The 64201-nt window shown below is 44.0% G+C and overlaps 1 protein-coding gene across 2 annotated transcripts; it reads left to right on the top strand.

Moving 5' to 3' along the window:
* Positions 1-16309: 16309 nt before the first annotated feature.
* Positions 16310-42573, top strand: LOC135545432 (uncharacterized). Of its 2 annotated transcripts, XM_064973040.1 has the most exons (3): positions 16311-16688; positions 28911-32433; positions 42349-42573. In XM_064973040.1, the coding sequence occupies exons 2-3, from the start codon at positions 30130-30132 to the stop codon at positions 42352-42354; spliced, it is 2310 nt and encodes a 769-aa protein (XP_064829112.1). In that variant the 5' UTR covers positions 16311-16688; positions 28911-30129; the 3' UTR covers positions 42355-42573. The 2 variants fall into 2 exon arrangements, with proteins under 2 accessions (XP_064829111.1, XP_064829112.1); XM_064973039.1 differs by lacking the exon at positions 42349-42573 and having other exon boundaries at positions 16310-16688; positions 28911-34124.
* The last annotated feature ends 21628 nt before the right edge of the window (positions 42574-64201 follow it).

Below are 64201 nucleotides of genomic sequence, written 5' to 3'. Positions count from 1 at the left end.
GTCTATCTATCTATCTATCTATCTATCTATCTATCTATCTATCTATCTATCTATCTATCTATCTATCTATCTATCTATCTATCTATCTATCTATCTATCTATCTATCTATCTATCTATCTATCTATCTGTCTGTCTGTCTGTCTATCTATCTATCTATCTATCTATCTATCTGTCTGTCTGTCTGTCTGTCTGTCTGCGTATAAATCTGTCTGTCGTATCAGTGAGTCTCTGTCATACACAATCTCTCTCTCTCTTTGTCTCTACATCCCTTTCTCCCATTCTGTATGGTGTGACTCTGGGTGTCTGTGCCTCTAGCAGACAGACCAACAGAGTGTTTAGAATCTGCTGAGGTGGGGCCCTGTCATAGCTGGGATGCCTGTGTAATCTAGGCTGTGTAGTGAGGTTTAGTCTGGTTAATCCATCCGGAACATCCAGTAGCCCCGGGCCACGAACAGAGGGTATTAAACCTCCCCCTCTCTGCACTCTCTGTACTGCCCCTCTCTAACCCGCACCACTGTACCACTGTTGCTGTCCGGACCAGAACCAGAGGACCAGCGCCTCCAAGGAGACAGAGGACCAGAGCCTCCAAGGAGACAGAGGACCAGGGAGAGACAGAGAGATTGAAAAACATCATGGCCTCTTTTAAGAAATCTTTTGAAGGGCTGAAGGGCTCCAGTCAATCAGCAGCCAAGGGCGTCACAGAGCATGCAGGTAATGGTACGACACTAGAGCTGTTATCTTCGTTAGACGGTGTCGGAGAACTTAACTTTAGTAACTTTAGTAGTATCCGTGTAGAAAGGATGACAACTATCTCCTTCTGCTGTGCAGGCAATTAGATAAATACAATTGAACAGCTACCTCGTTAACTTGATGGGATTTGCTTGATGTTTCGAACTGGGTGAACCAGGAAATAGATCTCACATCATAACCTCTTAAAGTTCAACAGGTCGTCTGGATAATATTCATTATCTCTGTCTCAAGTCAGTGAAAACCATTACGTTATATTTGCTTGTAAAGCCTTGAAATCATCGATCTTTTAATCTGTGAAGTTTGAGGATTTATTTTGTATATCATTTCTCCTGAGACAGAAAATCCACCTTGATACAGCAGTCTGTGAAATTCTACTTGATACAGCAGTCTGTGAAAATTCTACTTGATAAGGCAGTCTGTGACTATCCTACTTGATAAGGCGGTCTGTGAAAATCCTACTTGATAAGGCGGTCTGTGAAAATCCTACTTGATAAGGCGGTCTGTGAAAATCCTACTTGATAAGGCGGTCTGTGACTATCCTACTTGATAAGGCGGTCTGTGACTATCCTACTTGATAAGGCGTTCTGTGAAAATCCTACTTGATAAGGCGGTCTGTGAATATCCTACTTGATAAGGCGGTCTGTGAAAATCCTACTTGATAAGGCAGTCTGTGAATATCCTGTTGTGAGTGGAAAGAACAATACAAAATTCACTATAAGCCCTAGCTAATGTTCAGTCTTGTTGAAGGAGAATGTTGAGTAACACTGTTTGAAACATACCGAAGATAGTGCTGATAGTCATGATAGTGAAGATAGTGCTGATAGTTATGACTCTCAGCACTATCATCACTACCGGCATGTGATGACAGCTGACAGAACCTGTCATAACATGTCATGTGATGACAGCTGACAGAACCTGTCATAACCTGTCATGTGATGACAGCTGACAGAACCTGTCATAACATGTCATGTGATGACAGCTGACAGAACCTGTCATAACATGTCATGTGATGACAGCTGACAGAACCTGTCATAACCTGTCATGTGATGACAGCTGACAGAACCTGTCATAACCTGTCATGTGATGACAGCTGACAGAACCTGTCATAACCTGTCATGTGATGACAGCTGACAGAACCTGTCATAACATGTCATGTGATGACAGCTGACAGAACCTGTCATAACATGTCATGTGATGACAGCTGACAGAACCTGTCATAACCTGTCATGTGATGACAGCTGACAGAACCTGTCATAACCTGTCATGTGATGACAGCTGACAGAACCTGTCATAACCTGTCATGTGATGACAGCTGACAGAACCTGTCATAACCTGTCATGTGATGACAGCTGACAGAACCTGTCATAACCTGTCATGTGATGACAGCTGACAGAACCTGTCATAACCTGTTATAATATAGTTACTGTGTTGTGTTCAGTCCTGGCAGCTCAGGAAACAGTACAGCAGGTGGCGGAGTCCTCCAAGGAAACAACCAACATAGGTACAGTACACACAAACACAAAGGACACAATATCACAACATTTTAACATTTTCAGAGTTTTTAAAAACCCTGTTGACGCATTGATGAGACATCTGTTTACCTCTAACAACAGGACCATGTAATACACTAAGGTGTTTTCATCTCTCTCTCTCTCTCTCTCTCTCTCTCTCTCTCTCTCTCTCTCTGTCTCTGTCTCTGTCTCTGTCTCTGTCTCTCTCTCTCTGTCTCTCTCTCTGTCTCTCTCTCTCTCTCTCTCTCTGTCTCTCTCTCTCTCTCTCTCTCTCTCTCTCTCTCTCTCTCTCTCTCTCTCCGTCTGTCTCTCTCTCTGTCTCTCTCTCTCTCTCTCTCTCTCTCTCTCTCTCTCTCTCTCTCTCTCTCTATCTAGCGGCCACAGAGGCCAGCAGACAGACACATGCGGTCATCGGAACGGCAGCAGACAAGGCAACCGACACCATCAAGGAGTTTGGACAGAAGCTGGGGACTAAATGATCCCTCCAGCGTTTCCTTTACAGAGGGAAATCTTCATAAGTAGCACCCTATCCTGGCACCCTATCCTGCACTACCTGTTAAAAGTAGTGCAGTACTAAGGGAATAGGGTGCTATTTAATACAAATCCTTACGCCAGAAGAAAATAAAAATTGAAAAATGGTACACAAGGCAAAATAAACATTCCACACTGAAAGATGGTCTTGAAATCGTTGAAATCGTTTCCCAACGGCTTCTTTTACACAACGTGACGCTTTCTTTTTGTTTTCCTAGTGTTTCAATTATATCTGATTATTTTTTTACCAAAGATAATAAAGACTCTTGAATCAGAGATATTTACCTTTCACTGGAACCTCACACAAAGACTAGCTACTGTACCTGTATGAACAGAGCGACCATAGCAAGGGTATCTACGGCAACACATACTGTACGCTACCATAGCAACACTCAGGGGACAGAGCCGACAGAGAGAGTACTCACAACCTTTGACTTATTCCACATTTTGTTGTGTTACAGCATTCATTTTTTTAATTGGATTACATTTAGATTTTGTGTCACAATAAAAACACAACACCCCATAATGTCAACATGGAATTATGTTGTTTTTTTAAAACAATTTTTACAAATTAATTAAAAATGAAAAGCTGAAATGTCTTGAGTCAATAAGTATTCAACCCCTTTGTTATGACAAAATAAAATAAATAAGTTCAGGAGTAAAAATGTACTTAAGTCACATAATGAGGTACATGGACTCACTCTGTGTGCTATAATAGTGTTTAACATGATTTTTGAATGACTACCTCATCTCTGTACCCCCACACATGATCTGTAAGGTCCCTCAGTCGAGCAGTGAATTTCAAACACAGATTCAACCACAAAGACCAGGGAGGTTTTCCACTGCCTCTCAGAGAAGGGCACCTATTGGTAGATGGGTAAAACATAAAACAAGCAGACATTGAATATCCCTTTGAGCAGGGTGAAGTTATAAATTACACTGTGGGTGCTGCATCAATACACCCAGATACAGGCATCCTCCCTAACTCAGTTACCAGAGAGGAAGGAAACCACTCAGGGAAGGGTGACCTTTAAAACAGTTAGGGTTTAATGGCTGTGATAGGAGAAAACAATATGGTAGTTAATTCCACAATATTAACCTAAATGAGAGAGTGAAATGAAGGAAGCCTGTACAGAATATAAAATATTCCAAAACATGAATCCTGCTTGTAAGAAGACACTAAAGTAAAACTGCAAAACATTTTACAAAGAAAGTAACTTCATGTCCGGAATACAAAGCATTATGTTTGGGTCAAACTCAACACAACACATCACTGAGTACCCAAAAATGTATGGAATAGAGCTAAGCACAGGCATGTAATTTTCAATACATTTTCAAAAATGTCTAAAAACATTTTTTCACTTTTTCATTATGGGATATCGTGTGTAAATAGGTGAGAAAAAATAAATAAAATAAATTTAATCGATTTTGAATTCCGTCTGTAACACAGAAAATGTAGAATAAGTCAAGGGGTATGAATACTTTCTTCAGGCACTGTATCTCACTACATTAAACACTTCACTTAATGCATTTATCATGCAAATAAACTGTTGACATTATCAACAATTCAGAAAGGGACATACAGTAATATTAATATAAAAAAATATGTGTATGCTAAGTGTGTTTAATAGATGCACACTCATCACTATCTTCACTAGCATAACTATCAGCACATCATCACTATCATTACTATCATTACTATCAGAACTATCATCACTATCAGCACAATCTTCACTATCATCACTATCAGCACTATCTTCACTATCATCACTATCAGCACATTCATCACTATCAGCACTATCATAACTATCATCACCATCAGCAATGTCTTCACTATCATAACTATCAGCACTATCATTACAATCATTACTATCAGCACTATCATCACTATCAGCACTATCATCACTATCAGCACCTTCATCACTATCATAACTATCAGCACTATCAGCACTATCAGCACCTTCATCACTATCATAACTATCAGTACTATCAGCACTATCATCACTATCATAACTATCATCACAATCATTACTATCAGCACTATCATCACTATCAGCACTATCATCACTATTATAACTATCAGCACTATCATCACTATCATAACTATCATCACTATCATAACTATCATAACTATCATCACTACCAGCACTATCAAGAAATATCAGTACTATCAGTACTATCAGCACTATCATCACTATTATAACTATCAGCACTATCATAACTATCATCACTATCATAACTATCATAACTATCATAACCCACAGCACTATCATAACTATCAGCACTATCATAACTATCAGCACTATCATCACTATCATCACTATCATAACTAACAGTACTATCAGCACTATCATCACTATCATCACTATCATAACTATCAGCACTATCATAACTATCAGCACTATCATCACTATCATCACTATCATAGCTATCATCACTATCAGCACTATCATAACTATCAGCACTATCATCACTATCATCACTATCATAACTAACAGTACTATCAGCACTATCATCACTATCATCACTATCATCACTATCATAACTATCAGCACTATCATAACTATCAGTACTATCAGCACTATAATCACTATCATCACTGCCAGCACTATCATAACTATCAGCACTATCATAACTATCAGCACTATCTGCACTATCAGCACTATCAGCACTATCATAACTATCAGCACTATCAGCACTATCAGCACCTTCATCACTATCATCACTATCATCACTATCAGCACTATCAGCACCTTCATCACTATCAACACTATCAGCACTATCATAACTATCATCACTATCTTCACTATTATAAATATCATCACTATCAGCACTATCATAACTATCATCCCTATCAGCACTATCATAACTATCAGCACTATCATCACTATCAGCACCGTATCACTATCATCACTATCAGCACTAACATAACTATCATCACTATCATCACTATCATAACTATCATCACTATCATAAATATCATAACTATCATCACTATCTTCACTATCTTCACTATCAGCACCTTCATCACTATCAGCACTATCAGCACTATCATAACTATCTTCAATATTATTACTATCATCACTATCAGCACTATCATAACTATCATAACTGTCATCACTATCATAACTATCATAACTATCATCACTATCTTCACTATTATAACTATCATCAATATCTTCACTATTATAACTATCATCACTATCAGCACTAACATAACTATCATCACTATCATCACTATCATAACTATAATCACTATCATAAAAATCATCACTCTCATCACTATTATAACTATCATCACTATCATCACTATCATAACTATCATCACTATCATAAATATCATCACTATCATCACTATCATAATTATCAGCACTATCATCACTATCATCACTATCAAAACTATCAGCACTATCATAACTATCAGTACTATCAGCACTATCATCACTATCATCACTGCCAGCACTATCATAACTATCAGCACTATCAGCACTATCAGCACTATCATAACTATCAGCACTATCAGCACTATCAGCACCTTCATCACTATCATCACTATCATCACTATCAGCACCTTCATCACTATCATCACTATCAGCACTATCATAACTATCATCACTATCTTCACTATTATAAATATCATCACTATCAGCACTATCATAACTATCATCCCTATCAGCACTATCATAACTATCAGCACTATCATCACTATCAGCACCGTATCACTATCATCACTATCAGCACTAACATAACTATCATCACTATCATCACTATCATAACTATCATCACTATCATAAATATCATAACTATCATCACTATCTTCACTATCTTCACTATCAGCACCTTCATCACTATCAGCACTATCAGCACTATCATAACTCTCTTCAATATTATTACTATCATCACTATCAGCACTATCATAACTATCATAACTGTCATCACTATCATAACTATCATAACTATCATCACTATCTTCACTATTATAACTATCATCAATATCTTCACTATTATAACTATCATCACTATCAGCACTAACATAACTATCATCACTATCATCACTATCATAACTATCATCACTATCATAAAAATCATCACTCTCATCACTATTATAACTATCATCACTATCATCACTATCATAACTATCATCACTATCATAAATATCATCACTATCATCACTATCATAATTATCAGCACTATCAGCACTATCATAACTATCATCACTATCATAAATATCATTACTATCATCACTATCATAATTATCAGCACTATCATAACTATCATCACTATCATAAATATCATCACTATCATTACTATCATAACTATCATCACTATCATTACTATCATAACTATAATCACTATCATCACTATCATTACTATCATAACTATCATCACTATCATTACTATCATAACTATCATCACTATCATCACTATCATAACTATCATCACTATCATTACTATCATAACTATAATCACTATCATAACTATCATCACTATCATAACTATCATCACTATCATTACTATCATAACTATAATCACTATCATAACTATCATCACTATCATAACTATCATCACTATCATCACTATCATTACTATCATAACTATAATCACTATCATCACTATCATTACTATCATAACTATAATCACTATCATAACTATCATCACTATCATAACTATCATCACTATCATAACTATCATTACTATCATAACTATAATCACTATCATAACTATCATCACTATCATAACTATCATCACTATCATTACTATCATAACTATCATCACTATCAGCACTATCATAATTATCAGCACTATCAGCACTATCATAAATATCATCACTATCATAATTATCAGCACTATCATAACTATCATCACTATCATAAATATCATCACTATCATTACTATCATAACTATCATCACTATCATTACTATCATAACTATAATCACTATCATCACTATCATCACATTCATAACTATCATCACTATCATTACTATCATAACTATCATCACTATCATAACTATCATAACTATCATCACTATCATCACTATCATTACTATCATCACTATCATTACTATCATAACTATCATCACTATCATCACTATCATAACTATCATCACTATCATTACTATCATAACTATAATCACTATCATCACTATCATTACTATCATAACTATAATCACTATCATAACTATCATCACTATCATAACTATCATCACTATCATAACTATCATCACTATCATTACTATCATAACTATAATCACTATCATAACTATCATCACTATCATAACTATCATCACTATCATCACTATCATTACTATCATAACTATAATCACTATCATCACTATAATCACTATCATAACTATCATCACTATCATAACTATCATCACTATCATAACTATCATCACTATCATTACTATCATAACTATAATCACTATCATAACTATCATCACTATCATAACTATCATCACTATCATTACTATCATAACTATCATCACTATCATAACTATCATCACTATCATCGCTATCATTACTATCATAACTATAATCACTATCATCACTATCATTACTATCATAACTATAATCACTATCATAACTATCATCACTATCATAACTATCATCACTATCATAACTATCATAACTATCATTACTATCATAACTATAATCACTATCATAACTATCATAACTATAATCACTATCATAACTATCATCACTATCATAACTATCATCACTATCATCACTATCATTACTATCATAACTATAATCACTATCATCACTACCATAACTATAATCACTATCATAACTATCATCACTATCATAACTATCATCACTATCATTACTATCATAACTATATTCACTATCATAACTATCATCACTATCATAACTATCATCACTATCATTACTATCATAACTATCATCACTATCATCACTATCATAACTATCATCACTATCATCACTATCATCACTATCATAACTATCATCACTATCATCACTATCATTACTATCAGCACTATCATAACTATCATAACTATCATCACTATCATAAATATCATAACTATCATCACTATCTTCACTATCTTCACTATCATAACTATCATCACTATCAGCACTATCATAACTATCATAACTGTCATCACTATCATAACTATCATAACTATCATAACTATCATCACTATCTTCACTATTATAACTATCATCACTATCAGCACTAACATAACTATCATCACTATCAGCACTAACATAACTATCATCACTATCATAAATATCATCACTCTCATCACTATCATAATTATCATCACTATCAGCACTATCATAACTATCATCACTATCATAACTATCATCACTATCATAAATATCATCACTATCATCACTATCATAATTATCAGCACTATCAGCACTATCATAACTATCATCACTATCATAAATATCATCACTATCATTACTATCATAACTATCATCACTATCATTACTATCATAACTATAATCACTATCATTACTATCATAACTATCATCACTATCATTACTATCATAACTATCATCACTATCATCACTATCATAACTATCATCACTATCATAACTATCATCACTATAATTACTATCATAACTATGATCACTATCATAACTATCATCACTATCATAACTATCATCACTATCATTACTATCATAACTATCATCACTATCATAACTATCATCACTATCATCACTATCATTACTATCATTACTATCATCACTATCATTACTATCATAACTATCATCACTATCATCACTATCATAACTATCATCACTATCATTACTATCATAACTATAATCACTATCATCACTATCATTACTATCATAACTATAATCACTATCATAACTATCATCACTATCATAACTATCATCACTATCATAACTATCATCACTATCATTACTATCATAACTATAATCAATATCATAACTATCATCACTATCATAACTATCATCACTATCATTACTATCATAACTATCATCACTATCATCACTATCATAACTATCATCACTATCATTACTATCATCACTATCATTACTATCATAACTATCATCACTATCATCACTATCATAACTATCATCACTATCATCACTATCATCACTATCATCACTATCATCACTATCATCACTATCATCACTATCATTACTATCATTACTATCATCACTATCATTACTATCATAACTATCATCACTATCATCACTATCATAACTATCATCACTATCATCACTATCATAACTATCATCACTATCATCACTATCATTACTATCATAACTATAATCACTATCATCACTATGTTGACAGTCTTTAGGGCATCAGACTCCTGATGAGCATTTTATCTGAGTTGTTTACTTCAGCGCTCCTCACACACACACACACACACATACACACCTCCCTCCTATCACAGCGCTGGTTGCTAAGCAACAGAATTCGGAGAGCTGTGAGGCGGCCAGGGATTGGCTGAGGCCTTGGAAAGTGATACAGTGAGGATTTTGACTGTGCCAACATTGGAACACGGTGTTCCGGCCAAGCTTGTGCCTCCAAAGAAACGCTGCTGCTGCCTACACGATGTATTGATGCCTGTAACAATGAAAAAGCTTGGCTTAGTTCTTATTGGTAAACCTTAGCTTGTTTAAAATGTGCACACTTCCAGAAAGAAAATACTAGAGGATGCAGGCTGGAACAATAAAAATAAATCAAAATGCTGCCTTTGCAATTTATTGATACCTGTAACAATATGAAAGCTTGGCTTAGTTCTTATCGGTAAAGCTTAGACTAATTTATCAAGGTGATCTTGGCTCCTGGACTCCTAGTCCGCACATTTCAAGGCTGCATTGAGACAATGACTTATCAGTGACCCAAGCCCTGCCATTGTGTCACTGAGTTGTCGTAGTGCTGCGGCATATGTACATTGTCCCAGGGTTGTTGGCAGTCATAACGTAAGTAACCTAATGTATGTCCCTCTAACCCCCCCCCCCTTCCCGAATGCCTCTGTTAATCCTACAACTATTGTTTGCTGTAATCATGAGCCTATGAACCAGAGGTTTACTGTTAGCACTGAGGTGATGTGCCCTGGTAGGAAGTCTGTCCACTGTGTGATGCTCACCCTGCACTATCGGCTCAAATATAAATAAATATCCCGTCATGTCTACTGCTGATAAACCGCTCAGTGAAACAATCACAACAATCAAGCATCCAAGAAAAGTGCTCAAAATAGCCCCACGTTAACATATGTAGCCTAGGAAACAAGGTTCATGAAGCTGATAAGTTGCTCGTAACAGATGACATTCATATACTGACTATTTCTGAAACTCACTTAGACCTTTGATGATACAGTGGTAGCAAGACATGGTTTCAACATCTACAGGAGAGACAGGATTGTGTGGGTGTTGCTGTGTATATTCCTGTAAGCTTAGAGAGGATCTCATGTTAAATACTGTTGAAGTAATATGGCTACAGGTTCATCTGCCTCACCTAAAGCCCATTCTGGTGGGAAGCTGCTATAGACCACCAAGTGCTAACAGTCAGTATCTGGATAACATGTGTAAAATGCTTGATAGTGTATGTGATATCAACAGAGAGGTATATTTTCTGGGTGACCTAAATATTGACTGGCTTTTATCAAGCTGTCCACTAAAGAAAAAACTTCAAACTGTAACTAGTGCCTGCAACCTGGTTCAGGCTATCAGTCAACCTACCAGGGTATTTACAAACAGCACAGAAATTAAATCCTTCACATACTGTATATTGATCACATCTCTACTAATGCTGCAGAAATCTGCTCTAAAGCAGTATCCAAATCCATTGGATGTTTGTATGCATCTCCACACACGGAGACGCTTATAAAACTCTCCCTCACCCTCCATTTGGCAAATCTGACCATAATTCTATCCTACTGATTCCGGCTTACACGCAAAAACTAAAGCAGGAAGTACCAGTGACTCGCTCAATACGGAAGTGGCCAGATGATGCGGATGCTACGCTACAGGACTGTTTTGCTAGCACAGACTGGAATATGTTCTGGGATTCATCAAATGGCATTGAGGAGTATACCACCTCAGTCATCAGTTCCATCAATAAGTGCATCGATGATGTCATCCCCACAGTGAACGTACGTACAAATCCCAACCAGAAACCATGGAGTGCAGGAAACATCCGCATCGAGCTAAAGGTTAGAGCTGCCGCTTTCAAGGAGCGGGACTCTAACCCGGACGCTTAGAAGAAATCCCGCTATGCCCACAGACGAGCCCTCAGACGAACCTGTGCCCAAGGAAGCGAAGGTAACCTGCCCAAATGATTACCGCCCCGTAGCACTCACGTCTGTAGCCATGAAGTGCTTTGAAAGGCTGGTCATGGCTCACATCAACAGCATCCTCCCGGATACCCTAGACCCACTCCAATTCTCATACCGCCAAAACAGATCCACAGATGACACAATCTCAATCGTACCCCACAATGCCCTTTCCCACCTGGGCAAAAGAACACTTATGTGAGAATGCTGTTCATGGACTACAGCTCAGCGTTCAACACCATAGTGCCTACGAAGCTCGTCACTAAGCTAAGGACCCTGGGACTAAACACCTCCCTCTGCAACTGGATCCTGGACTTCTTGACGGGCCGCCCCCAGGTGGTGAGAGTAGATAGCAACACATCTGCCACGCTGATCCTCAACACTGGGGTCCATCAGGGGTGTGTGCTAAGTCCCCTCCTGTACTCCCTGTTCACCCCTGACTGCGTGGCCAGGCACGACTCCAACAACATCATTAAGTTTGCTGACGACACAACAGTGGTAGGCTTGATCATCGACAATGATGAGACAACTTATAGGGAGGAGGTCAGAGATAGGGAGGAGGTCAGAGAGACAACAACCTCTCCCTCAACGTGATCAAGACAAAGAAACTGATCGTGGACTACAGGAAAAGGAGGGCTGAACAGGCCCCCATTAACATCGACGGGGCTGTAGTGGAGTGGGTCGTTGGTGGTGTCCACATCACCAACAAACTATCATGGTCCAAACACACCAAGACAGTTGTAAAGAGGGCACAACAACACCTTTTCCCCTCAGGAGACTGGAAAGATTTGGCATGGGTCCATAGATCCTCAAAAAGTTCTACAGCTGCACCATCGAGAGCATCCTGACCGGTTGCATCACCGCATGGTATGGTAACTGTTCGGCATCTGACCATAAGGCGCCACAGAGGGTAGCGCGTACGGCCCAGTACATCACTGGAGCTAAGCTTCCTGCCATCCAGGACCTACAGTTGAAGTCGGAAGTTTACATACAACCACTCCACAAATTTATTGTTAACAAACGACAGCTTGGCAAGTCGGTTAGAACAGCTACTTTGTGCATGACACAAGTAATCTTTCCAACAATTGTTTACAGGCAGATTATTTGACTTATAATTCACTGTATCATAATTTCAGTGGGTCAGAAGTTTACATACACTAAGTTGAATGTGCCTTTAAAGAGCTTGGAAAATTCCAGAAAATGATGTCATGGCTTTAGAAGCTTCTGATTGGCTAATTGACATCATTTGAGTCAATTGGAGGTGTACCTGTGGATGTATTTCAATGCCTACCGTCAAACTCAGTACCTCTTTGCTTGACATCATGGGAAAATCTAAATAAATCAGCCTGGTTCATCCTTTGGAGCAATTTCCAAACACCTGAAGGTTCCACATTCATCTGTACAAACAATAGTACGCAAGTATAAACACCATGCAACCACGCAGCCGTCATACCGCTCAGGAAGGAGACGCGTTCTGTCTCCTAGAGATGAACGTACTTTGGTGCGAAAAGTGCAATTCAATCCCAGAACAACAGCAAAGGACCTTGTGAAGACATTGGAGGAAACAGGTACAAAAGTATCTATATCCACAGTAAAACAAGTCCATATCGACATAAACTGAAAGGCCACTCACCAAGGAAGAAGCCACTGCTCCAAAACCACCATAAAAAGACAGACTAGTTTGCAACTGCACATGGGGACAAAGATTGTACATTTTGGAGAAATGTCCTCTGGTCTGATGAAACAAAAATAGAACTGTTTGGCCATAATGACCATGTTTGGAGGAGAAAGGGGGAGGCTTGCAAGCTGAAAAACACCATCCCAACCGTGAAGCATGGGGGTGGCAGCATCATGTTGTGGCGGTGCTTTGCTGGTCTATTTCACAAAAAAGATGGCATCATGAGGTGGGAAATTATGTGGATATATTGAAACAACGTCTCAAGACATCAGTCAGGACGTTAAATCATACATACATACATACATACATACATACATACATACATACATACATACATACATACATACATACATACATACATACATACATACATACATTACATACATACATACATACATACATACATACATACATACATACATACATACATACATACATACATACATACATACATACATACATACATACATACATACCACACATGCATGCATACATACGTACATACATACATACATACATACATACATACATACGCACGCACGCACGCACGCACGCACGCACGCACACACACACACACACACACACACACACACACACACACACATGCATACATACATACATACATACATACATACACACACACACACACACACACACACACACACACACACACACACACACACACACACACACACACACATACATACATACATACATACATACATACATACATACATACATACATACAAAAGCCCTAATGCCAGCACGCCCAATTTTTCAGTTTTTGATTTGTTAAAAAAGTTTGAAATATCCAATAAATGTCGTTCCTCTTCATGATTGTGTCCCACTTGTTGTTGATTCTTCACAAAAAAATACAGTTTTATATCTTTATGTTTGAAGCCTGAAATGTGGCAAAAGTTCGCAAAGTTCAAGGGGGCCGAATACTTTCGCAAGGCACTGTACATATACCCACACACACACATACAGTACAGTACAGGAAATACACTCTGACCTGGACTGGTGGTTTAGATTGGTCTTAATAACCCACTGTTACAAGAGATACATACATACTGTACATACAGTACATACTTACATACTTACACACATACATACATATACATACATATATACAGTACATACTTACATACTTACACACATACATACATACATATACATACATACATACTGTACATACTGTACATACAGTACATACTTACATACTTACACACATACATACATATACATACATATATACATACATACATACATACTGTACATACAGTACATACTTACATACTTACACACATACATACATACATACATATACATACATATATACATACATACTGTACATACTGTACATACATACATACTTACATACTTACACACATACATACATACATACATACATATACATACATACATACATACATACATACATACATACATACATACATACATACATACATACATACATACTGTACATACAGGACATACTTACATACTTACAGACATACATACATACATATACATACATATATACATACATACTGTACATACTGTACATACTTACATACTTACACACATACATACATACATACATACATATACATACATACTGTACATACATACTGTACATACATACATACATACATACATACATACATACATACATACATACATACTGTACATACATACATACATACATACATACTGTACATACTGTACATACTGTACATACATACATACATACATACATACTGTACATACATACATACATACATACATACATACATACATACATACATACATACATACATACATACATACATACTGTACATACAGTACATACTTACACACATACATACATACATACATATACATACATATATACATACATACTGTACATACACACTGTACATACATACATACATGCATACATACATGCATACATACTGTACATACATACTGTACATACATACTGTACATACATACTGTACATACATACATACATACATACATACATACATGCAGACATACATGCATACATACATGCATACATACTGTACATACATACATACATACATACATACATACATACATACATACATACATACATACATACATACATACATACTGTACATACACACATACTGTACATACAGTACATACTTACATACATACATACATACATACATACATACATACATACATACATACATACATACATACATACATACATACATACATACGTACACACATACGTACATACATACATACATACATACATACATACATACATACATACATACATACATACATACATACATACATACATACATACATACATACATACATACATACATATATACATAGATAGATGATGAAACTTTTTAATTATTGTATTTCTTTGTAATATAGCCCAGTCACGATGAAAGCCTTGGCGTTGCTATGAGAACAGACGTTTAATGACTATCATTTGCTGTTGATGAGGAAGAGAACTGCTCTCTCGTCGTTACCTTTAAACTCACTTCACACCCGAACGTAGAACACCGGTTTCCAGGGAAACTGGCTATCAGAACCTTTTCAATACAACACACTATCACACACACAGCAGATAACAAGGAGAGCTGCCTCCTGCCTCCTACCTCCTGCCTGCCTCTTTCTTGCCTGCTTCTTGCCTGCCTGCCTCTTGCCTGCCTGCCTCCTGCCTCTTGCATGGCTGCCTGCCTGTCTGCCTGCCAAACAAACGCAGAAAGAGATCCTTCTGGAACCACAAACTCTAGCTCACTGCAATCATAGACTGTGAACAACACGCGGGAGGGGAGAAGGAAGAGCTGCGTAGTTTGATTCACAGAGACGAGATGTGGCTGTTATAGGAGACCTGCACTGTGGACCCTGGGAAGAGTCCTCTCTCTGTTGGACTGCTGAGGTATGTATCGTTAGCTGTACACCGTGTTGTGATTCCAGCGTCATATTCCCGAGGATAAATGTTCATGTTTTCCTCTCGGTGTTTTCTCTCGTGTGCATGTTTGAGCGGTTTTCTTTTCTGTACTGACTCTAAGGTCTGGGTTTTATATCTGAGTACGTTTCTTCGCATGTCTCAAAGAATGATGCGTTATGTCGGAGGTTTAAGAAATGTAGACGTCAACTAAGCTTGGAATCATAAAGACGTATAGGTTGTTTTTTGAAGATACAATAAAGATTTGAAAGACATCATTCCTACCAAAAAAATGCATGTATATTCTCATCGGCAGGGTAGCCTAGAGGTTTAGAGCGTTAGACTGGTAACCGAAAGGTTGTAAGTTCAAATCCCCGAGCTGACAAGGTACAACTCTATCGTTCTGCCCCTGAAAAGGCAGTTAACCCACTGTTCCAAGGCCGTCATTGAAAATAAGAATTTGTTCTTAACTGACTTGCCTCGTAAAATTTTTTAATTCTAGCATATTGTGAAGAGCTGACGATAATAAGTACATGTGTTTTAATGCTTGTCATTTAGTACAAAAAAACAAACACTACAGAGATCTTCAGTCTCTGTATCTTCCATACAGCTTGTTTGGCAAGAAATATTCCCACGTGTAAATAACAATGTAATCATATTGCAGATTACATATTAAAAGGAATATCAGAATCACTGTTACAGGGAACGTAACGTTACGACTATAACTACTGTTCCCTGCAGGAGGGTTACGAGGTAAAACGACTATAACATTATGTCACGTCCTGACGTTAGTTCCTTTTTTTATGTCTCTATTTTAGTTTGGTCAGGGCGTGAGTTGGGGGTGGGCATTCTATGTTTTGGTTCTGTGTGTTATATTTCTAGGTGTTTGGCCTGGTATGGTTCCCAATCAGAGGCAGATGTCTATCGTTGTCTCTGATTGAGAACCATACAACCTGTGGGTTGTGGGTAGTTGTTTTCCGTTTCAGCGTTTGCACCATACGGGACTGTTTCGGTTTTCATTTATTCTCTTGGGTTTAGTGTTCAGTTAATTAAAGGAAATATGAACACGTATCACGCTACGCTTTGGTCTTTCTTCAACCCACGACAGCCGTGACACAGTAGGCGATTTTACGTCATAGCCCTCCTGCAGGTAACAGTAGTTACAGTCATTTTACCTCAGGCCCTCCTGCAGGTAACGGTAGTTACATTCATTTTACCTCGTAACCCTCCTGCAGGTAACAGTAGTTACAGTCATTTTACCTCGTAACCCTCCTGCAGGTAACGGTAGTTACATTCATTTTACCTCGTAACCCTCCTGCAGGTAACAGTAGTTACATTCATTTTACCTCGTAACCCTCCTGCAGGTAACAGTAGTTACAGTCATTTTACCTCGTAACCCTCCTGCAGGTAACAGTGGTTATAGTCATTTTACCTCGTAACCCTCCTGCAGGTAACAGTAGTTACAGTCATTTTACCTCAGGCCCTCCTGCAGGTAACGGTAGTTACATTCATTTTACCTCAGGCCCTCCTGCAGGTAACGGTAGTTACATTCATTTTACCTCGTAACCCGCCTGCAGGTAACAGTAGTTACAGTCATTTTTCAAATTTATTTCACCTTTATTTAACCAGGTAGGCAAGTTGTAAACCATATGCCATGGCCGTCTCGGTCACCAAACCTCAACCCAATTAAACCCTTATGGGAGATTCTGATTTCAACTCAATTGAACCCTTATTTATTTTTTAAAATTTTATTTCACCTTTATTTAACCAGGTAGGCAAGTTGAGAACAAGTTCTCATTTACAATTGCGACCTGGCCAAGATAAAGCAAAGCAGTTCGACACATACAACGACACAGAGTTACACATGGAGTAAAACAAACATACAGTCAATAATACAGTATAAACAAGTCTATATACGATGTGAGCAAATGAGGTGAGATAAGGGAGGTAAAGGCAAAAAAAGGCCATGGTAGCAAAGTAAATACAATATAGCAAGTAAAACACTGGAATGGTAGATTTGCAGTGGATGAATGTGCAAAGTAGAAATAAAAATAATGGGGTGCAAAGGAGCAAAATAAATAAATAAATGAAATAAATACAGTAGGGAAAGAGGTAGTTGTTTGGGCTAAATTATAGGTGGGCTATGTACAGGTGCAGTAATCTGTGAGCTGCTCTGACAGCTGGTGCTTAAAGCTAGTGAGGGAGATAAGTGTTTCCAGTTTCAGAGATTTTTGTAGTTCGTTCCAGTCATTGGCAGCAGAGAACTGGAAGGAGAGGCGGCCAAAGAAAGAATTGGTTTTGGGGGTGACCAGAGAGATATACCTGCTGGAGCGCGTGCTACAGGTGGGTGATGCTGTGGTGACCAGCGATCTGAGATAAGTTGGGACTTTACCTAGCAGGGTCTTGTAGATGACATGGAGCCAGTGGGTTTGGCGACGAGTATGAAGCGAGGGCCAGCCAACGAGAGCGTACAGGTCGCAATGGTGGGTAGTATATGGGGCTTTGGTGAGAAAACGGATTGCACTGTGATAGACAGCATCCAATTTGTTGAGTAGGGTATTGGAGGCTATTTTGTAAATGACATCGCCAAGGTCGAGTATTGGTAGGATGGTCAGTTTTAGAAGAGTATGTTTGGCAGCATGAGTGAAGGATGCTTTGTTGCAAAATAGGAAGCCAATTCTAGATTCTAGATATTTACCTCATAGCCCTCCTGCAGGTAACAGTGGTTATAGTCATTTTACCTCATAGTCCTCCTGCAGGGAACAGTGGTTATACTCATTTTACCTCATAGCCCTCCTGCAGGTAACAGTGGTTATAGTCATTTTACCTCATAGCCCTCCTGCAGGTAACAGTGGTTATAGTCATTTTACCTCATAACCCTCCTGCAGGGAACAGTAGTTAAAGTCGTTTTAAATCATAACCCTTCTGCAGTTAACAGTGGTTATAGTTGTTTTACCTCATAGCCCTCATGCAGGGAACAGTAGTTACAGTTGTTTTAAATCATAACCCTTCTACAGTTAACAGTCGTTATAGTTGTTTTACCTCAATACCCTCCTGAAGGGAACAGTAGGTATAGTCATAATGTTACGTTCCATTTTAGTCAGTTAACTTCAACCCAATATTCTATGGGAAAATATAATCATGCCCCAAGCCGACCCCAATGCATACTAAATGGAATGGCAGACCACCCAGACCCCTCCAGGTACAGCAGACCACCCAGATCCCTCCAGGTACAGCAGACCACCCAGATCCCTCCAGGTACAGCAGACCACCCAGATCCCTCCAGGTACAGCAGGCCACCCAGACCCCTCCAGGTACAGCAGGCCACCCAGACCCCTCCAGGTACAGCAGACCACCCAGACCCCTCCAGGTACAGCAGGCCACCCAGACCCCTCCAGGTACAGCAGGCCACCCAGACCCCTCCAAGTAAAACAGGCCACACAGACCCCTCCAGGTACAGCAGGCCACACAGACCCCTCCAGGTAAAACAGGCCACACAGACCCCTCCAGGTACAGCAGACCACCCAGACCCCTCCAGGTACAGCAGGCCACACAGACCCCTCCAGGTACAGCAGGCCACACAGACCCCTCCAGGTTCAGCAGGCCACACAGACCCCTCCAGGTACAGCAGACCACCCAGACCCCTCCAGGTGCAGCAGACCACCCGGAACCCTCCAGGTACAGCAGACCACCCAGAAACCTCCAGGTACAGCAGGCCACCCAGACCCCTCCAGATACAGCAGACCAAACAGACCCCTCCAGGTACAGCAGGCCACACAGACCCCTCCAGGTTCAGCAGGCCACCCAGACCCCTCCAGGTACAGCAGACCACCCAGACCCCTCCAGGTGCAGCAGACCACCCGGAACCCTCCAGGTACAGCAGACCACCCAGAAACCTCCAGGTACAGCAGGCCACCCAGACCCCTCCAGATACAGCAGACCACCCAGACCCCTCCAGGTACAGCAGACCACCCAGACCCCTCCAGGTACAGCAGGCCACCCAGACCCCTCCAGGTACAGCAGGCCACCCAGACCCCTCCAGGTACAGCAGACCACCCAGACCCCTCCAGGTACAGCAGGCCACCCAGACCCCTCCAGGTACAGCAGGCCACCCAGACCCCTCCAAGTAAAACAGGCCACACAGACCCCTCCAGGTACAGCAGGCCACACAGACCCCTCCAGGTAAAACAGGCCACACAGACCCCTCCAGGTACAGCAGACCACCCAGACCCCTCCAGGTACAGCAGGCCACACAGACCCCTCCAGGTACAGCAGGCCACACAGACCCCTCCAGGTTCAGCAGGCCACCCAGACCCCTCCAGGTACAGCAGACCACCCAGACCCCTCCAGGTGCAGCAGACCACCCGGAACCCTCCAGGTACAGCAGACCACCCAGAAACCTCCAGGTACAGCAGGCCACCCAGACCCCTCCAGATACAGCAGACCAAACAGACCCCTCCAGGTACAGCAGGCCACACAGACCCCTCCAGGTTCAGCAGGCCACCCAGACCCCTCCAGGTACAGCAGACCACCCAGACCCCTCCAGGTGCAGCAGACCACCCGGAACCCTCCAGGTACAGCAGACCACCCAGAAACCTCCAGGTACAGCAGGCCACCCAGACCCCTCCAGATACAGCAGACCACCCAGACCCCTCTAGGTACAGCAGACCACCCGGACCCCTCCAGGTACAGCAGGCCACCCAGACCCCTCCAGGTACAGCAGACCACCCAGACCCCTCTAGGTACAGCAGACCACCCAGAACCCTCCAGGTACAGCAGGCCACCCAGACCCCTCCAGGTACAGCAGATCACCCAGACCCCTCCAGGTACAGCAGGCCACCCAGACCCCTCCAGGTACAGCAGGCCACCCAGACCCCTCCAGGTACAGCAGGCCACCCAGACCCCTCCAGGTACAGCAGGCCACCCAGACCCCTCCAGGTACAGCAGGCCACCCAGACCCCTCCAGGTACAGCAGGCCACCCAGACCCCTCCAGGTACAGCAGGCCACCCAGACCCCTCCAGGTACAGCAGGCCACCCAGACCCCTCCAGGTACAGCAGGCCACCCAGACCCCTCCAGGTACAGCAGGCCACCCAGACCCCTCCAGGTACAGCAGCCCACCCAGACCCCTCCAGGTACAGCAGGCCACCCAGACCCCTCCAGGTACAGCAGATCACCCAGACCCCTCCAGGTACAGCAGGCCACCCAGACCCCTTCAGGTTCAGCAGGCCACACAGACCCCTCCAGGTACAGCAGCCCACCCAGACCCCTCCAGGTACAGCAGACCACCCAGACCCCTCCAGGTACAGCAGGCCACCCAGACCCCTCCAGGTACAGCAGGCCACCCAGACCCCTCCAGGTACAGCAGATCACCCAGACCCCTCCAGGTACAGCAGATCACCCAGACCCCTTCAGGTTCAGCAGGCCACACAGACCCCTCCAGGTACAGCAGCCCACCCAGACCCCTCCAGGTACAGCAGACCACCCAGACCCCTCCAGGTACAGCAGGCCACCCAGACCCCTCCAGGTACAGCAGGCCAACCAGACCCCTCCAGGTACAGCAGCCCACCCAGACCCCTCCAGGTACAGCTGGCCACACAGACCCCTCCAGGTACAGCAGGCCAACCAGACCCCTCCAGGTACAGCTGGCCACACAGACCCCTCCAGGTACAGCAGATCACCCAGACCCCTCCAGGTACAGCAGGCCACACAGACCCCTTCAGGTACAGCAGGCCACACAGACCCCTCCAGGTACAGCAGGCCACCCAGACCCCTCCAGGTACAGCAGATCACCCAGACCTGACTTGGCCAGATGCAGCAGTTCCCCTGTCCCATCAGTAAGCACCCTGTGGGCCCTCTTAGGGGCCAGGCCCAAAGGAACCAAATCTCTGACCTTTTGCCAAACCTGCCCGTGTGCCTGGGACGATAGGTTGCTGCGCAATGAGATTTTCCAATGGTCCCCACCAACGGTCCGCTAACCAAGGCTGCCTGGACCAACAGTGAGCCACAAGAATCAATGCTAAACTGCCCGTGCGCCTGGGACAACAAGCCCTCCTGGTGTACCCTCTCTAATGGGGGGCTAAATCAGTACTGCTGGTTGGAAACACGTAAACGAGGTTCTGAGGCCACTGGTGCGCGAGAGCTTCCGTTCCCAACGGGTCACTCGGGACCCTCATCGAGAAAAGAAATGTCAACACTGCACTTCTCGCGATGGGTAAAGATTTACTTTGGCACGGCCAAAAGTGTCCCATACCTAAAAGATCAGCCTTCACTCCAGAGAGTGTGAGTCCCACCTGGTTATAAGATCAACCTTCACTCCAGAGAGACAGAGTCCCACCTGGTTATAAGATCAACCTTCACTCCAGAGAGAGAGAGAGTCCCACCTGGTTAAAAGATCAACCTTCACTCCAGAGAGAGAGAGTCCCACCTGGTTATAAGATCAACCTTCACTCCAGAGAGAGAGAGAGTCCCACCTGGTTAAAAGATCAACCTTCACTCCAGAGAGACAGAGTCCCACCTGGTTATAAGATCAACCTTCACTCCAGAGAGAGAGAGTCCCACCTGGTTAAAAGATCAACCTTCACTCCAGAGAGAGAGAGTCCCACCTGGTTATAAGATCAACCTTCACTCCAGAGAGAGAGAGAGAGTCCCACCTGGTTATAAGATCAACCTTCACTCCAGAGAGACAGAGTCCCACCTGGTTATAAGATCAACCTTCACTCCAGAGAGAGAGAGTCCCACCTGGTTATAAGATCAACCTTCACTCCAGAGAGAGAGAGTCCCACCTGGTTAAAAGATCAACCTTCACTCCAGAGAGAGAGTCCCACCTGGTTATAAGATCAACCTTCACTCCAGAGAGAGAGAGTCCCACCTGGTTAAAAGATCAACCTTCACTCCAGAGAGACAGAGTCCCACCTGGTTATAAGATCAACCTTCACTCCAGAGAGAGAGAGAGTCCCACCTGGTTAAAAGATCAACCTTCACTCCAGAGAGAGAGAGTCCCACCTGGTTATAAGATCAACCTTCACTCCAGAGAGAGAGAGTCCCACCTGGTTATAAGATCAACCTTCACTCCAGAGAGACAGAGTCCCACCTGGTTATAAGATCAACCTTCACTCCAGAGAGAGAGAGTCCCACCTGGTTATAAGATCAACCTTCACTCCAGAGAGAGAGAGTCCCACCTGGTTAAAAGATCAACCTTCACTCCAGAGAGAGAGAGTCCCACCTGGTTATAAGATCAACCTTCACTCTAGAGAGAGAGAGTCCCACCTGGTTAAAAGATCAACCTTCACTCCAGAGAGACAGAGTCCCACCTGGTTAAAAGATCAACCTTCACTCCAGAGAGAGAGAGTCCCACCTGGTTATAAGATCAACCTTCACTCCAGAGAGAGAGAGAGTCCCACCTGGTTAAAAGATCAACCTTCACTCCAGAGAGAGAGTCCCACCTGGTTATAAGATCAACCTTCACTCTAGAGAGAGAGAGTCCCACCTGGTTAAAAGATCAACCTTCACTCCAGAGAGACAGAGTCCCACCTGGTTATAAGATCAACCTTCACTCCAGAGAGAGAGAGAGTCCCACCTGGTTATAAGATCAACCTTCACTCCAGAGAGAGAGAGAGTCCCACCTGGTTAAAAGATCAACCTTCACACCAGAGAGAGAGACAGAGTCCCACCTGGTTAAAAGATCAGCCTTCACTCCAGAGAGAGAGAGTCCCACCTGGTTATAAGATCAGCCTTCACTCCAGAGAGAGAGAGTCCCACCTGGTTAACCTGTTGATCCGGGATCGTGACTAAAGCCTCAGGCTCATTAGCATAACCTAACGTTAACGATTTCTGAAAATCGCAAATAAAATGAAAATAATGCGCCTGCTCTCAAGCTTAGCCTTTTCTTAACAACACTGTCATCTCAGATTTTCAAAATATGGTTTTGAACCATAGCAATTGACTAATTTGTGTAAGAGTATGCTAAGCTAGCTTAGCATTTTGAGTAGCATTTAGCACGCAACATTTTCACAAAAACCAGATAACCAAATAAATAAAATCATTTACCTTTGAAGAGCTTCGGATGTTTTCAATGAGGAGACTCTCAGTTACATACATAATGCGCAGTTTTTCCTGAAAGCGTCTGTGTGTAGGAGAAATCGTTCCGTTTTGTACATCACATTTGGCTACCGAAACGAACCGAAAATTCAGTCACCTACAACGTCAAACTTTTTCCGAATTAACTCCATAATATCGACCGAAACATGGCAAACGTTGTTTGGAATCAATCCTCAAGGTGTTTTTTCACATATCTCTTCATTGATATATCGTTCGTGGAAGCCTGCATGCTCCTCTGAATTCTGTGGAAAAATACTTACAGCTGACTTTTGCGCACCAATTTTGGCGCAGGACACCGGGCGGACACCTGGTAAATGTGGTCTCTTATGGTCAATCTTCCAATGATATGCCTACAAATACGTCACAATGCTGCAGACACCTTGGGGAAACGACAGAAAGGGCAGACTTACTCCTCTCGCATTCACAGCCATATAAGGAGACAATGGAAAACAGAGCCTCAAAAATCCTGCTCATTTCCTGGATGCCGTCTCATCTTGGTTTTGCCTGAAGCTCACGTTCTAGGGCACGCACAGAAAATATCTTTGCAGTTCTGGACACGTCAGAGTGTTTTCTTTCGAAAGCTATCAATTATATGCATAGTCGAGCATCTTTTTGTGACAAAATATCTTGTTTAAAACGGGAACGTTTTTCATCCAAAAATGAAATTGCGCCCCTAGAGTTTCAACAGGTTAAAAGATCAACCTTCACTCCAGAGAGAGAGAGAGAGAGTCCCACCTGGTTAAAAGATCAACCTTCTCTCCAGAGAGAGAGAGAGAGTCCCACCTGGTTATAAGATCAACCTTCTCTCCAGAGAGAGAGAGAGAGTCCCACCTGGTTAAAAAAAACACCACCTGAGTTGAGGCATTCATGAGTTGCCCAAAGTGAGAGCATGTGCTAACTCCTCCCCAGCAATAGGGGGCGAGCCAAGGTCAGGAGAGAAAGAAACAGTCTCTGTTGACGCATGCCACCTCTGACACATTGTTGATTCTAACCTGCACTATCCGGTCCAACAAAAACAGGGGGTAGCGCCTGAGCGCCAGATACTCTGGGTAATTGATATATAGTGCAATCCACACCAGTGTCCGTACCCCTCCCCCCCACCCCACACCCCATCCCCTTCATACAGTGCACGACACCTTCAGGGGGATACGCCTGTCGGGATCACCTTGCAGGATACAACTCGGCCCATACGGAAGCCCCCTGACAATAGCAGAGTGTCCCACCACCCGAAGCATGGCCCGTAGGCCTCACAGAGCCGCCCGAACATTGGCCCGTAGGCCTGACAGAGCCACCCGATGCATGGCCCGTAGGCCTGACAGAGCCACCCGAAGCATGGCCCGTAGGCCTGACAGAGCCACCCGAAGCATGGCCCGTAGGCCTGACAGAGCCACCCGAAGCATGGCCCGTAGGCCTCACAGAGCCACCCGATGCATGACCCGTAGGCCTCACAGAGCCACCCGATGCATGGCCCATAGGCCTCACAGAGCCACCCGAAGCATGGCCCGTAGGCCTGACAGAGCCACCCGATGCATGGCCCGTAGGCCTGACAGAGCCACCCGATGCATGGCCCGTAGACCTCACAGAGCCACCCGATGCATGGCCCATAGACCTCACAGAGCCACCCAATGCATGGCCCGTAGGCCTCACAGAGCCACCCGAAGCATGGCCCATAGACCTCACAGAGCCACCCGAAGCATGGCCCATAGACCTCACAGAGACACCCGATGCATGGCCCATAGACCTCACAGAGCCACCCGAAGCATGGCCCATGGACCTCACAGAGCCACCCGATGCATGGCCCATAGACCTCACAGAGCCACCCGATGCATGGCCCGTAGACCTCACAGAGCCACCCGATGCATGGCCCGTAGGCCTGACAGAGACACCCGATGCATGGCCCGTAGACCTCACAGAGCCACCCGATGCATAGCCCATAGACCTCACAGAGCCACCCGATGCATGGCCCATAGGCCTCACAGAGCCACCCGATGCATGGCCCATATGCCTCACAGAGCCATCCGTTGCATGGCCCGTAGACCTCACAGAGCCACCCGATGCATGGCCCATAGACCTCACAGAGCCACCCGATGCATGGCCCGTAGACCTCACAGAGCCACCCGAAGCAAACGGCTTATCTGAGAGATCTGTCCAGACCCTTGCAACGCTTAAAGGACCGTATCAACAGTAGCCCCTAGGGGAACACCTTCCTCCCAGAGGCCATCATCCCCAGTAGGCGTAGGCACTGGTGAAAATACACTGTAAAATGTGGCTAAGCGGAGCCAAGAAACCCGGACACGCTCCGTGGTGAAAGAAAAGCATGATATGCAGTGAGTCTAGCTTGAGCATCCCGAAATGTAATGCGTTGAGATGGAGTCTGACAGTTATTGTTCTGGTTTCCTAGAGACCAGGTTTCCTAGAGACCAGGTTTCCTAGAGACCAGGTTTCCTAGAGAATACAGGACGGTAGCATATGGATGGATGTAACTCTGGGTCACTGTGGGTCACTATGGGTCACTGTGGGTCACTATGGGTCACTATGGGTCACTATGGGTCACTCTGGGTCACTCTCAGTCACTATGGGTCACTATGGGTCATTATGGGTCACTATGGGTCACTACGGGTCACTATGGGTCATTATGGGTCACTGTGCGTCACTATGGGTCACTCTGGGTCACTCTGGGTCACTATGGGTCACTATGGGTCATTATGGGTCACTGTGGGTCACTATGGGTCACTATGGGTCACTATGGGTCACTCTGGGTCACTCTGGGTCACTGTGCGTCACTATGGGTCACTATGGGTCACTGTGGGTCACTATGGGTCATTATGGGTCACTATGGGTCACTCTGGGTCACTCTCAGTCACTATGGGTCACTATGGGTCATTATGGGTCACTATGGGTCACTACGGGTCACTATGGGTCATTATGGGTCACTGTGCGTCACTATGGGTCACTATGGGTCACTGTGGGTCACTGTGGGTCACTATGGGTCATTATGGGTCACTGTGGGTCACTATGGGTCACTCTGGGTCACTATGGGTCACTATGGGTCACTGTGGGTCACTGTGGGTCACTATGGGTCACTATGGGTCATTATGGGTCACTCTGGGTCACTATGGGTCACTATGGGTCATTATGGGTCACTATGGGTCACTCTGGGTCACTATGGGTCACTATGGGTCACTGTGGGTCACTCTGGGTCACTATGGGTCACAAGGAGCCTCACTCGGTTTAGGCGGTAAGATGAGGTCCGGCAGCCAGTGCTGGACCGCGCACGCATCAAAGGTAGACGTTACCCTACCGACCAGTCATAGGTACTGGAGACAATGCGCCTGGTAACCAAGCTGGGAAAGGGACAGACACCATCTGTTGCAACGTTCGTACTTTAATTTAATTCCCAGGAATGAAAAGCTTTGAACTTGGAGACACAGCTCATTTGGGGGCTCATATAAACCACAGAGACTGCGTGTTGGATAATAGCGTGGCCAACCCTGCTAGTTCACTCGACTCCGCTACCAAAAACAAATCACTGATGGAGGCCAGAACCTGTATCACTAGACGCCTCATAGGGACCAGTGAGCTACAGGCAGGAATCAGCAACGAATCACAGTAATGAGACACCTATGGGTGAGGGGCTCCCCCTTGTGGACAGTGAACCAACATGTCACTCTCACCCTGGGGAGATTGATATATATATAGGGAACTTATTTCACATGCCTTAAAGCTGAAATGGCATCTTGTTTCACATGCCTTAAAGCTGAAATGGACCCTTGATTAAATGCTTAGAGCTAAAAGGGTACTTGTTTCACATGCCTTAAAGCTGAAATGGCATCTTGTTTCACATGCCTTAAAGCTGAAATGGACCCTTGATTAAATGCTTAGAGCTAAAAGGGTACTTGTTTCACATGCCTTAAAGCTGAAATGGCATCTTTAATCACATGCCTAAAAGCTGAAATGGCATCTTTAATCACATGCCTTAAAGCTGAGATCGTATCTGGATTCACATGCATCAAAGCTGAAATGGTATCCGTAGAGCATCACTGTACTGCTGTAAATATTTCCTATATCACCTCTGTGTGCACATAATCCTCTGATATCACCTCTGTGTACACAGGAACCTCTGACATCACAGCTGTTTGCACCGGAACCTCTGACATCACCACTGCCCCTGAGGAGCCTCGTATGGATACCAGTCACCAGTCTGTCAATCAAGACTGTCAGCCAAAACGTCACATGCACACCATGATCGGTGTGGGGTTGGATGGGGAGTCGCTGGAGCACGGAGACACAACTATCATACCTATCACAGCTATTAGAGCAGTGGACTCAAGTGATGTTGCTGTTCAGCTGGACTCACACCCTGTGGTGGAAAGCACTCAGATTACAGGGTGTGCTGAGTTTGAAACGCCCACTGTTCAAATACTCCCCTCAGTACAGGGCCATGCAACAGAGGAGGACTTCTACTTACCCCAAAAATATCTGAATAACCACCACCCACAGTGTGAGGCTTCACACAGAGAATTCTTCCTGGAGGAGGAGGAGGAGGAGGAGGAGGAGGAGGAGGAGAGAGAGAAAGTGGAGAAGATAGGGAAAGAGGATGTCATAAAGAAAGATGGAGAGAGCGAGAAAGAGAAGGAGTTAGGTAAAGAGAAAGGGATAGATGAAGAGATAAAAAAAGACAAAGAGAAAGAGACTGAGAAGGAGAGAGAGACAGAGACAGAGACAGAGGAGAGAGAGACCGAGAAGGATAGAGAGACAGAGACAGAGACAGAGAAGGAGAGAGAGACCGAGAAGGAGAGAGAGACCGAGAAGGAGAGAGAGACAGAGAAGGAGAGAGAGACCGAGAAGGAGAGAGAGACAGAGAAGGAGAGAGAGACCGAGAAGGAGAGAGAGACAGAGAAGGAGAGAGAGACAGAAAAGGAGAGAGAGACAGAGAAGGAGAGAGAGACAGAGAAGGAGAGAGATACAGAGAGACAGCACATGCAGACCCAGGTTAGTCTGGAGGTGGTTCAGTACCAGTCTGTAGCCACCAGTCCCATGACCTCACCTCAGGGGGCTGGCGCCGACGCCTTCCCCTTCCCAGCATCTTCTAGCAGTCTAACGGTGGTTCAGTGCCAGTCTGTAGCCACCAGTCCCATGACCCCACCCCAGGGGGCTGGCGCCGACGCCTTCCCCTTCCCAGCAGCCTCTAGGAGTCTAAAGGTGGTACAACACCACTCTGTAGCCACCAGTCCCATGACCCCACCCCAGGGGCTGGCGCCGACGCCTTCCCCTTCCCAGCATCCTCCAGGAGTCTAAAGGTGGTTCAGTGCCAGTCTGTAGCCACCAGTCCCATGACCCCACCCCAGGGGGCTGGCGCCGACGCCTTCCCCTTCCCAGCAGCCTCTAGGAGTCTAAAGGTGGTACAACACCACTCTGTAGCCACCAGTCCCATGACCCCACCCCAGGGGGCTGGCGCCGACGCCTTCCCCTTCCCAGCATCCTCCAGGAGTCTAAAGGTGGTTCCGTGCCAGTCTGTAGCCACCAGTCCCATGACCCCACCCCAGGGGGCTGGCGCCGACGCCTTCCCCTTCCCAGCATCCTCTAGGAGTCTAAAGGTGGTTCAGTGCCAGTCTGTAGCCACCAGTCCCATGACCCCACCCCAGGGGGCTGGCGCCGACGCCTTCCCCTTCCCAGCATCCTCTAGGAGTCTAAAGGTGGTTCAGTGCCAGTCTGTAGCCACCAGTCCCATGACCCCACCCCAGGGAGCTGGCGCCGACGCTTTCCCCTTCCCAGCAGCCTCTAGGCTGGGTGCGGAGACTAAGGTGGCAGAGCTGCAGGTGTTGCACCAGGTAGAGTTCCGTTCTGTCGCCACTGCACCCATGACTCCAAAAAACAACAACAGCCCCACCCTCCCCTCTGCATTCCCAGAGCTCAGCAGGAGAGAAGGGGAAAAGGGGACGGAGGAGAGGAGAGAGAAACAGGGGAGGGACGAGAGGGAAACTACATCGGACCCTGTTGTAGTTACTCCTTGTCTGATGTTAGCTCCGGTACTGAAATGTGGTGCTCCGAAAGAGGAGGTGGCTGAAGAGACAAAGTCTCAGTCCAACATCCATCCAGATAGCTCTGTTTACTCAGATCCTCAGACTGATGGACTCTGTCACAACTACGCTGGTGAACCAGAACCAGTGGAGGTTAAAAGGAGAGGGCGACATGGGGCGACTGGGGACACTGTCGATCAAGAGATCACCATTCTGGTCACCCAGCATGACAGCATCGGAGTTGTGGAACAAGAGAAGGAGGAAGAAGAGGAGGAGGAGAGAAGGGAGGAGATGATGTCATTTATTCACTCCACTGAGCCCGAGGCGTCTGTGGAGGTAGACAACATTGAAGGGGTGAAGGTCGTTCCTCCGGTGCCCCAAAACAGCCTGCACGATGGGAGAAGTGACGACGTAGCTCAACCAGAAAGCGCAGAGACGGTCATGAACCCCGACTCACACGGAAACAGAGAGGAAGATTCTCTCCCTCCTTCCGGTGAAGACATCCAAACAAAGACGAAGCAGATGACATCACCACAATCTCTGACTAAAAACAAGCACCCTGAACAAATAGGAGAGGAATCGAAGCTCCGCTTTAGTGAGGAGCAACCCAACCAGACAGAACAGCACAGCCTAGTGGACAGGAGTGGAACTGCCCAACCCATCCAGACAGAACAACACAGCCTAGTGGACAGGAGTGGAACTGCCCAACCCATCCAGACAGAACAACACAGCCTAGTGGACAGGAGTGGAACTGCCCAACCCATCCAGACAGAACAACACAGCCTAGTGGACATGAGTGGAACTGCCCAACCCATCCAGACAGAACAGCACAGCCTAGTGGACAGGAGTGGAACTGCCCAACCCATCCAGACAGAACTGCACAGCCTAGTGGACAGGAGTGGAACTGCCCAACCCATCCAGAAAGAACAGCACAGCCTAGTGGACAGGAGTGGAACTGCCCAGACAGAACTGCACAGCCTAGTGGACAGGAGTGGAACTGCCCAACCCAACCAGACAAAACAGCACAGCCTAGTGGACAGGAGTGGACCTGCCCAACCCAACCAGACAGAACAGCACAGCCTAGTGGACAGGAGTGGACCTGCCCAACCCAACCAGACAGAACAGCACCACTCTGTAGCCTCCCGCCCCATCACCCCAACCCAGGGGGTCGGCACCAACGCCTTCCCCTTCCCAGCATCCTCTAGGTGTCTGGAGGTGGTACAGTACCAGTCTGTAGCCACCAGTCCCATGACCCCACCCCAGGGGGCTGGCGCCGACGCCTTCCCCTTCCCAGCAGCCTCTAGGGGGACGGGTGCGGAGACTAAGGATGCTGAGCTGCAGGTGGGCCAGCAGGTGGAGTTCCGTTCTGTCTCCACGGCACCCATGACACCAAAAACGGCCCCCGCCATCCCCACAGCCTTCGCAGAGCTCAGCGAGAGAGAGGGGGAGGAGAAGAAAGAGGAGAGCGAGGCGGAGGAGAAGAAAGAGAAACAAGAGAGGGAGGAGAGTACAAAAGAGACGAAGGAGGACAGAAGGGAAGAGAAATCAGAAGTGAAAGTAAAAGAGGGTGAGGAGCAGACAAAGCAGGAGGAGAGGTCAGACGAGCCAGTGCAGGAGGTGAGGTGGGACGAGAGGGGGATGACGTGGGAGGTGTATGGGGCGGTGGTAGAGGTAGCCGTCCTAGGCTCAGCCATACAGAAACACCTGGAGAAACAGGTTGAGAAGCTCAGAAAGCATCCCTCCCCTGCCCTGCCTCCTCCCCTCAACCCAGCCGCATTGCCCCTGCCCAGTACCCCTCCTCCCCTCAACCCAGCCGCCATGCCCCTGCCCTCCATCCCTCCTCCCCTCAACCCAGCCGCCTTGCCCCTGCCCTCCACCCCTCCTCCCCTAAACCCAGCCGCCATGACCCTGCCCTGTGCCCCTCCTCCCCTCAACCCAGCCACCATGCCCCTGGCCACCACCCCTCCTCCCCTAAACCCAGCCGCCATGCCCCTGCCTTCCAACCCTCCACCAGCCTCTGGGACCACCCAGGGGTTGTTGGGTAAGGGCTTGGCCTGGAAGAGAGGGGAGCGGGAGGGGAAGAGAGGCAGGCGCCGGAGGAACCCTTTCCGTTTGCTGTTGAAGAACATGCAGCAGCCCAACTGTTGCTCCCGAGCTCATTCTACTGAGTGACACTGCAGGAGCATCATCCATACCCTCCTTCCTCTGCCACTGAACTGAAGGCTAACTACATTACCATCCATACCCTCCTTCCTCTGCCACTGGACTGAAGGCTAACTACATTACCATCCATCCCCTCCTTCCTCTGCCACTGGACTGAAGGCTAACTACATTACCATCCATTCCCTCCTTCCTCTGCCACCGGACTGAAGGCTAACTACATTACCATCCATACCCTCCTTCCTCTGCCACTGGACTGAAGGCTAACTACATTACCATCCATTCCCTCCTTCCTTTGCCACTGGACTGAAGGCTAACTACATTACCATCCATACCCTCCTTCCTCTGCCACTGGACTAAAGGCTAACTACATTACCATCCATTCCCTCCTTCCTCTGCCACTAGACTGAAGGCTAACTACATTACCATCCATTCCCTCCTTCCTCTGCCACTAGACTGAAGGCTAACTACATTACCATCCATTCCCTCCTTCCTCTGCCACTGGACTGAATGCTAACTACATTACCATCCATTCCCTCCTTCCTCTGCCACTGGACTGAAGGCTAACTACATCACCATCCATAGAAACATTTCCTCTGCCATTGGACTAAAGGCTAACTACATTACCATCCATTCCCTCCTTCCTCTGCCACTGGACTGAAGGCTAACTACATTACCATCCATTCCCTCCTTCCTCTGCCACTGGACTGAAGGCTAACTACATTACCATCCATCCCCTCCTTCCTCTGCCACTGGACTGAAGGCTAACTACATTACCATCCATTCCCTCCTTCCTCTGCCACCGGACTAAAGGCTAACTACATTACCATCCATCCCCTCCTTCCTCTGCCACTGGACTGAAGGCTAACTACATTACCATCCATTCCCTCCTTCCTCTGCCACCGGACTAAAGGCTAACTACATTACCATCCATACCCTCCTTCCTCTGCCACTGGACTGAAGGCTAACTACATTACCATCCATTCCCTCCTTCCTCTGCCACTGGACTGAAGGCTAACTACATTTACATTTTACATTTAAGTCATTTAGCAGACGCTCTTATCCAGAGCGACTTACAAATTGGTGAATTCACCTTCTGACATCCAGTGGAACAGCCACTTTACAATAGTGCATCTAAGTCATTAAGGGGGGGGGTGAGAAGGATTACTTATCCTATCCTAGGTATTCCTTGAAGAGGTGGGGTTTCAGGTGTCTCCGGAAGGTGGTGATTGACTCCGCTGTCCTGGCGTCGTGAGGGAGTTTGTTCCACCATTGGGGGGCCAGAGCAGCGAACAGTTTTGACTGGGCTGAGCGGGAACTGTACTTCCTCAATGGTAGGGAGGCGAGCAGGCCAGAGGAGGATGAACGCAGTGCCCTTGCTTGGGTGTAGGGCCTGATCAGAGCCTGGAGGTACTGCGGTGCCGTCCCCTCACAGCTCCGTAGGCAAGCACCATGGTCTTGTAGCGGATGCGAGCTTCAACTGGAAGCCAGTGGAGAGAGCGGAGGAGCGGGGTGACGTGAGAGAACTTGGGAAGGTTGAACACCAGACGGGCTGCGGCGTTCTGGATGAGTTGTAGGGGTTTAATGGCACAGGCAGGGAGCCCAGCCAACAGCGAGTTGCAGTAATCCAGACGGGAGATGACAAGTGCCTGGATTAGGACCTGCGCCGCTTCCTGGGTGAGGCAGGGTCGTACTCTGCGGATGTTGTAGAGCATGAACCTACAGGAACGGGCCACCGCCATGATGTTGGCTGAGAACGACAGGGTGTTGTCCAGGATCACGCCAAGGTTCTTAGCGCTCTGGGAGGAGGACACAATGGAGTTGTCAACCGTGATGGCGAGATCATGGAACGGGCAGTCCTTCCCCGGGAGGAAGAGCAGCTCCGTCTTGCCGAGGTTCAGCTTGAGGTGGTGATCCGTCATCCACACTGATATGTCTGCCAGACATGCAGAGATGCGATTCGCCACCTGGTCATCAGAAGGGGAAAGGAGAAGATTAATTGTGTGTCGTCTGCATAGCAATGATAGGAGAGACCATGTGAGGTTATGACAGAGCCAAGTGACTTGGTGTATAGCGAGAATAGGAGAGGGCCTAGAACAGAGCCCTGGGGGACACCAGTGGTGAGAGGGCGTGGCGAGGAGACAGATTCTCGCCACGCCACCTGGTAGGAGCGACCTGTCAGGTAGGACGCAATCCAAGCGTGGGCCGCGCCGGAGATGCCCAACTCGGAGAGGGTGGAGAGGAGGATCTGATGGTTCACAGTATCGAAGGCAGCCGATAGGTCTAGAAGGATGAGAGCAGAGGAGAGAGAGTTAGCTTTAGCAGTGCGGAGCGCCTCCGTGATGCAGAGAAGAGCAGTCTCAGTTGAATGACTAGTCTTGAAACCTGACTGATTTGGATCAAGAAGGTCATTCTGAGAGAGATAGAGGGAGAGCTGGCCAAGGACGGCACGTTCAAGAGTTTTGGAGAGAAAAGAAAGAAGGGATACTGGTCTGTAGTTGTTGACATCGGAGGGATCGAGTGTAGGTTTCTTCAGAAGGGGTGCAACTCTCGCTCTCTTGAAGACGGAAGGGACGTAGCCAGCGGTCAGGGATGAGTTGATGAGCGAGGTGAGGTAAGGGAGAAGGTCCCCGGAAATGGTCTGGAGGAGAGAGGAGGGGATAGGGTCGAGCGGGCAGGTTGTTGGGTAACTACATTACCATCCATACCCTCCTTCCTCTGCCACTGGACTAAAGGCTAACTACATTACCATCCATTCCCTCCTTCCTCTGCCACTAGACTGAAGGCTAACTACATTACCATCCATTCCCTCCTTCCTCTGCCACTGGACTGAATGCTAACTACATTACCATCCATTCCCTCCTTCCTCTGCCACTGGACTGAAGGCTAACTACATCACCATCCATAGAAACATTTCCTCTGCCATTGGACTAAAGGCTAACTACATTACCATCCATTCCCTCCTTCCTCTGCCACTGGACTGAAGGCTAACTACATTACCAACCATTCCCTCCTTCCTCTGCCACTGGACTGAAGGCTAACTACATTACCATCCATTCCCTCCTTCCTCTGCCACTGGACTGAAGGCTAACTACATTACCATCCATTCCCTCCTTCCTCTGCCACTGGACTGAATGCTAACTACATTACCATCCATTCCCTCCTTCCTCTGCCACTGGACTGAAGGCTAACTACATCACCATCCATAGAAACATTTCCTCTGCCATTGGACTAAAGGCTAACTACATTACCATCCATTCCCTCCTTCCTCTGCCACTGGACTGAAGGCTAACTACATTACCAACCATTCCCTCCTTCCTCTGCCACTGGACTGAAGGTTAACTACATTACCATCCATTCCCTCCTTCCTCTGCCACTGGACTGAAGGATAACTACATTACCATCCATTCCCTCCTTCCTCTGCCACTGGACTAAAGGCTAACTACATTACCATCCATTCCCTCCTTCCTTGCCCATTGGACTAAAGGATAACCACATTACCACCTATTCCCTCCTTCCTCTGCCACTGGACTGAAGGCTAACTACATTACCATCCATAGAAACCTTTCCTCTGCCATTGGACTAAAGGCTAACTACATTACCATCCATTCCCTCCTTCCTCTGCCACTGGACTAAAGGATAACTACATTACCATCCATAGAAACCTTTCCTCTGCCATTGGACTAAAGGCTAACTACATTACCATCCATTCCCTCCTTCCTCTGCCACTGGACTAAAGGATAACTACATTACCATCCATAGCCACCTTTCCTCTGCCATTGGACTAAAGGCTAACTACATTACCATCCATTCCCTCCTTCCTCTGCCACTGGACTAAAGGATAACTACATTACCATCCATAGCCACCTTTCCTCTGCCATTGGACTAAAGGCTAACTACATTACCATCCATTCCCTCCTTCCTCTGCCACTGGACTAAAGGCTAACTACATTACCATCCATAGCCACCTTTCCTCTGCCACTGGACTGAAGGCTAACTACATTACCATCCATAGCCACCTTTCCTCTGCCATTGGACTAAAGGATAACTACATTGCCACCTATTTCCTCCTTCCTTTGCCACTGGACTAAAGCCTAACTACATTACCACCCATACCTTCCTTCCTCTGCCACTGGACTAAAGGATAACCACATTACCACCTATTCCCTCCTTCCTCTGCCACTGGACTAAAGCCTAACTACATTACCACCCATATCTTTCTTCCTCTGCCACTGGACTAAAGGATAACCACATTACCACCTATTCCCCACTTCCTCTGCCACTGGACTAAAGGCTAACTACATTACCATCCATTCCCTCCTTCCTCTGCCACTGGACTGAAGGCTAACTACATTACCATCCATAGCCACCTTTCCTCTGCCACTGGACTAAAGGATAACTACATTACCACCCATACCCTCCTTCCTCGCCCATTGGACTGAAGGCTAACTACATCACCATCCATTCCCTCCTTCCTCGCCCATTGGACTGAAGGCTAACTACATTACCATCCATAGCCACCTTTCCTCTGCCACTGGACTAAAGGATAACTACATTACCACCCATACCCTCCTTCCTCGCCCATTGGACTGAAGGCTAACTACATCACCATCCATTCCCTCCTTCCTCGCCCATTGGACTGAAGGCTAACTACATTACCATCCCTTCCCTCCTTCCTCGCCCATTGGACTGAAGGCTAAATACATTACCATCCCTTCCCTCCTTCCTCGCCCATTGGACTGAAGGCTAACTACATTACCATCCCTTCCCTCCTTCCTCGCCCATTGGACTGAAGGCTAAATACATTACCATCCCTTCCCTCCTTCCTCACCCATTGGACTAAAGGCTAACTACATTACCATCCCTTCCCTTCTCCCTCTGCCATTGGACTAAAGGCTAACTACATTACAACCCATTCCTTCCTTGCTAGTTCGTATCCCCTAGCTGACAAGGTGAAAAGATCTGTAATTTATTCCTTTCGCAAGGCAGTTAACCCCCACAAGGCAGTAATCCTCCACAAGACAGTTACACACTCACAAGAAAGTTACCCCTCCCACAAGGCAGTTAAACCCCCACAAGGCAGTTAAACCCCCACAAGGCAGTTAAACCACCACAAGGCAGTTAAACCCCCACAAGGCAGTTAAACCCCCACAAGGCAGTTAACCCCCCACAAGGCAGTAAACCTCCTACAAGGCACTTAAACCCCCACAAGGCAGTTAAACCCCCACAAGGCTGTTAACCTCCCACAGGACAGTTACCCCCCCTCCACAAGACAGTTAACCCCCCACAAGGCAGTTAAACCCCCACAAGGCAGTTAAACCCCAACAAGGCAGTTAAACCCCCACAAGGCAGTTAAACCCCCACAAGACAGTAATCCCCCACAAAACAGTTACCCCCCACAAGGCAGTTAATCACCCAAAAGGCAGTTAAACCCCCACAAGGCAGTTAAACCCCCACAAGACAGCTAACCCCCACAAGACAGTAATCCCCACAAGACTTTTTACCCCCCCACAAGGCAGATAATCACCCAAAAGGCAGTTAAACCCCCACAAGGCAGTTAAACCTCAACAAGGCAGTTAATCCCCCACAAGGTAGTTAACTCCCCACTAGACCATTAACACCTATAAGACAGTTAACCCCCCTCCACTAGACAGTTTACCCCCCCTCTAGACAGTTAAACCCCCCCTCCACTAGACAGTTAACCCCCCCACTAGACAGTTAAACCCCCCCTCCACTAGACAGTTAACCTCCCCCCACTAGACAGTTAACCTCCCTCCACTAGACAGTTAACCCCCCTCCACTAGACAGTTAACCTCCCTCCACTAGACAGTTAACCTCCCTCCACTAGACAGTTAACCCCCCTCCACTAGACAGTTAACCCCCCTCCACTAGACAGTTAACCCCCTCCACTAGACAGTTAACCTCCCTCCACTAGACAGTTAACCTCCCTCCACTAGACAGTTAACCCCCCTCCACTAGACAGTTAACCTCCCTCCACTAGACAGTTAACCCCCCTCCACTAGACAGTTAACCTCCCTCCACTAGACAGTTAACCCCCTCCACTAGACAGTTAACCCCCTCCACTAGACAGTTAACCTCCCTCCACTAGACAGTTAACCCCCTCCACTAGACAGTTAACCCCCTCCACTAGACAGTTAACCCCCTCCACTAGACAGTTAACCCCACTCCACTAGACAGTTAACCTCCCTCCACTAGACAGTTAACCCCCCCACTAGACAGTTAACCTCCCTCCACTAGACAGTTAACCCCCTCCACTAGACAGTTAACCCCCTCCACTAGACAGTTAACCCCCTCCACTAGACAGTTAACCTCCCTCCACTAGACAGTTAACCCCCTCCACTAGACAGTTAACCCCCTCCACTAGACAGTTAACCTCCCTCCACTAGACAGTTAACCCTCCTCCACTAGACAGTTAACCCCCTCCACTAGACAGTTAACCTCCCTCCACTAGACAGTTAACCTCCCTCCACTAGACAGTTAACCTCCCTCCACTAGACAGTTAACCCCCCTCCACTAGACAGTTAACCTCCCTCCACTAGACAGTTAACCCCCTCCACTAGACAGTTAACCTCCCTCCACTAGACAGTTAACCTCCCTCCACTAGACAGTTAACCCTCCTCCACTAGACAGTTAACCTCCCTCCACTAGACAGTTAACCTCCCTCCACTAGACAGTTAACCTCCCTCCACTAGACAGTTAACCCCCCTCCACTAGACAGTTAACCTCCCTCCACTAGACAGTTAACCCTCCTCCACTAGACAGTTAACCCCCTCCACTAGACAGTTAACCCTCCTCCACTAGACAGTTAACCTCCCTCCACTAGACAGTTAACCAGTTCCCTCCACTAGACAGTTAACCTCCCTCCACTAGACAGTTAACCTCCCTCCACCCCTCCACTAGACAGTTAACCCCCTCCACTAGACAGTTAACCCTCCTCCACTAGACAGTTAACCTCCCTCCACTAGACAGTTAACCTCCCTCCACTAGACAGTTAACCTCCCTCCACTAGACAGTTAACCTCCCTCCACTAGACAGTTAACCTCCCTCCACTAGACAGTTTACCCCCCCTCTAGACAGTTAACCCCACTCCACTAGACAGTTAACCCTCCTCCACTAGACAGTTAACCCTCCTCCACTAGACAGTTAACCCCTCCACTAGACAGTTAACCTCCCTCCACTAGACAGTTAACCTCCCTCCACTAGACAGTTAACCCTCCTCCACTAGACAGTTAACCCCCTCCACTAGACAGTTAACCTCCCTCCACTAGACAGTTAACCCCCTCCACTAGACAGTTAACCCCCTCCACTAGACAGTTAACCCCCTCCACTAGACAGTTAACCCCCTCCACTAGACAGTTAACCTCCCTCCACTAGACAGTTAACCCCCTCCACTAGACAGTTAACCCCCTCCACTAGACAGTTAACCTCCCTCCACTAGACAGTTAACCCCCACTAGACAGTTAAACCCCCACAATGCAGTTAACCCCCACTAGACAGTTAACCCCCACTAGACAGTTAACCCCCCCACAAGGCAGTTAACCCACCACAAGACAGTTAAACCCCCCAACGCAGTCAGTTAACCCCCCCACAAGGCAGTTAAACCCCCACAAGGCAGTTAACCCCCCAAAAAGGCAGTTATCCCCTCCCCCCACAAGGCAGTTAATCTTCTAACTACATCCCAGCTAACACATAACGTTCTGAGAACCATATGTTTCTTAGAGTTTGGTGAGAACGTGGTTGTCCTATGGTTATTTTGCATACAACATTCTCACAACTTTCTTGGAATGTTGCAGGATAGTTGGTTGGTTTTGGAACATTCTCAGCACATTTAAAGAACTGACCAGAAAAACTTTATATTCTTGGTATTTCATTAGTTTAACAGAACGTTTCCTAAAAGTTCAAACATGGTTACATTTCATTTCAATTTTGGTAATGTTCTAGGAACGTCCTCAAACTGGTTTGACATTGGCAATAGTTCAGAGAACGTTAAGGAACAACGTTCTTCAGTGGGAATATCAGTACTTCAGCATTATGTTTCCTACAGGTTTTCCCTCATGGTTTTATTGAAAATCATGTTCTCAAATTGTTCAGAGAACATTAAGAAAACGTTCCATAAAAAAAACCCACAAGAAAATATTAGTAACATTCAGAGAACATTCTAAGAATGTTATTTAGAAACATACCTTCCAAACTCAGGACGTTAAAGGGAAACTTCGAAATTGTTCAAATTCATATATTCCTCATATCCAGCACCACCCCAACATCAACATACAGTATGTGAAAATGGTGGGTTTCTATGTTTTGTAGTAAAACAGATAAGACAATACGTGTTTCCAGTGACGTCTAACTACCTTATCTTGTCTACCACACGACTACTGCATGGCTAATTCTCTCAGTCAATGGACACCGGGATACCTACATTACCACCTACATTACCACAGTGACATAGGTTAACTAAAGTATCTCTAATCCTATGATTGATTGACTACATTACTTTGGTCATCTCTTAGTTCAACCCTCCATATAACAGTTACTATAAGCCAAATAACATCTTTGTAACGCGTTGTGTTTTTGCTATCCAATACATCGCTCACCCTTTTTTTTTCACTGTTTGTGAGATCCTGCAAGAGGAACTAAGTCATGAATGCCAGGGAGGCTTGTGTCAACAGATTATAATCTGCATTCTAGAAAGAAACATTACAACATGTCACTAACTTTTCAAGACTTTAAAAACTTTCTTCTTCGTTTTTTTTTTTGTAAAATAAATAAATGTGGGCAGCCTTTTTTCTTTTTTAAGTGTGGTCTTTAATTTGTTTTCTTTATTTTTCCTAAATGATGGTTGTCATGTTGTGATTGTATCTTTGGTACAAAGTGCTAATTTAAAGATATTGTGTTAATTGCATTATCTCTTTGTGTTATCTTGAAAATGTTACTTTAATTTTTTTTTTAAATTAAAGTTCAATCAGAGTAATTTTTAAAAGTAATAATTCCTACGGCTAAATGTATGCATTGTCAGCTTCAGTGATAATCACATTTTGTGATAGTTATCTTGTTGATTGTGATGTGATACTATGTACATTTCCATGTGTTTAAGTTAACCCTCTAGATTGTTTTGTTATGTTCTTTAGATTAGATAACAAACACAGGATTTTAAATACTTAGTGCTTAGTTTCATAATAACGGAAAAACACGGAATGAAATGAATATATAAACATACCATCACAAAGCAAAATGTTTTAAATATCAAATCTTTACATATTTAGAAAAATAATAAAGTGATTCACAATGAAAATGGTTTATTTTTTTTGCTTTTCATCCAAAAGGTTAATGATTTCGATTTCCTTTTTTTAGGTGTGATGTTGTTCAACTAATAACAAAAGAATGGATAAATGAAGACATTTGGGAATCTTGTCAAAAGAAAACTTCTGGCTAATGGACTGATCTAAGAAAACCGTATTATTGGTTGTTGTGATAAATGGTTACATGGAAATATTCCCTCGATTAAACAAAAAAAGCATGCAAATGAGTGAATCAACACAACAACAACAACAACAATAAATATTTGATTGAGCTTGATTTCATCTCAAAAGACAGATTGTCTTTCTGTCACAGAGTTTGACCAATCCTTTTCCAAGAGCGGAGGGAAGTTCATTTTATGATCCCACAGTCGGTCTGAGATCCCAAGATGGCCGTCACAGCTTAGTGGTACTGCCCCCAAAAAGGTCAGTAACACTGCCCCAAAATGCCTGTCACGGGTCAGTGATACTGACCCCCCCCCCCCAAAAAAAATGACAGTTACATACTGACTCCAGATGACGGCCACTCACAGGCCTGTGGTGCTAACTGATGGGTTAGCGAAGGTTAAACGAGGGCTGTTGTTGTCTCTCTTCCTGCCACCTTGCTAATATTGAGTTGTACCCCTTTTGCCCTCAAAACAGCTTAAATTCTTCGGGGCATCGACTCTACAATGTGTCAAAAGTGTTCCACAGGGATGCTGGCCCATGTTGACTCCAATGTTGTGTGAAGTTTGCAGGTCGTGCAGGTCTTGGACCATTCTTGATACACACAGGAAACTGTTGAGCATGAAAAACCCAGCAGTGTTGCAGTTCTTGACACAAACCAGTGTTTGGCACTTTTTTTATTTTATTTATTTCACCTTTATTTAACCAGGTAGGCTAGTTGAGAACAAGTTCTCATTTGCAACTGCGACCTGGCCAAGATAAAGCATAGCAGTGTGAACAGACAACACAGAGTTACACATGGAGTAAACAATTAACAAGTCAATAACACAGTAGAAAAAAAGGAGGAGTCTATATACAATGTGTGCAAAAGGCATGAGGAGGTAGGTGAATAATTACAATTTAGCAGATTAACACTGGAATGATAAATGATCAGATGATCATGTACAGGTAGAGATATTGGTGTGCAAAAGAGCAGAAAAGTAAATAAATAAAAACTGTGGGGATGAGGTAGGTGAAAATGGGTGGGCTATTTACCAATAGATTATGTACAGCTGCAGCGATCGGTTAGCTGCTCAGATAGCACATGTTTGAAGTTGGTGAGGGAGATAAAAGTCTCCAACTTCAGCGATTTTTGCAATTCGTTCCAGTCACAGGCAGCAGGGTACTGGAACGAAAGGCGGCCGAATGAGGTGTTGGCTTTAGGGATGATCAGTGAGATACACCTGCTGGAGCGCGTGCTACGGATGGGTGTTGCCATCGTGACCAGTGAACTTCAATATTTTGTTTTGCCCATTCGCCCTCTGAATGACATACATACACAATCCATGTCTCAATTCTCTCAAGGAATAATAACCCTTATTTAACCTTATTTAACCTTATTTAACCCTTATGTAACCCTTATTTAACCCTTATTTAACCTTATTTAACCATTATTGAACCCTTATTTAACCTTATTTAACCCTTATTTAACCTTATTTAACCCTTATTTAACCCTTATTTAACCTGTATTTAACCCTTATTTAACCTTATTTAACCTGTATTTAACCCTTATTTAACCTTATTTAACCTGTATTTAACCCTTATTTAACCTTATTTAACCTGTATTTAACCCTTATTTAACCTTATGTAAACCTTATTTAACCCTTATTTGACCCTTATTTAACCTTATTTAACCCTTATTTAACCCTTATTTAACCTGTATTTAACCCTTATTTAACCTTATTTAACCTGTATTTAACCCTTATTTAACCTTATTTAACCTGTAGTTAACCCTTATTTAACCCTTATTTAACCTTATTTAACCATTATTTAACCCTTATTTAACCTTATTTAACCCTTATTTAACCTGTATTTAACCCTTATTTAACCTTATTTAACCTGTATTTAACCCTTATTTAACCTTATGTAACCCTTATTTAACCCTTATTTAACCTTATGTAACCCTTATTTAACCCTTATTTGACCCTTATTTAACCCTTATTTGACCCTTATTTAACCTTATTTATCATCTACACAGAGTGAAGTGGACATCAATAAGGAATCATAGCATTGCTCTGGATTCACCTGGTCAGTCTATCATGGAAAGAGAATATTTTATTCAAGTTTTTTACACTCAGTGTACAATGATATTATGCTGGACAAAAATATAAACGCAACATGTAAAGTGTTGGTCCCATGTTTCATGAGCTGAAATAAACAATCCCAGAAATGTTCCATATGCACAAAAATATTATTTCTCTAAATGTTGTTTACATTTGTTTACATCCCTGTTCGTGAGCCTTTCTCCTTTGCCAAGATAATCCATCCACTTGACAGGTGTGGCGTATCAAGAAGGTGATTAAACAGAATGATAATTCTAAAATGTGCAGTTTTGTCATACAACACAACCTCCCTGGTTTCCAGACTGCCTGGATCAGCCCTAATCTCCCTGGTTTCCAGACTGCCTGGATCAGCCCTAACCTACCTGGTTTCTAGACTGCCTGGATCAGCCAAAATCTACCTGGTTTCCAGACTGCCTGGATCAACCCTAATCTACCTGGTTTCCAGACTGCCTGGATCAGCCCTAACCTACCTGGTTTCCAGACTGCCTGGATCAACCCTAATCTACCTGGTTTCCAGACTGCCTGGATCAACCCTAATCTACCTGGTTTCCAGACTGCCTGGATCAACCCTAACCTCTCTGGTTTCCAGACTGCCTTGATCAACCCTAACCTCCCTGGTTTCCAGACTGCCTTGATCAGCCCTAATCTACCTGGTTTCCAGACTGCCTTGATCAACCCTACCCCACCTGGTTTCCAGACTGCCTTGATCAACCCTACCCCACCTGGTTTCCAGACTGCCTTGATCAACCCTACCCCACCTGGTTTCCAGACTGCCTTGATCAGCCCTAATCTACCTGGTTTCCAGACTGCCTTGATCAACCCTACCCCACCTGGTTTCCAGACTGCCTTGATCAGCCCTAATCTACCTGGTTTCCAGACTGCCTTGATCAACCCTACCCCACCTGGTTTCCAGACTGCCTTGATCAACCCTACCCCACCTGGTTTCCAGACTGCCTTGATCAGCCCTACCCTTTCTATAGGGAATTCCACGTGAATGGAAAAACGTATAAATGAATAAACAAATAAATGTCTGTAGTTTATTATGCTACTACATTTTTATGCTACATTTGTAATATAGTGAAAATACAGTACCAGTCAAAAGTTTGGACACACCTACTCATTCAAGGGTTATTCTTTATTTTTACTATTTTCTACATTGTAGAATAGTGAAAACATCAAAACTATGATCAGTACACTGTGTTAGTATTTACCTAAAGACCATATACATCTAAAAATGTAACCACTCATTTGGGGTTGTAAAAAACGCCTACCTATTCATTATATTCTACCTATTCATGTGACCTATAGCCTACAGTTATAACTATGGAATATAAGGTTTTATAAAGGCTTACCTATTCATGATCATGGGCTCTCGAGTCTTGACCAAATCCTATTGTAAAACATGTATTGTGACCACATTGAGATGAGCGGATGAAAGACAAAGTTATTACCTACTTGTCCACTAGAGGGAGGTAGAGGTAAAAAGCACACATTGTGTTAAAAACCAGGGATGAACCATGAATTTCCTGTGTGCCCCACCCCTCCTTCTGTGTATGCCCAATGAGCCATAGCATTATGGGAAGTCAAAGATAAATCTCAAACAAGACAGATCCTAATCACAACTCAGTTGTGTGTAGTGTAGTACTATAGGGATGTGTGTAGTGTAGTGTAGTACTATAGGGATGTGTGTAGTGAAGTGTAGTACTATAGAGATGTGTGTAGTATAGTAGTATAGGGATGTGTGTGGTGTAGTACTATATGGATGTGTGTAGTGTAGTGTAGTACTATAGGGATGTGTGTAGTGTAGTACTATAGGGGTGTGTGTAGTGTAGTGTAGTGTAGTACTGTCACGTAGAGTAGGCCAGAAGGCTAAACTGGATAACCTAACCTCTATCAAAATAAAAAGATGGCGGAACCGCAAAAGTTCTTCTGTGCAAAGGTGTTTATTTACAAGTGAATTCCGGAACAAAAAAACAACAGTACTGCCATCAACGTCTACCTTATGGGACAGCTTAAAAACAATGCTGCCCCATCCACAGCTCAATCCAAAACTGCCTTTCCATACCTGAAAGAGAGGCTCCTTTTGTAGGGCTAGCCCCTCCCCTCAGAACAATTAACCCTAATTAATTAATCAATTAACAATAGAAACCTACATTTTCCATGAACTAAACATACTAAAGTATATACATTGCAACACGGTTTTAAACAATATCACAACATAACATTTACAACATTACATCACTACTGACAATATCTTTCAATATACCCATATGCATTAATGAGCCATTTGGGACAGGCACTATAAAGCCAACCCAATTCCCTTAGCTCGGGTCCTTTTCCAGCATACCCGGAAGCTACAGAGATGGAGAGAGAGGAACAGAACAAACAAACAATGCGCTCATCCACAACATTGATAAGTATAATAATTATTGTATCTCTCAAATATGAGCATTGACAAGTGTGAAATGTATGCACCAAGACAGAAGTTAATTTGTGTGTCGACCCACATTGTTAACTTATAATGGCGCAGGGAGGAGTGATGAATATGTGTGTGCGTTAAAGAACCAAATGCTGCCCGCGGCCAGTGACGGACTTCTACGTCACATTACCTTCCTCCTCTCCTGAAGCGACCATGTTCGGGAGCCTTGATAGGTAGTCCGCAGTAACGTTCTCTTTTCCTGCTTTGTGACGGACACAGAACCTGAAGGGCTGGAGCTCCAGATACCACCTGGTCACACGAGAATTCCGGTCCTTCATGGTCTGGATCCAGGTCAGTGCTCTGTGGTCCGTGTGCAGGTCAAATTCCCTCCCAAGAAGGTAGTAACTGTGGAATGAATCTCCGGTACCACCCTGCCAGACCTAGGAAGGACTTCACCTGTGTCTTGGTTCTGGGTCGAGGGCTATTCCTGATGGACTCCACTTTCTCCACCTGAGGCCGAACTTCACCCTTACCCAGCTGGTAACCCAGGTACTTTGTCTCCTGTTTCGCCCACTCACACTTCAGGAGGTTAAGCGTGAGGCCTGCTTCATGGATCTTCCCCAGTACTCTGCTAAGATGCTGTATGTGCTCCTCCCAGGAGTGGCTGTAGATCACCACGTCGTCCAAGTAAGCAGCACAGTAATCGTCACAGTCCTGGAGGACCTTGTCCATCAGCCTCTGGAAAGTCGCAGGGGCCCCATGAAGGCCAAACGGCATGACCTTGAACTGGAACAAGCCCATTGGCGTCCGGAATGCAGTGTAGGCCTTGGATTGTTCATCCAGGGGCACCTGCCAGTACCCTTTGCAGAGATCCAATGTGGTGATGTAATGAGCTCTACCTATTCTCTCCAGTAAGTCATCAATGCGGGGCATGGGATAGGCATCAAACTGGGAGATGGCATTCACCTTACGGAAGTCCATGCAGACGCGCAAAGAGCCATCCTTCTTTGGGACAATGACAATAGGGCTGCTCCATTCACTTGAAGATGGCTCGACAACATCCATCTCCATCATGGTGTGGACCTCTTCTTTGAGGGCTACCACCAGCCTCTCAGGCACACGGTAAGGATGCTGGCGGACAGGGTTCTGGCCAGGTTTCAAACGAATGACGTGTTCTAGGACTTTGGTTCTTCCTGGTCTCTGACTGAAGAGGGCCGGATACTTGCCAAACAGCTGCTTCAGCTCATCTTGCTTGTCTTCTTCCAGATGAGCCAGTATGACATCTGCTCGTTCTTTCCATGCCTCTGTGACCCCATCTGACTCATCCTCTTCTACTCTGCGGACCAGAAAGGACTTTCCTTTGGAGAGTTCCTCTTTCTCTTCCCAGGCCTTGAGAAGGTTCACATGGTAGGTTTGCTTCTTCTTACCCTTGTCCGGGTGCAGCACCTCGTAGGTCACTGGGCCCATCTTCCTCCCGATTAGGTACGGTCCTTGCCATTGCGCAAGGAGCTTGCTGGTAGACGAGGGAAGGAGGAGCAGGACTTTCTGTCCTGGCTCAAACTCTCTGTGGCGAGCGTGCTGGTCATAGCCTCTCTTCTGGGCCTTCTGGGCTTGCTGAAGGTTTGCTCTAGCTTCCTCTCGGTACCGTTCCAACCTGTCTCGCATCTGGAGGACATACTGGACAATCCCCTGTCCTGAGGTAGCTACTGGGGAACCTTCCCAGCACTTCTTCAGCAGGTCCAGTGGTCCTTGCACTGGCCATCCATAGAGGAGTTCGAATGGCGAGAAACCTGTCGATGCCTGAGGCACCTCCCTGTAAGCAAAAAGCAGAAAGGGTAACCACTTATCCCAGTCTTTACCAGTGTCAGCCACAAACTTCCTCAGCATGTTCTTGAGCGTTTGATTGAATCTCTCTACGAGCCCATCCGTTTGGGGATGGTAGGGAGTAGTCCTCAAGCCTTTAATGCCCAGCTGTCGGTGGAGTTGAACCATCAGTCGCGAGGTGAAGTTTGTCCCTTGGTCCGTCAGGATTTCATCTGGGATTCCTACACGAGAGAAGAGCTGAACAAGAGCACTGATTATTTTTGGAGTGGTTATGGAACGGAGTGGGAAGGCTTCTGGGAACCGGGTGGCATAGTCACAGATCACCAATATATACTTGTAACCTGCACTACTCTTCTCCAAGGGTCCAACAATGTCCATTGCAATTCTCTTGAATGGGGTAGAGATAACTGGCAGTGAACATAGAGGAGCCCGTTCAGACCTACGGACAGCACTGGTTTTCTGGCACGTGGGGCATGATTTGCAGTATTTTTGTACATCAGTATACATGGAGGGCCAAAAGAAACGGGAGCCTAGCCTAAGATAGGTCTTATGTTGCCCTAGATGGCCTGCCCATGGAACTGTATGTGCAAGGTTGAGAACAAGTGGTCTACAGGTAGATGGCACCACCAACTTCCTGCTATCTGCCTCTGACCCAAGGTAGAGTATGTGGTTGTCTACTGTGTAAATCCCCCCACATGAAGATTGTCTGTCCCCAGCTAAGGCCTTGTCAAACAAACATTTCAAGGTTGTGTCAGACTTCTGCAGTGTAGCAAAATTTTGTGGAACATCCCATTGCACCTCTAACCCAGACACATCAGCAACAGGTACAGGGGTTCCCACATACTTCTCAAGACGCCGCTGGCGGCGTGACTTTCTGGGCCCTTTGGTTCCCCCTCGCACAGACTATCACACAAGTCAGGCAGAGGTTGTAAACCAGCTTTGGCCTGGGCACGAGTGACAACTGAACATGCCATCTGAACATCAGACTGGCAAACTGACTGCCCATATAGCTGACCCCCACACTTCCCAACAGATCAGAGAGTACAGGCACATCCCTCCCCAAAATCATCTCAAAAGGTAGCTTCTCCATTACCCCAACTTTGAGGAGGTATTTCTGACCCTGAATCTCAACTGTGAGTTCAGCTGTGGGCTGCTGTGACTGGTCACCATGGACACATTGGATCAGTGTCTGATGACCATAATCAATGTCATTAACAGGTACATTACCTTTTCTGATCAATGACAGGGAACTGCCGGTGTCAATCATTGCAGTAAGACTTTTACCATTCACTTTTACAGGTACCAAGCATGACCCTTCCCGAGTCTGTCTATTCTGAACACCATCCCCCTCTCTGGGTACATAACAGTAACCTGAGAGCTTGGATTTACGTAGCGGACACATTGAAGCTTTGTGCCCCTGCTGCCGGCAGTAAAAACAGGTCAGACCCCTCCCATCAGAACAAACTGCATGATCCCTTACCTCCCTCCCAGACACATAACCCCCAGAGTTACCTCCACCATCTCTGGCGTTTCTGATGTCCCTTGTGTCTCTGAGACTCCTTGGAGCGGGTGCTGCAGGTTGTGGTGGGCCCCCTTTACGTGCATTAAGATACTGCAGTGCAAGCTTGGCCGCCATAAGCCCGTCCTTGGGCTCGTGCTCTCGGACCCAGGTTCGAATGTCGCGTGGTAGAACCTGTAGAAGTTGCTCGAGGATGATGACCTCCCCGATTTCGTCCTGTGTCTTCTCCCCGGTCGAACCCATCGTCGGTAGAGACCCTTGAGGCGGTGGTACGTCTCTGTCGGCGACTCACCCGATGGCGTTGATGCAGCTCTGAAGCGTTGACGGTAGGTTTCCGGTGAGATGTCAAACTTCACCAGCAGCGCTTCCTTCAAGCCCTTGTAGACATTGGACAGCCCCTCATCCATTGCTGTGTAAGCCTCTAAGGCCTTGCCCGTGAGCAATGGGACAAGCCTGCAGGCCCACTCTACCTCAGGCCACTGCCACGTCTTAGCCATGCGCTCAAACCTCAGCAGGTAGTTTTCAATGTCCTCCCCTGCTGGTATGAGGGCATCTTTGGCTCCTTCCTCAGGAATGCTGGAAGATGGACGTTAACACTGCTGGACTGGTCTCCTGGTGCTGGCCTCATTACTGCTTGGGGTGCCTGCTGTGGAGTTGAAGTCCCTGCTGCATCGAGCCTTTGTCGTCCTGGTGTTGGAAGACCCAATCTTGGGCTCTCACTGACGAGTTCCGTCTGGTGGGGAGCTGTGAGGATAGATTGGCGTAGGCCACGTAACGCCTGCTTGAGGTCTTCGTCCCTCCTCTCAAGGCAGGTGAAAAGTTGTTGAAAAAGGGTTACCATGGTTGGGTGTGGTTCTGGTCCCCCAACTGCTCCTTCAGTCAGCAGCTCACCCAGTTCTGGTTGTCTTTGGCCCCGCGGTCGGGCTCCTAGTTTCTCATACTTGACCTCTTCTTCACCAGACGATTCCATGGTATTCCACCCCGGTTCAACTTCAGGTACCTTTTCTGACAGTTGATGCTGTTGCTGAGAATGCAATCCTGTACGCATTCCTTTACCTCTCTTGTTGGAATTCACTGATTTGCGGTACGCCATCCCACCACTGCCACCATATGTCACGTAGAGTAGGCCAGAAGGCTAAACTGGATAACCTAACCTCTATCAAAATAAAAAGATGGCGGAACCGCAAAAGTTCTTCTGTGCAAAGGTGTTTATTTACAAGTGAATTCCGGAACAAAAAAACAACAGTACTGCCATCAACGTCTACCTTATGGGACAGCTTAAAAACAATGCTGCCCCATCCACAGCTCAATCCAAAACTGCCTTTCCATACCTGAAAGAGAGGCTCCTTTTGTAGGGCTAGCCCCTCCCCTCAGAACAATTAACCCTAATTAATTAATCAATTAACAATAGAAACCTACATTTTCCATGAACTAAACATACTAAAGTATATACATTGCAACACGGTTTTAAACAATATCACAACATAACATTTACAACATTACATCACTACTGACAATATCTTTCAATATACCCATATGCATTAATGAGCCATTTGGGACAGGCACTATAAAGCCAACCCAATTCCCTTAGCTCGGGTCCTTTTCCAGCATACCCGGAAGCTACAGAGATGGAGAGAGAGGAACAGAACAAACAAACAATGCGCTCATCCACAACATTGATAAGTATAATAATTATTGTATCTCTCAAATATGAGCATTGACAAGTGTGAAATGTATGCACCAAGACAGAAGTTAATTTGTGTGTCGACCCACATTGTTAACTTATAATGGCGCAGGGAGGAGTGATGAATATGTGTGTGCGTTAAAGAACCAAATGCTGCCCGCGGCCAGTGACGGACTTCTACGTCACAAGTACTATAGGGATGTGTGTAGTGTAGTGTAGTACTATAGGGATGTGTGTAGTGTAGTACTATATGGATGTGTATAGTGTAGTGTAGTGCTATAGGGATGTGTGTAGTGTAGTACTATAGGGATGTGTGTAGTGTAGTGTAGTGTAGTACTATAGGGATGTGTGTAGTGTAGTGTAGTACTATAGGGGTGTGTGTAGTGTAGTACTATAGGGATGTGTGTAGTGTAGTGTAGTGTAGTACTATAGGGATGTGTGTAGTGTAGTGTAGTGTAGTACTATAGGGATGTGTGTAGTGTAGTACTATAGGGATGTGTGTAGTGTAGTGTAGTACTATAGGGATGTGTGTAGTGTAGTGTAGTACTATAGGGATGTGTGCAGTGTAGTACTATAGGGATGTGTGTAGTGTAGTACTATAGGGATGTGTGTAGTGTAGTGTAGTACTATAGGGATGTGTGTAGTGTAGTGTAGTACCATAGGGATGTGTGTAGTATAGTACTATAGGGATATGTGTAGTGTAGAACTATAGGGATGTGTGTGGTGTAGTGTAGTACTATAGGGATGTGTGTAGTGTAGTGTAGTACTATAGGGATGTGTGTAGTGTAGTGTAGTACAATAGGGATGTGTGTAGTGTAGTGAAGTACTATAGGGTTGTGTGTAGTGTAGTGTAGTACTATAGGGATGTGTGTAGTGTAGTACTATAGGGATGTGTGTAGTGTAGTGTAGTATTATAGGGATGTGTATAGTGTGGTGTAGTACTATAGGGATGTGTGTAGTGTAGTGTAGTACTATAGGGATGTGTGTAGTGTATTACTATAGGGATGTGTGTAGTGCAGTGTAGTACTATAGGGATGTGTGTAGTGTAGTGTAGTACTATAGGGATGTGTGTAGTGTAGTACTATAGGGATGTGTGTAGTGTAGTACTATAGGGATGTGTGTAGTGTAGTACTATAGGGATGTGTGTAGTGTAGTACTATAGGGATGTGTGTAGTGTAGTGTAGTACTATAGGGATGTGTGTAGTGTAGTGTAGTACTATAGGGATGCGTGTAGTGTAGTACTATAGGGATGTGTGTAGTGTAGTACTATAGGGATGTGTGTAGTGTAGTACTATAGGGATGTGTGTAGTGTAGTGTAGTACTATAGGGATGTGTGTAGTGTAGTACTATCAGGATGTGTGTAGTGTAGTGCAGTACTATAGGGATGTGTGTAGTGTAGTACTATAGGGATGTGTGTAGTGTAGTGTAGTACTATAGGGATGTGTGTAGTGTAGTACTATAGGGATGTGTGTAGTGTAGTGTAGTACTATAGGGATGTGTGTAGTGTAGTGTAGTACTATAGGGATGTGTGTAGTGTAGTACTATAGGGATGTGTGTAGTGTAGTACTATAGGGATGTGTGTAGTGTAGTACTATAGGGATGTGTGTAGTGTAGTACTATAGGGATGCGTGTAGTGTAGTACTATAGGGATGCGTGTAGTGTAGTACTATAGGGATGCGTGTAGTGTAGTACTATAGGGATGTGTGTAGTGTAGTACTATAGGGATGTGTGTAGTGTAGTGTAGTACTATAGGGATGTGTGTAGTGTAGTACTATCAGGATGTGTGTAGTGTAGTGCAGTACTATAGGGATGTGTGTAGTGTAGTGTAGTACTATAGGGATGTGTGTAGTGTAGTACTATAGGGATGTGTGTAGTGTAGTGTAGTACTATAGGGATGTGTGTAGTGTAGTACTATAGGGATGTGTGTAGTGTAGTACTATAGGGATGTGTGTAGTGTAGTACTATAGGGATGTGTGTAGTGTAGTACTATAGGGATGTGTGTAGTGTAGTATTATAGGGATGTGTATAGTGTGGTGTAGTACTATAGGGATGCGTGTAGTGTAGTACTATAGGGATGCGTGTAGTGTAGTACTATAGGGATGTGTGTAGTGTAGTACTATAGGGATGTGTGTAGTGTAGTGTAGTACTATAGGGATGTGTGTAGTGTAGTACTATCAGGATGTGTGTAGTGTAGTGTAGTGCAGTACTATAGGGATGTGTGTAGTGTAGTGTAGTACTATAGGGATGTGTGTAGTGTAGTACTATAGGGATGTGTGTAGTGTAGTGTAGTACTATAGGGATGTGTGTAGTGTAGTACTATAGGGATGTGTGTAGTGTAGTACTATAGGGATGTGTGTAGTGTAGTACTATAGGGATGTGTGTAGTGTAGTACTATAGGGATGTGTGTAGTGTAGTATTATAGGGATGTGTATAGTGTGGTGTAGTACTATAGGGATGTGTGTAGTGTAGTGTAGTACTATAGGGATGTGTGTAGTGTATTACTATAGGGATGTGTAGTGCAGTGTAGTACTATAGGGATGTGTGTAGTGTAGTGTAGTGTAGTACTATAGGGATGTGTGTAGTGTAGTACTATAGGGATGTGTGTAGTGTAGTGTAGTACTATAGGGATGTGTGTAGTGTAGTACTATAGGGATGTGTGTAGTGTAGTACTATAGGGATGTGTGTAGTGTAGTACTATAGGGATGTGTGTAGTGTAGTACTATAGGGATGTGTGTAGTGTAGTATTATAGGGATGTGTATAGTGTGGTGTAGTACTATAGGGATGTGTGTAGTGTAGTGTAGTACTATAGGGATGTGTGTAGTGTATTACTATAGGGATGTGTGTAGTGCAGTGTAGTACTATAGGGATGTGTGTAGTGTAGTGTAGTGTAGTACTATAGGGATGTGTGTAGTGTAGTACTATAGGGATGTGTGTAGTGTAGTACTATAGGGATGTGTGTAGTGTAGTACTATAGGGATGTGTGTAGTGTAGTACTATAGGGATGTGTGTAGTGTAGTGTAGTACTATAGGGATGTGTGTAGTGTAGTACTATAGGGATGGAGTGTAGTGTAGTACTATAGGGATGTGTGTAGTGTAGTACTATAGGGATGTGTGTAGTGTAGTACTATAGGGATGTGTGTAGTGTAGTACTATCAGGATGTGTGTAGTGTAGTGCAGTACTATAGGGATGTGTGTAGTGTAGTGTAGTACTATAGGGATGTGTGTAGTGTAGTACTATAGGGATGTGTGTAGTGTAGTGTAGTACTATAGGGATGTGTGTAGTGTAGTACTATAGGGATGTGTGTAGTGTAGTACTATAGGGATGTGTGTAGTGTAGTACTATAGGGATGTGTGTAGTGTAGTACTATAGGGATGTGTGTAGTGTAGTATTATAGGGATGTGTATAGTGTGGTGTAGTACTATAGGGATGTGTGTAGTGTAGTGTAGTACTATAGGGATGTGTGTAGTGTATTACTATAGGGATGTGTGTAGTGCAGTGTAGTACTATAGGGATGTGTGTAGTGTAGTGTAGTGTAGTACTATAGGGATGTGTGTAGTGTAGTACTATAGGGATGTGTGTAGTGTAGTACTATAGGGATGTGTGTAGTGTAGTACTATAGGGATGTGTGTAGTGTAGTACTATAGGGATGTGTGTAGTGTAGTGTAGTACTATAGGGATGTGTGTAGTGTAGTGTAGTACTATAGGGATGTGTGTAGTGTAGTACTATAGGGATGTGTGTAGTGTAGTACTATAGGGATGTGTGTAGTGTAGTACTATAGGGATGTGTGTAGTGTAGTGTAGTACTATAGGGATGTGTGTAGTGTAGTACTATCGGGATGTGTGTAGTGTAGTGCAGTACTATAGGGATGTGTGTAGTGTAGTACTATAGGGATGTGTGTAGTGTAGTACTATATGGATGTGTGTAGTGTAGTGTAGTACTATAGGGATGTGTGTAGTGTAGTACTATAGGGGTGTGTGTAGTGTAGTGTAGTGTAGTACTATAGGGATGTGTGTAGTGTAGTGTAGTACTATAGGGATGTGTGTAGTGTAGTACTATATGGATGTGTATAGTGTAGTGTAGTGCTATAGGGATGTGTGTAGTGTAGTACTATAGGGATGTGTGTAGTGTAGTGTAGTGTAGTATTATAGGGATGTGTGTAGTGTAGTGTAGTACTATAGGGGTGTGTGTAGTGTAGTACTATAGGGATGTGTGTAGTGTAGTGTAGTACTATAGAGATGTGTGTAGTGTAGTGTAGTGTAGTACTATAGGGATGTGTGTAGTGTAGTACTATAGGGATGTGTGTAGTGTAGTACTATAGGGATGTGTGTAGTGTAGTACTATAGGGATGTGTGTAGTGTAGTGTAGTACTATAGGGATGTGTGTAGTGTAGTGTAGTACTATAGGGATGTGTGTAGTGTAGTACTATAGGGATGTGTGTAGTGTAGTACTATAGGGATGTGTGTAGTGTAGTACTATAGGGATGTGTGTAGTGTAGTGTAGTACTATAGGGATGTGTGTAGTGTAGTACTATCAGGATGTGTGTAGTGTAGTGCAGTACTATAGGGATGTGTGTAGTGTAGTACTATAGGGATGTGTGTAGTGTAGTACTATAGGGATGTGTGTAGTGTAGTACTATAGGGATGTGTGTAGTGTAGTGTAGTACTATAGGGATGTGTGTAGTGTAGTGTAGTACTATAGGGATGTGTGTAGTGTAGTACTATAGGGATGTGTGTAGTGTAGTACTATAGGGATGTGTGTAGTGTAGTACTATAGGGATGTGTGTAGTGTAGTGTAGTGTAGTATTATAGGGATGTGTGTAGTGTAGTACTATAGGGGTGTGTGTAGTGTAGTGTAGTGTAGTACTATAGGGATGTGTGTAGTGTAGTGTAGTACTATAGGGATGTGTGTAGTGTAGTACTATATGGATGTGTATAGTGTAGTGTAGTGCTATAGGGATGTGTGTAGTGTAGTGTAGTGTAGTATTATAGGGATGTGTGTAGTGTAGTGTAGTACTATAGGGAGTGTGTGTAGTGTAGTACTAGAGGGATGTGTGTAGTGTAGTGTAGTACTATAGGATGTGTGTAGTGTGTGTAGTGTAGTACTATAGGGATGTGTGTAGTGTAGTACTATAGGGATGTGTAGTGTAGTGTAGTACTATAGGGATGTGTGTAGTGTAGTACTATAGGGATGTGTGTAGTGTAGTACTATAGGGATGTGTGTAGTGTAGTACTATAGGGATGTGTGTAGTGTAGTACTATAGGGATGTGTGTAGTGTAGTACTATAGGATGTGTGTAGTGTAGTACTATAGGATGTGTGTAGTGTGTAGTACTATAGGGATGTGTGTAGTGTAGTACTATAGGGATGTGTGTAGTGTAGTACTATAGGGATGTGTGTAGTGTAGTGTAGTACTATAGGGATGTGTGTAGTGTAGTGTAGTACTATAGGGATGTGTGTAGTGTAGTAGTACTATAGGGATGTGTGTAGTGTAGTACTATAGGGATGTGTAGTGTAGTAGGGATGTGTGTAGTACTATAGGGATGTGTGTAGTGTAGTGTAGTATTATAGGGATGTGTATAGTGTGGTGTAGTACTATAGGGATGTGTGTAGTGTAGTGTAGTACTATAGGGATGTGTAGTGTATTACTATAGGGATGTGTGTAGTGCAGTGTAGTACTATAGGGATGTGTGTAGTGTAGTGTAGTACTATAGGGATGTGTGTAGTGTAGTACTATAGGGATGTGTGTAGTGTAGTACTATAGGGATGTGTGTAGTGTAGTACTATAGGGATGTGTGTAGTGTAGTACTATAGGGATGTGTGTAGTGTAGTGTAGTACTATAGGGATGTGTGTAGTGTAGTACTATAGGGATGTGTGTAGTGTAGTACTATAGGGATGTGTGTAGTGTAGTACTATAGGGATGTGTGTAGTGTAGTACAATAGGGATGTGTGTAGTGTAGTACTATATGGATGTGTGTAGTGTAGTGTAGTACTATAGGGATGTGTGTAGTGTAGTACTATAGGGGTGTGTGTAGTGTAGTGTAGTGTAGTACTATAGGGATGTGTGTAGTGTAGTGTAGTACTATAGGGATGTGTGTAGTGTAGTACTATATGGATGTGTATAGTGTAGTGTAGTGCTATAGGGATGTGTGTAGTGTAGTACTATAGGGATGTGTGTAGTGTAGTGTAGTACTATAGGGATGTGTGTAGTGTAGTGTAGTACTATAGGGGTGTGTGTAGTGTAGTACTATAGGGATGTGTGTAGTGTAGTGTAGTGTAGTGTAGTACTATAGGGATGTGTGTAGTGTAGTGTAGTGTAGTACTATAGGGATGTGTGTAGTGTAGTACTATAGGGATGTGTGTAGTGTAGTGTAGTACTATAGGGATGTGTGTAGTGTAGTGTAGTACTATAGGGATGTGTGCAGTGTAGTACTATAGGGATGTGTGTAGTGTAGTACTATAGGGATGTGTGTAGTGTAGTGTAGTACTATAGGGATGTGTGTAGTGTAGTGTAGTACCATAGGGATGTGTGTAGTATAGTACTATAGGGATATGTGTAGTGTAGTACTATAGGGATGTGTGTGGTGTAGTGTAGTACTATAGGGATGTGTAGTGTAGTGTAGTACTATAGGGATGTGTGTAGTGTAGTGTAGTACTATAGGGATGTGTGTGGTGTAGTGTAGTACTATAGGGATGTGTGTAGTGTAGTACTATAGGGATGTGTGTAGTGTAGTGTAGTACTATAGGGATGTGTGTAGTGTAGTGTAGTACTATAGAGATGTGTATAGTGTAGTGTAGTACTATATGGATGTGTGTAGTGTAGTACTATAGGGGTGTGTGTAGTGTAGTGTAGTACTATAGGGATGTGTGTAGTGTAGTGTAGTACTATAGGGATGTGTATAGTGTAGTACTATAGGGATGTGTGTAGTGTAGTGTAGTACAATAGGGATGTGTGTAGTGTAGTACTATAGGGGTGTGTGTAGTGTAGTGTAGTGTAGTACTATAGGGATGTGTGTAGTGTAGTACTATAGGGATGTGTGTAGTGTAGTGTAGTACTATAGGGATGTGTGTAGTGTAGTGTAGTACTATAGGGATGTGTGTAGTGTAGTACTATATGGATGTGTGTAGTGTTGTACGATAGGGATGTGTGACGTGTAGTACTATAGGGATGTGTGTAGTGTAGTACTATTGGGATGTGTGTAGTGTAGTGTAGTACTATAGGGATGTGTGTAGTGTAGTGTAGTACTATAGGGATGTGTGTAGTGTAGTGTAGTACTATAGGGATGTGTGTAGTGTAGTGTAGTACTATAGGGATGTTTGTAGTGTCGTACTATAGTGATGTGTGTAGTGTAGTACTATAGGGATGTGTGTAGTGTAGTACTATAGGGATGTGTGTAGTGTAGTGAAGTACTATAGGGATGTGCGTAGTGTAGTGTAGTACTATAGGGATGTGTGTAGTGTAGTGAAGTACTATATGGTTGTGTGTAGTGTAGTGTAGTACTATAGGGATGTGTGTAGTGTAGTACTATAGGGATGTGTGTAGTGTAGTGTAGTATTATAGGGATGTGTATAGTGTGGTGTAGTACTATAGGGATGTGTGTAGTGTAGTGTAGTACTATAGGGATGTGTGTAGTGCAGTGTAGTACTATAGGGATGTGTGTAGTGTAGTGTAGTACTATAGGGATGTGTGTAGTGTAGTACTATAGGGATGTGTGTAGTGTAGTACTATAGGGATGTGTGTAGTGTAGTACTATAGGGATGTGTGTAGTGTAGTACTATAGGGATGTGTGTAGTGTAGTACTATAGGGATGTGTGTAGTGTAGTGTAGTACTATAGGGATGTGTGTAGTGTAGTGTAGTACTATAGGGATGTGTGTAGTGTAGTACTATAGGGATGTGTGTAGTGTAGTACTATAGGGATGTGTGTAGTGTAGTACTATAGGGATGTGTGTAGTGTAGTGTAGTACTATAGGGATGTGTGTAGTGTAGTACTATCAGGATGTGTGTAGTGTAGTGCAGTACTATAGGGATGTGTGTAGTGTAGTACTATAGGGATGTGTGTAGTGTAGTACTATAGGGATGTGTGTAGTGTAGTGTAGTACTATAGGGATGTGTGTAGTGTAGTACTATAGGGATGTGTGTAGTGTAGTGTAGTACTATAGGGATGTGTGTAGTGTAGTATTATAGGGATGTGTGTAGTGTAGTACTATAGGGATGTGTGTAGTGTAGTACTATAGGGATGTGTGTAGTGTAGTACTATAGGGATGTGTGTTGTGTAGTGTAGTATTATAGGGATGTGTATAGTGTGGTGTAGTACTATAGGGATGTGTGTAGTGTAGTGTAGTACTATAGGGATGTGTGTAGTGTATTACTATAGGGATGTGTGTAGTGCAGTGTAGTACTATAGGGATGTGTGTAGTGTAGTGTAGTACTATAGGGATGTGTGTAGTGTAGTACTATAGGGATGTGTGTAGTGTAGTACTATAGGGATGTGTGTAGTGTAGTACTATAGGGATGTGTGTAGTGTAGTACTATAGGGATGTGTGTAGTGTAGTGTAGTACTATAGGGATGTGTGTAGTGTAGTGTAGTACTATAGGGATGTGTGTAGTGTAGTGTAGTACTATAGGGATGTGTGTAGTGTAGTACTATAGGGATGTGTGTAGTGTAGTACTATAGGGATGTGTGTAGTGTAGTACTATAGGGATGTGTGTAGTGTAGTGTAGTACTATAGGGATGTGTGTAGTGTAGTACTATCGGGATGTGCGTAGTGTAGTGCAGTACTATAGGGATGTGTGTAGTGTAGTACTATAGGGATGTGTGTAGTGTAGTACTATAGGGATGTGTGTAGTGTAGTGTAGTACTATAGGGATGTGTGTAGTGTAGTACTATAGGGATGTGTGTAGTGTAGTGTAGTACTATAGGGATGTGTGTAGTGTAGTGTAGTACTATAGGGATGTGTGTAGTGTAGTACTATAGGGATGTGTGTAGTGTAGTACTATAGGGATGTGTGTAGTGTAGTACTATAGGGATGTGTGTAGTGTAGTACTATAGGGATGTGTGTAGTGTAGTGTAGTACTATAGGGATGTGTGTAGTGTAGTACTATAGGGATGTGTGTAGTGTAGTACTATAGGGATGTGTGTAGTGTTGTACTATAGGGATGTGTGTAGTATAGTGTAGTACTATAGGGATATGTGTAGTGTAGTACTATAGGGATGTGTGTAGTGTAGTGTAGTACTGTAGGGATGTGTGTAGTGTAGTGTAGTACTATAGGGGTGTGTGTATTGTAGTGTAGTACTATAGGGGTGTGTGTCGTGTAGTGTAGTACTATAGGGATGTGTGTAGTGTAGTACTATAGGGATGTGTGTAGTGAAGTGTAGTACTATAGGGATGTGTGTAGTGAAGTGTAGTACTATAGGGATGTGTGTAGTGTAGTACTATAGGGATGTGTGTAGTGTAGTACTATAGGGATGTGTGTAGTATAGTACTATAGGGATGTGTGTAGATCTACTGTCTCTAGTATAATATGACAGACCAGCTAGATCTACTGTCTCTATTTTATTAAGACAGACCAGCTAGATCTACTATCTCTATTTTATTAAGACAGACCAGCTAGATCTACAGTCTCTATTTTATTATGCCAGACCAGCTAAATCTACTGTCTCTAATATATTATGACATACCAGCTAGATCTACCATCTCTATTATATTATGATAGAAGCTAGATCCACTGTCTCTATTACAATATGACAAACCAACTAGATCTAATGTTTCTATTATACAATGACAGGCCAGCTAGATCCACTGTCTCTGTTATATTTTGCCAGACAAGCTAGATATACTGTCTCTATTATATTATGACAGACCAGCAATATCTATTGACTCTATTATATTATGACAGACCAGCTCGATATACTGTCTCTAATATATTATGACAGACCAGCTGTCACGGCTTTCGTTGTGGGAAGGAGGAGCGGACCGAAATGCAGCGTAGTTGTGATTAATTTTATTTAATACGGAAACTATACAGGATAAACTAACAATATAACAAACGTACGAAAACCGAAACAGCCCTATCTGGTGCAAAACACAAAGACAGGAACAATCACCCACGAAACACTCAAAGAACATGGCTGCCTAAATATCGTTCCCAATCAGAGACAATAATAATCACCTGATTGAAAACCGCCTCAGGCAGCCATAGACTATGCTAGACACCCCACAAAACCATAAGACAAAAACACACCACGATAACCCATGTCACACCCTGGCCTGACCAAATGAATGAAGATCATAATATATTTCGACCATGACACCAGCTAGATCTACTGTCTTCATTATATTGTGACAAACCAGCAATATCTACTGTCTCTATTATATTATGACAGACCAGCGATATCTACTGTCTCTATTATATTAAGACAGACCAGCTATATCTACTGTCTCTATTATATTTTGACAGAGCAGCTAAATCTACTGTCTCTATGTCACAGTTTTCTGTAGGCGAAAGAGAGTCAGACCTTACACTCTATTATATTAAGAAAGACCAGCTATATCTACTGTCTCTATTATAGTATGACAGACCAGCTCAATCTACTTTCTCTATTATATTATGACAGACCAGCTAGATCTACTGCCTCTATTATATTATGACAGACCAGCAATATCTACTGACTCTATTATATTATGACAAAGCAGCTATATCTACTGTCTCTATTATATTATGACAGACCAGCTAGATATACTGTCTCTAATATATTATGACAGACCAGCTAGATCTACTGTCTCTATTATATTATGACAGACCAGCTAGATCTACTGTCTCTATTATATTATGACAGAGCAGCTAGATCTACTGTCTCTATTATATTATGACAGACCATGTAGATCTACTGTCTCTATTATATTATGACAGACAAGCTAGATCTACTGTCTCTATTATATTATGACAGACCAGCTAGATCTACTGTCTCTATTATATTATGACAGACCAGCTAGATCTATGGCCTATATTATAATATGACAGACCAGCTAGATCTACTGCCTCTATTATATTATGACAGACCAGCTTGATCTACTGCCTCTATTATATTATGACAGACCAGCTTGATCTGCTGTCTCTATTATAATATGACAGACCAGCTAGATCTACTGTCTCTATTATATTATGACAGACCATGTAGATCTACTGTCTCTATGTCTCTATTATATTATGACAGACCAGCTAGATCTACTGTCTCTATTATATTATGACAGACCAGCTACATCTACTGTCTCTATTATCTATTGACAGAACAGCTAGAACTGTTGTCTCTATTATATTATGACAGACCAGCTACATCTACTGTCTCTATTATCTATTGACAGAACAGCTAGAACTATTGTCTCTATTATATTATGACAAACCAGCTTTCTAAATTATTTCATGACAGACCAGCTACATCTACTGTCTCAATTATATTACGAAAGACCAGCTACGTCAATATATAATATATAATATATTGTGATATACCTGCTACATGTACTGTCTCTATTATATTCTGACAGACCAGCTACATCTACAATCTATTTTATATTATTTCAGATCAGCTAGATCTACTGTCTCAATTATTTTATGACAGACCAGCAACATCTCCTGTCTGTATTATATTAAACCATACCAGCTCGAACTACAGTCTCTATTATATTATGTCAGACCAGCTAGATCTGCTTTCTAAATTATTTCATGACAGACCAGCTAGATCTGCTGCCTATTTTATATTCTGACAGACCAGCTAGATCTACTGTCTCTATTATATTATTATTTTATATATATTTATATAGTATCTATGCATTAATATTTGTATATATATATATAACACAAAATACTAAGACCAGGGCGTGACAATGTGTTAATATTACTATACATATATATATATATACCAAGTATCTATGTGTGTCACGCCCTGGTCTATATTTATTATGTTATCTTCATTTATTGAGTCAGGCCAGGGTGTGACATGGGTTTATTTGTAGTGTGTTTCGTCTTGGGGTTGTGTGGGGTGTATAGATTAGACTATGGCTGCCTGAGGCGGTTCTCATTCAGAGTCAGGTGATTATCGGTGTCTCTGATTGGGAACCATATTTAGGTAGCCTGGGTTCCACTGTGTGTTTGTGGGTGATTGTTCCTGTCTCTGTGTTTGTTACACCAGTCAGGGC

This window comes from Oncorhynchus masou, chromosome 9 (genome assembly GCF_036934945.1).
Source record: "Oncorhynchus masou masou isolate Uvic2021 chromosome 9, UVic_Omas_1.1, whole genome shotgun sequence".
NCBI classification, from domain to species: Eukaryota; Metazoa; Chordata; class Actinopteri; order Salmoniformes; family Salmonidae; genus Oncorhynchus; species Oncorhynchus masou.
The sequence above is the reverse complement of the archived record's forward strand: the minus strand, read 5'-3'. Positions and strand labels throughout refer to the sequence as shown.

Coding starts and splice junctions, on each gene's coding strand:
- LOC135545432 (XM_064973039.1), top strand. CDS start 30,130: ATGACCCCACCCCAGGGGGCTGGCGCCGACGCCTTCCCCTTCCCAGCA.